The following is a 72,089-nucleotide window of genomic DNA, read 5'->3' as shown; positions in this document are numbered from 1 at the left end:
AAGGATCTAGATTAGACACCAAGAATTTGCTTCCAACAGAGTCCTGATTACTTAAATCCAGACCTGGATGTCTAAAACACAGAACTTTTCCTTGTGATTCAAAAAGTCCTTCTTTTCAGTCTTATTTTTCACAGTCTTCACGTTCCACGATTTCACATTTCACTGCCCCAATCATTTAGTACGTTTAATTAATTTATCAATATCTTTGTGAACTCTTTACTGCTCTCTGAACACATAGACGTAATAGGATGAAGGAAGAGGTTCTGCTGACTGGTATTTGTAACGTGCTGAGACTGATGAATGAACCAATACACACACCGTCACCATCACCAATAATAATAGCAACCCCTATTACTAAATGGGAGTCTCATCTCCTGTTTATTGAGCATCTATTATGTACAAGGTGTTCAATTGTGAGTTTTATAAACATGGCCAATAAAGAGAGTAGAAATAACATTTCTTTTTTATAGCGGAAAAAACTAAGGCTTGAAGAAGTTAAGTGAGTGGCTGAAGATCACACAATAAATAATAAAAAGTAATGGGATATATGTGTACTATCCACCAAGGTTAGAGCCCTTTAAAATGTTTGTGTACCTACATGAATGACTTCCTTTATTTCCTTCTTATGATTTGAGGGAAGAGGAAGAGTTTCGGGCGGGGAGAGGGAGCAGAGCAAAGGAAACAGAATTAAGTGTAATCAAGTCAGGGTATCACTGTTCCCAAGCCCAATATTGTAAGTTGTTGGTTATGTGTTCAAACTCAAACACTCCATCCTGCACAGCCTCTTTCAGAAACAAATAAGCACCTGAATGATTTTTTTATATTTGCCATAGAGATTTATCCAAAGAAACAGAACACCCTGATGTAAAAATTCCTGGCCAGCTTTGAAGAACATAACTTACAAATCATTTGTTCATTTAACAAATACTTACCAAGCACCTACTGGAGGCCAAGCATTGGTCTAGGTCCTAGGGAGACAATGGTGAACATATCAAACACACCAGCATGAGAGAGAACTGAGGTTGCCCTTCTTGAATCACCTTTTTGGAGGGGACTTGAAGGATGAGAGTGGTCGAGGGAAGGTGGAGGGCCTTTTGGGCAGAGGGGCCACTTGACAAAGGCCTCTTGCTCTAAAGCTGTGTTTTCAACACTCTTCCTGACCTCTGGGTCTTGCAAGTTCCAAATCACCCCTTAAAACTTGGGCAGGTTTGCCTGGCCTGACCTCCCTGGCTGGGTCTCAAAGCTTTCTAGTGGGATTCTTCTGCACCCTTTGCACACTTCTATAGGAGCAGGTAGGAGCAGACAGCCCAGCCTGGGCCTCTCTGGTCTGAGATCTCTGCCAGAAGGGAGGAGTCTTTCAGCTCCAGGACCTTGATGCCAGCACAGGACGGATGCTCAGTAAACACAGTGGAATACCCACAGCATGCTGAGGAGGTTTCCAACACAAATCAGGACCCTTTGGGTAGTCCTGGGCCACACTGCACATTTAGTCACTTCAGAGTTCCTTTTCGAGGCAGGGAGTTGGAGATAATAGAAAGGTTGGAGGCCCGGGCTCTGCAGGACTGATTGAACACACTGCTTATGGATTTGTTTTCCTCCCTCATCAAAGGACAGAGTGAGACCAGCATGGTGGACTTGGGACGAGATAGGACTTACCAAAGCCCATGAGTAGGGTTGTTTGTGCTACAGCAAGTCCAAGATCAGCCTACATCCTGTAGTCAAGATGGAGCAGAGAGAGATTGTCTAGAAAGGAAGTAACATCACATTTGGTTTTTCCTTTAGTTCCCTTTGACCTACAATTCTGTGACAAAGTGTTGCTCTTGTCTGTAATTCACCTGAAGCTTAATTTTTCAACAAAAACGGAGTTGAAGTGCCTGGCATAGAATACAATGGTAACTAAAATAATATTATTTATGGAGAACTGTAATTTTTGAACAGGTAAAATGATCTCATGGCTTAAAAATGAAAGTGATATAAAAAGATGGACATTGAGAACATTGTCCCCACCCATGCTGTTCTTTGCCCTGTTTGATAACCCTGCTCTCTGCCCCCATGACTCAGCAGTTTCATTAGTTTCTTACCTGTCCTTCCAGTGATTCTTTATGCAAATACAAGCAGGTATGGAATTTTGTCAAATGCATCTTCAGTATCTGTAGAGACGATCATATGATTTTTCTTCTTAGATCTATTTTGATGAAATGTCTTTGCATTCTTAGAATAAGCTGTACTTGTTATGAAGTATTCTTTTAGTATGCTGCTGAATTCTGGTTGCTAATATTTTACTTATGATTTATGCATCAATATTCATATGTGAGATTCATTTATCATTTCTTTTCTGTATAGCCTTGTATTCAATGTTATCTTTGCTGGGTGAAAATAATTTGAAAGCTGTTCTTTTTCATATATGCTCCAGAACAATTTAAATAGTTTTGGAATCATCCTTCCTTTAAAGGTTTGGTTAAATTTGCCTGGGAAACATGTAGCCCTTGTACTTTTAAAAAAATTAACTCCTTTAAAATTTTCTCTAATGTTTTCTATGAAAATTGGTCTGTTTAGAGCTGGTTTCAGAAAGTTATATTCTTCCAGAAAACTTCATTTCTTTCAGATTTGCACATTTAGATACATAAAGTTGTGCAAAATTATTCTTAAATTTTCCTTCCTTTCTTCATCATTTTCTTCTTGTCATGTATTTTTTTTTCATTTGTTCATTCTTCCTTGATTTCTGAGAAGGCTTATTTGTTTTATTGATTTTGCCCGAATGATCCAGGTATTCACTTACTTACTTTGTTCCCCCTCACCACTGTTATCTAACTCATTAATTCCTTTTATTTTTATTTTATTCCTTCTGCTTTCCTTTGGTTTATTTTGTTGTTCTTTTTTCTAACTTTTTGATTCTTAATTCTTTCAATTTCATCTATTTTATATTTTACACCAATATTTCTTTTACATTTTAGATTACGACATTTCCTATGAGCACTGCTTTTGTTCTACGTTCTAGATTCAGAATCTAATATGTAGTATTTTCACTATCATTGGTTTCTAGAAATTCTGCAATTTCAATTTGTACTTTAACTCAGGACTTGTTTAAATAAAGATTTTCTTAAAATACCTTCATTTTTATTAATTTTTATTTTTAGTGTATTGTGAACAAAAAATAATGTCTATATTATCTCTACTTTTTGAAATTTATTGTGACTTACTTTGTGGTGGTCAATGGTATGGTCAATTATTGTGGCTGTTCCGTGGGCACTTGAAGCAATAATATATTCCTACCTTCAGAGAGAAAGGGAGTTTGTTCATAGTAAATGCTCAAATGTTATTGAAGTAGCATCTAAAATCCCTCCAAGTCATGAAAGGGCCTTTTCCTACTCACCAAGGAAATATAGAAGGAGAACTGGATTATCCAACTTCGTTTCCTAAACAAAACCTAAAGTTTTGGCTCTGGATGAAGCTTTTCACATCTACCTTTATGATTATGTGACTTAGGTCTTTTGTATCCTTATTCATTTTGGGTCCAATTGATCAGAGAGGATGTGTTACTATTTCCTGAGATGTGAAAAGGGGCGGGGGGTAGGGGTGTGTGAAGAAATCATAGGTTCGTTGGAGTCACCTGTCAGATCATCTCCAAACAAAAACACTCTTGTCATAAAGGAAAGCCCCCTCCCGCCCACCAAATTGACCAAGGTCTGTATTGTTTAATTTCTATTGGTATTCTTGAAAGGAGGAAGAATTAACCTTTCATTTAATCTGATGATTATGTATGGTTTTCTAACTACTTCATACATAGATTTTGCTTACCAAACCAAGTTGGAAAATCCAGTTCTCCTGTTATATTTCCATAGTGGGTAGGACAAGGCCTTTTCATGACTTGGAGAGATTTTAGATGGTGATGTTACTAATAATAACATTTGAGCACTGAGTATGGGTCAAAGTCTCTTCTAGATACTTTGTATGTCTTACGTTATTTAATCCTCACATTAACTCATAATATCCCATTTTACAAATTAGAAAACAATGACAACAAGACAAGTGTAGGTATAGTAACTTGTCCAAGTTCAAACTGCTAGTGAGTAGCAGAGCCAGGACCCTAACCTTAGTCGCTATGCTCTGTTGCCTCTTTTAGAGACCAGCTCTTCCAGGGCCTTCATTTTATAGGTGAAAGAATAGACCTAAAGTTGTTGAGTCAGCCAGTAAGCTCCTAGCAGAGCTAAAAGTAGACCCTAATATTTGGACCTTCATCCAGAACCTTCCCACTATACTGCATTGCCTCTCACTATGCAGAGAAGTAATGGTTTGCAATAGAAAGAAGTTGTAATTTGCTGGATGACATAGGCTAATCATTTATGGCAACCCCTGCCTGTCTCACCTCACAGGGCCATAGGGTAACACCATAGTAGATGGAAAGATGTTTTAGTCTATGGGCTACCTAAATACTTTCCGGTTCCTGAACAGATTGGTCAGCTATGGAATAAATTCACTTTTAATATGATTAAGATACACAAAGTTACAAAAAACTAAAATTCTATGAGAGAGAAATTCTTCTAGATGGGAATGTATTTTCAATAGGCATCTCCTGTATTCTCCAATTCCCATGCACATGACCTTCGTTCTTTGCTTATTTATTGTGGGTGTCAGGCTTAAAAACAGGCACTTCATCTGGACAAGTTGGAACAAAAGATAGCTAATTGAAAAGAATATTAATCAATTCTCAGGGGAGAGCATAATCATTAAAAACAGCACATAAAGGGGTAAGTTTCTTGTATTTCTTGTATCCAAGTCCAGCTCTCATAGCCTTTCTCTCTTGCCAAAAGTGATCTAACATCTCCCTACATAGCTTGGCTTCAGATGGCAGGATTTTTTCTTTTCCATTCCATACTTATTCCAAAAATTATGAAAAGAGAATGGAGTTTATGACATTTGGGAAGAAACGGTCCACTGTATATACTTTACTAAGAAAGAACATAATGGTTTTGGCAAGATAAGAGAATTTCATTCTGAAATTGTAACAATATCTTGTCCCAGTGGAATTATTTGGCTTACCAAAAATCAGAGTTGTTAAGCTAGCCAGGACAGGGCCCTAAGCCAAATGACTAGAGGTGATATCGTGTATAACTCCACACACAGAGGCTTTCAAAAGCTCAGGTTAAGGAACCTGCTTCTGTGCTGGGGCTGGTGGTGTTCCAGTTGGATTCATTCGTAATCAGGCAGCAAGATAGGGTCAAATACAAGCCCTGGAAGCCTGTCCACTAGTAGTACCAAATCTCTATGAAGTATGAGAATGGAAACTAAGCACTTTCTTAAATCACGACATCATGAAAAGATCTGTCCAAAGCTGGCCCCACAACCTGCCTCCTCTGGGCACTGCAGCAGAAACTGAATAAAATGTGTTCCCATCATCTTAAAGAGCAAATCCATCTTCCAAACCTTCTAACCTAGCTTTTGGTGAATGTCAAATGAAGGTGAGAGCGCTTAAAGATTTGGGTGGATTTCTTGGAGAGGTTCTAGACTCTCCTAGTTTTCATTTCAAACAAGAACTGAAATGATTTAGTTGTGGCCTAGCTCAGATTTGAGGGAATTGCTTCAATGATATCTCCAGTCCCATTGACCAAAATGTTCTTATTTACAAAAGATTTTATTTAAAAGAAAGTATGGCCACCTCATGCTTAACCACATAGATTATCAGGAGCCCCTTCCATGACACCAGGTGAGGTAGTTGAGCAGGGAACTTGCACATGTGGTTCAAATTTAAGTTATAAATGAAAATGTATCTGGCAAAAGTGGGAAAAGAGTTAAAAAAAGTTGTTTTTCATGAAACTGAGTGTTGGTATTTTCAGAGAACAAGGTAACCTCTGAAACTCAAGTTTCATGGCCACTTCCAAGATCATTTAATTCAAGCCACACATCTAATTGCTCCAAATAATCTTTGGATGATCTGTTTGGTGGGCAGGCTTCTCTTCCCATTGAGGGACACACATTATCTATAGGGTGTGTATAACTTACATATGAACCAGAATATTAATCAGTAAAGGGAACACCAGCACATTATTTTAGTCATGGTTGGACAGGTACAAAGAACAGAAAACCACTCAATTTAAATCCTTTCTTAAAGAGTTTATTTGAAGGAAAGTATAGGTTTCATGGGAAGTAGAAAGACATGAGATGGTTTTTCTCTCTCCCTTCTTTATCTCCGTCACCTACTGTCTGTTTCCGTCTACAGTTAGCAACTTTGTCTTGCATTAGCAACTTCCAGTTCATTATGACTTTTGGACTCTGATACATGACACTTGTCTTTTTAGTTACCCTTTTTTTTTGTCATCATATTGATACAGGCTGGGACCTGGGACCTGGGATCCTTTGCTGCAGTGCTACAATGCTTGCACCTGGAAACATGTCTACTCAGGCAACAACAAAAACAAACAAACAAAAAAACAACAAAACTATAAAGGACTAAAAATAACTGTGTGCATGCGTAGTAGGGGCAAATTCTGGACAAGACACAAAAAGACCAAAAAAGTCCAACTGCCACTTCTAAAGAGCCAGGAGCAAAAAACAGGGTGTTGGGAGAAAAAGCAGGGTACTGCGCATGCCCCCTGCACTCCCCACCACCAAAGGGGTGGGCAGACCACCTAAGCCACCCCTCCACCTGACTTCTGGACACACCCCTACCCTCACCCCATATAAGAAACCAGCTCACTGCCCCTCAGGGAACCCCAATAAAGCCTTGCCTCAATTTCTTTTCTGGCCTCTTATTAATTTCTATGGATTGACAAAGGCCAAGAACCCTTGGCAATATGAATATCGCATTGTGTCTGTGCAGAACCAATCCATGGGGACTGGTGTGGCAAGGGACACCTGACCTGACCAGAGCCAGTAAGCTTCTATGAGACTTTAGCAGAGGTTCCTGAGAGACAGGACATGCAAGGGGAAGGACTTGAGGTTGGAGCTGCCAACACCATCCAGCCTCGTAAAGCCTATGGCCAACACAGCAGATACAGAGAAGGATGGAAAGAAGTTGAGCCCTGATGGCAGTTTTTGAAACCTAAATCCTGGCTACACATGAAGCCAGTCCTGCTTGTTACTTTTAATAACTTGCTTTCTTGCTTATGTCATTTTGAACCAGGTATTCTGCCATGCATATCCCCAAAGGTCCCAACTGCTGTAGCCATCAGCCCCAGATTCCACTGAGCCAACCCCATTCCTGACGTGACCTTATGGCTCTAGTTTCCTGATTGGACTCACTAGGAAGGGCGGGGGCATGCTCAGGAAGGAGTGGAGTTTACTGTCGTGTGTGGGACAACCCTTTTCAGAGCTAACAGTGAGACAAAGGGAGAGGATTATGAACCTCTTGCATTTATATTTATTAATTAAGGGCCTTGATCTCATAATTAGCCTAATCTTATTTTTTCTTCCCTATCTTCATTAAAGTCATGAATGTCAAAACATAAGGGATAGATGGAAAAAATACCGGACTCAGAGGCACTCCCATGTTGCCTTCGATTTAACAGCATTCCAGAGACCTTCAAGATGGCAAAGGAGTAAGACGTGGAGATCACCTTCCTCCCCATAAATACATCAGAAATACATCTACATGTGGAAGAAAACAACTCCTAAAGAACACCTACTGAACGCTGGCAGAAGGCCTCTGACCTCCCAAAAGGCAAGAAACTCAACACATATCAGGGTAGGGCAAAAGAAAAACAGAGACAAAAGAATAGGGATGGGACCTGCACCCCTGGGAGGGAGCTGTGAAGGAGGAAAGGTTTCCACACACTAGGAAGCCCCTTCGCGGGCGGAGACTGTGGGTGGCGGAGGGGGAAGCTTCAGAGCCGTGGAGGAGAGCACAACCGCAGGGGTGCGGAGGGCAAAGAGGAGAGATTCCACACAGAGGATCAGTGCCGACCAGAACTCACCAGCCCCAGAGGCTTGTCTGCTCACCCACTGGGGCGGGCGGGGCTGGGAGCTGAGGCTTGGGCTTCGGAGGTCAGATCCCAGGGAGAGGACTGGGGTTGGCGGTGTGAACACAAACTGAAGGGGGCTAGTGCGCCACAGCTAGCTGGGAAGGAGTCCAGGGAAAAGCCTGGACCTGCCTAAGAGGTAAGAGGCCATTGTTTCAGGGTGCACGAGGAAAGGGGATTCAGAGCACCGCCTAAACGAGCTCCAGAGACGGGCGTGAGCCGAGGCTATCAGCGCGGACCCCAGAGACGGGTATGAGACGCTAAGGCTGCTGCTGCTGCCACCGAGAAGCCTGTGTGCCAGCACAGGTCACTGTCCACACCTCCCATCCCAGGAGCCTGTGCAGCCCATCACTGCCAGGGCCCTGTGATACAGGGACAACTTCCACGGGAGAACACACAGTGCACCTCAGGCTGGTGCAACGTCATGCTGGCCTCTGCCGCCACAGACTCGCACCACATTCCATGCCCCTCCCTTCCCCCACCACCACCTCGGCCTGAGTAAGCCAGAGCCCCCTAATCAGCTGCTCCTTTAACCCCGTCCTTTCTGAGCGAAGAACAGATGCCTTCAGGCGACCTACATGCAGAGAGGCAGGGCCAAATCCAAAGCTGAAGCCCAGGATCTGTGCGAACAAAGAAGAGAAAGGGAAATCTCTCTCAGCAGCCTCAGGAGCAGCGGATTAAAGGTCCACAATCAACTTGATGTACCTGGATATGTGGAATACCTGAATAGACAACGAATCATCCCAAAATTGAGGCAGTGGACTTTGGGAACAACTGTAGACTTGGGGTTTGCTTTCCACATTTAATTTATTCCTAGCTTTATGTTTACCTTAGTTTAGTATTTAGAGTTTATTTTCGTGGGTAGCTTTGTTTTTTAGTTTGGTTTCTCCTTTCTTTCTTTCTTTTTTTATTACTTTTTAAACTTTTTTATTTGTAATCATTATTTTCTATTTCTTATTTTAATAACTTGTTTATTTTATTTTCTTTCTTTCTTTCTTTTTTTGTCCCTTATCTTCTGAGCTGTGTGGCTGACAGGGTCTGGTGCTCCAGCCGGGTGTCAAGCCTGTACCTCTGAGGTGGGAGAGCCAACTTCAGGACATTGGTCCATGAGAGACCTCCCAACTCCATGTAATATCAAATGGCAAAAGCTCTCCCAGAGATCTCCATCTCAATGCTAAAACCCAGATCCACTCAACGACCAGAAAGCTACAGTGCTGGACACCCTATGCCAAGCAACTAGCAAGACAAAACACCACCCATTAGCACAGAGGCAGCCTAAAATCATAAGTCCACAGACACCCCAAAACACACCACTGGATGCAGTCCTGCCCACAAGAAAGACAAGATCCAGCCTCATCCACCAGAACACAGGAACCAGTCCCCTCCATCAGGAAGCCTAAACAACCCACTGAACAAACCTTAGCCACTGGGGGCTGTCACCAAAAACAATGGGAACTATGAACCTGCATCCTGCAAAAAGGAATCCCCAAACACAGTAGGTTAAGCAAAATGAGAAGACAGAGAAACACACAGCAGATGAAGGAGCAAGGGAAAAACCCACCAGACCAAACAAATGAAAAGGAAATAGGCAGTCTACCTGAAAAAGAATACAGAATAATGATAGTAAAGATGATCCAAAATCTTGGAAATAGAATACAAGAAACGTTTAACAAGGCCCTGAAGAACTAAAGAGCAACTAAATAAACAATGTTGAACAACACAATAAATGAAATTAAAAATTCTCTAGAGGGAATCAATAGCAGAATAACTGAGGCTGAAGAACGGATAAGTGACCTGGAAAATAAAAGAGTGGAAATAACTACTGCAGAGGAGAATAAAGAAAAAAGAATGAAAAGAATTGAGGACAGTGTTAGAGACCAGTGGGACAACATTAAATGCAACAACATTCGAATTATAAGGGTCCCAGAAGAAGAAGAGAAAAATAAAGGGACTGAGAAAATATTTGAAGAGATTATAGTAGAAAACTTCCCTAATATGTGAAAGGAAATAGTCAATCAAGTCCAGGAAGCACAGAGTCCCATACAGGATAAATCCAAGGGGAAACACACCAAGATACATATTAATCAAACTATCAAAAATTAAATACAAAGAAAAAATATTGAAAGCAGCAAGGGAAAAACAACAAATAACATACAAGGGAATCCCCATGAAGTTAACAGCTGATCTTTCAGCAGAAACTCTGCAAGCCAGAAGGGAGTGGCAGGACATATTTAAAGTGATCAAAGGAAAAAACCTACAACCAAGATTGCTCTACCCAGCAAGGATCTCATTCAGATTTGACAGAGAAATTAAAACTTTTACAGACAAGCAAAAGCTAAGAGAATTCAGCAACACCAAACCAGCTTTACAACAAATGGTAAAGGAACTTCTCTAGGCAGGAAACACAAGAGAAGGAAAAGACCTACAATAACAAACCCAAAACAATTAAGAAAATGGTAATAGGAGCATACATATCGATAATTACCTTAAATGTAAATGGATTAAATGCTCCAACCAAAAGACATAGACTGGCTGAATGGATACAAAAACAAGACCCATACATATGCTCTCTACAAGAGACCCACTTCAGACCTAGGGACACATACAGACTGAAAGTCAGCAGATGGAAAAGGATATTCATTGCAAATGGAAATCAGAAGAAAGCTGCAGTAGCAATTCTCATATCAGACAAAATAGGTTTTACAATAAAGACTATTACAAGAGACAAAGAAGGACACTACATAATGATCAAGGGATTGATCCAAGAAGAAGATATAACACTGGTAATTATTTATGCACCCAACATAGGAGCACCCCAATACATAAGGCAAATACCAACAGCCATAAAATGTGCTAACACATATATATGGAATTTAAGAAAAAAAATGTCATGAAGAACCTAGGGGTAAGACAGGAATAAAGACACAGACCTACTAGAGAATGGACTTGAGGATATGGGGAGGGGGAAGGGTAGCTGTGACAAAGTGAGAGAGAGGCATGGACATATATACACTACCAAACGTAAGGTAGATAGCTAGTGGGAAGCAGCCGCATAGCACAGGGAGATCTGCTCGGTGCTTTGTGACCGCCTGAGGAGGTGGGATAGGGAGGGTGGGAGGGAGGGAGATGCAAGAGGGAAGAGATATGGGAACATATGTATATGTATAACTGATTCACTTTGTTATAAAGCAGAAACTAACACACCATTGTAAAGCAATTATACTCCAATAAAGATGTAAAAAAAATAATAATAATAAAAATAAAAGGGGAAATTGACAGTAACAAAATCATAGTAGGGGACTTTAACAGCCCACTTTCACCAAAGGACAGATCATCCAAAATGAAAATAAATAAGGAAACACAAGCTTCAAATTACACATTAAACAAGATGGACTTAATTGCTATTTATAGGACATTCCATCCAAAAACAACAGAATACAATTTCTTCTCAAGTGCTCATGGAACATTCTCCAGGATAGTTATATCTTGGGTCACAAATCAAACCTTGGTAAATTTAAGAGTATTGAAATCATATCAAATATCTTTTCTGACCACAACACTATGAGACTAGATATCAATTACAGGAAGAAATCTGTAAAAAATAAAACACATGGAGGCTAAACAATACACTATTTATTACCAGGAGATCACTGAAGAAATCAAAGAGGAAATTAAAAAATACCTAGAAACAAATGACAATGAAAACATGACGACCCAAAACCTATGGGAAACAGCAAAAAAGGGAAGTTTATAGCAATACAATCCTAACTCAAGAAACAAGAAACACCTCAAATAAGCAACCTAACCTTACATCTAAAGCAATTAGAGAAAGAAGAACAAAAACACCCCCAAAGTTAGCAGAAGGAAAGAAATCATAAAGATCAGATAAGAAATAAATGAAAAAGAAATGAAGGAAACAATGGCAAAGATCAATAAAACTAAAAGCTGGTTCTTTGAGAAGGTAAACAAGATTAATAAACCATTAGCCAGACTCATCAAGAAAAAAAGGGAGAAGACTCAAATCAATAGAATTAGAAATGAAAAAGGAGAAGTAACAATTGACACTGCAGAAATACAAAGGAGCATGAGAGACTACTACAAGCAACTATATGCCAATAAAATGGACAAACTGGAAGAAGCGGACAAATTCTTAGAAAAGCACAACCTTCTGAGATTGAACCAGGAAGAAATAGAAAATATAAACAGACCAATCACAAGCACTGAAATTAAAACTCTGATTAAAAACCTTCCAAGAAACAAAAGCTCAGGACAGATGGCTTCACAGGAGGATTCTATCAAATATTTAGAGAAGAGCTAACACCTATCCTTCTCAAACTCTTCCAAAATAAAGCAGAGGGAGGAACACTCCCAAACTCATTCTACTAGGCTACAATCACCCTGATACCAAAACCAGACAAAGATATCACAAAGAAAGAAAACTACAGGCCAATAACACTGATGAACATAGATGCAAAAATTCTCAACAAAATACTAGCAACAGAATCCAACAGCACATTTAAAGGATCATACACCATGATCAAGTGGAGTTTATCCCAGGAATGCAAGGAGTCTTCAATATACACAAATCAGCCAATGTGATAAACCATATTTACAAATTGAAGGAGAAAAAACATATGATCCTCTCAACAGATGCAGAAAAAGCTTGTGACAAAATTCAACACCCATTTATGATAAAAATCCTCCAGAAAGTAGGCATAAAGGAAACTTAACAGAGTAAAGGCCATATATGACAAACATACAGTAAACATTGTTTCCAATGGTGAAAAGCTGAAACCATTTTCTCTAAGATCAGGAACAAGACAAGGTTGTCCACTCTAACCACTATTATTCAATACAGTTTTGAAAGTTTTAGCCACAGCAATCAGAGAAGAAAAAGAAATAATAGGAATCCAAATCAGAAAAGAAGAAGTAAAGCTGCCACTGTTTGCAGGTGACATGATACTATACATAAAGAATCTTAAAGGTGCTACCAGAAAACTACTAGAGCTAATCAAAAAATTTGATAAAGTAGCAGGATAAAAAATTAATGCACAGAAATCTTTTGCAGTCTTATACACTAATGATGAAAAATCTGAAACAGAAATTAAGGAAACACTCCCAATTTAACACTGCAACATAAAGAATAAAGTACCTAGGAATAAATGTACCTAAGGAGACAAAAGACTTATATGCAGAAAACTATATGACAGTGATGAAAGAAATTAAAGATGATACAAACAGATGGAGAGATATACCATGTTCTTGGATTGGAAGAATTAACATTGTGAAAATGACTCTACTACCCAAAGCAATCTACAGATTCTGTGCAATCCCTATCAAACTACCAATGGTATTTTTCACAGAACTAGAACAAAATATTTCACTATTTGTATGGAAACACAAAAGACCCCAAATAGCCAAAGCAAACTTGAGAAAGAAAAACGGAGCTGGAGGTATCATCAGGCTCCCAGACTTCAGACTATAATATAAGGCTACAGTAAACAAGACAGTATGGTACTGTCACAAAAACAGAAATATAGATCAATGGAACAGGATAGAAAGCCCAGGGATAAACCGACACACATATGGTCACCTTATTTTTTGATAAAGGAGGCAAGAATAAACAATAAAGACAGCCTCTTCAAGAAGTGTTGCTGGGAAAACTGGACAGCTACATGTAAAGGAATGAAATTAGAACATTCCCTAACACCATACACAAAAATAAACTTCAAATGAATCAAATACCTAAATGTAAGGCCAGAAACTATCAAACTCTTAGAGGAAAACATAGGCAGAACACTCTATGACATAAATCGCAGCAAGATCCTTTTTGACCCACCTCCCAGAGAAATGGAAATAAAAACAAAAGTAAACAAATGGGATCTAATGAAACTTAAAAGCTCTTTCACAGCAAAGTAAAACATAAATATGATGAAAAGACAACCCTCAGAATGGGACAAAATATTTGCAAATGAAGCAACTGACAAAGGATTAATCTCCAAAATGTACAAGCAGCTCATGCAGCTCCATATCAAAAAAACAAACAACCCAATCCAAAAATGGGCAGAAGACCTAAATAGACATTTCTCCAAAGAAGATATACAGATTGCCAACAAACACTTGAAAGAATCCTCAACATCACTAATCATTAGAAAAATGAAAATCAAAACTAAAATGAGGTATCACCTCACACCAGTCAGAATGGCCATCATCAAAAAATCTACAAACAATACATACTGGAGAGGGTGTGGAGAAAAGGGAACCCTCTTGCACTGCTGGTGGGAATGTAAATTGACATAGTCACTATGGAGAACAGTATGGAGTTTCCTTAAAAACTAAAAATAGAACTACCATACGACCCAGCAATCCCACTACTGGGCATATACTCTGAGAGAACCATAATTCAAAAAGAGTCATGTACCACAATGTTCATTGCAGTTCTATTTACAATAGCCAGGACATGGAAGCAACCTAAGTGTCCATCGACAGAAGAATGGATAAAGAAGATGTGCCACATATATACAATGGAATATTATTCACCCATAAAAGGAAACGAAATTGAGTTATTTGTAGTGAGGTGGATGGACGTAGAGTCTGTCATACAGAGTGAAGTAAGTCAGAAAGAGAAAAACAAATACCGTATGCTAACACATATACATGGAATCTAAAAAAAAAAAGTTCTGAAGAACCTAGGGCTGGGACAGAAATAAAGACACAGATGTAGAGAATGGACGTGAGGACATGGGGAATGGGAAGGGTAAGCTGAGATGAAGTGAGAGAGTGGCATGGACTTATAAATACTACCAAATGTAAAATAGATAGGTAGTGAGAAGCAGCTGCATAGCACAGGGAGGTCAGCTCTGTGCTTTGTGACCACCTAGAGGGGTGGAATAGGGAGGGAGGGAGGGAGACACAAGAGGGAGGAGATATGGGGATATATGTATATGTATAGCTGATTCACTTTGTTATAAAGCAGAAATTAACACACCAGTGTAAAGCAATTATTCTCCAATAAAGATGTTTTAAAAAAATAGAATAAAATAAAATTCAGCATTCCTTTTTAAAAAAAATATATATGGGATAATCTACAGAAATCACTTCCAACTTCTTAAATGATGCTTGTATTTTTTTTTTCATATGCAAGTATAATGGAAATTTTTAAAATGTCCGTTTCCTTGTTATTCTTCTATGGACATGCCAACAATATTTTAAATTTTTTCAGTATTCCAACTTTAATTTTAAAATCAAAGACACTGGAGTGACTTAGAAGTTCCAATTTAAGCCATAGATGAAAATGTATCTGGTAAGACATGCTTTATATCCTATTTCTTCATTATGAGAATATTTTAACCCAATTCTTTGATTTAAAAATACCTCTAATAAGTCATGATGCAAATAATCTTTCCCCATACCTCTTCTTTCAAGATATCCAATTTATTTCATCACAAAATAATAAATCTCAGGCTCAGAACCCATTTCTTAGCCAAGAATGGTGCCACTGAAATTGTTCATTGCTCCGACTGAAATTTAAAGTTGTTTAGGAAGGGTAAGGGCATGACTTTCCCATATACGTTTTAGTCCTACATCTAACATTTCATAGAAATAAATCAGGTTCCACATATTCCTGTGCTGACATCACAGGCAATAAAGATCTGCATCTTTCAGCCTGGGAAGAAGGAGGGCTTGGGATCTTCCCCAGCTTAGTATCTACTTGCGTGATGTTGGCAGGTTATGTGTGATCTTTGTAAGTAAGCCTTTGTTTCTTCATATTATATTATAGATAATAATATTTGCATCGTAGTTTTAATGGGGTAATTAAATGAGGTGGTATATGTAAAGCATATAATAGATCCTCAATGTTATTATGTACCAGCTCTTACTTAAGGTAACAAATAATTGTCCTTCAAATAGAAACATTCATAATTCATGAGTGTCCCTTTTCTACCAGTTGTCAGCATTGTCATAAATCTTGCAGAGTTATAAAATTAAATCTACATTTTTCATGAATTGAAATGTTAATGCCCTGTTAAAGCTACTGAAATGTCTCATTCTGCCACTAATTGGCTCTGTGACCAGGGACAAGAACTTAACCAATGTGAGTTTTGCCTTTGCGTTTGTAAAATGACAAGATTGCACTGCCTGAGATGAATTTTAGAGTCTCTTCCAGCTCTGCCATTCTTTTCTGTGAATCTTATAACTCAGTTAAGTTGCTGTGTGATATATATGAATTGTCATGAGACAATCACATCTCGATTATAACTGAATTCATATTCCTCTCAAAAAAAAATGCTGCCATCTAAAACTAGTCTCCCAAGCAAATATCAGGATAAAAGGAAAGAGACAGAGGGAGAGATGACAGTTACAATAATTCATATGCTCAGATTTTGTAATTTTGGAAATCTCTAAAAGTATTTCTCAAAATTTGAAGATGAATTTTGTGACACAGGTGTAGCAAAAGAAAAGCATGTAGCAGGACATGGTGGACGCTTATCCATTAGATTTACAATCTACTGTTCCACATGCAAAGCTCTAAACCCAAGATGCCTTAGTTACTGGAAATCCTAATGACTGTTGTACTTCTTTTTTTCTGAAACTGCAAAACAGACTTGTCTAATTAACCATTCCTTTGGTATTTATTTTGAAACCAACTGTGCATTTCTTGGCCCCTTCACATACAAGCGATGCCAACTCCTACACAATTCCATAGAATTCTTGCACAGTTCTTACTTGCTCTGCCCAATTTTTTTTCTTAATCTCCTATTACCTCATAAATGGTGAACATTTCAGAAATTATGATCCCATTAGAAGGAGATCTCTACACATTGCTCTATAAGACACTGGAGGAAAAATTCAAAAGATGCTGCTGCACAAAAGTGGGAAAAAGTTCCGTAAATTAAATTTCAAATGGACAGAAGAAAGTTAAGTGCTGTGTATGAAGAGCCCAGATTCTCTTTGACAGATGGCACACAGTGCTTGCTGCTCGGGGCTTACTCCACTGCCAATACAGAAACAATAAACCTGCTTACTGATTTTAAAGAGATCTGTAATTAAGTTTGACATTCGAACAGATAAAGGTTTACCAAGGCAGCGCAGCCAGGATTTAAGGGGTCTTAAAATGGGATCCTATTTAATTGATGTAAATGTCATTCCCAGGATGGCAAAACTTCAGGAACTCCAACTTGTGTGTGTAGGTGTTCATGGCTGTGAGTACACGCACGTGTGCACAATGAGTTCTAAAGTTTTAAGTGGTGTGTACCCATCTGAAATTTTCTTGAGCTTAGAAAAGCAAAGGTTGCAACCCCTTACAATCAGTTGCCCTGGGCAAGCAAGAAAAATATCTGTCAAGACCCAGGTCTCACTGTTAAGGCTGGAGTTGAGAAATGCCCTCCAAATGCCTTCAAGTCAACATTAGCTATGACAGAAGCAAGACTATTATTTAACGGTAGCAGCAAATGTCAAAAACAAACTGTGCCTGGCGTTTTGACAAGACACTTTTGAAAGAGAACCACTTCTTCAGCACGTGTGTAACCATGGGGGAGAACGCGACAATTAATACCCTGAGGTCTGGTAATAGGATTTCCAGGGTGCTTGGTGGTTCCTTTCTGATACACATGAAAGGCGTAGGCAAGTGGCGGACATGGGCAAAAATAACCCAAAGAGATGAAGCCTGGAGAAAAGGGCTGATAGGTTAGAAATCAAGTGCCGTGTGGCTAATTAAAATGTAACTCCTTCTATGGGAAAGTGCACCCTCACAGTGGTGACACTATAAAGTATGAGGACAGAGCCATCATCCCTAGGTAAAAATAAGATGCTGACAAAACCTATCTACTATTTCCCATACCCTTCCTTCCCTCTGGTGTCCTCATGCCATCCTGCAGCATCTCACCTGAGCTTCCCTCCCTGGATGACATCCCAGCCTAACCTGGCCAAACCTCCAGCTGAACAATTAGTATAACAACGACCAGCCAGTGTTCTGTCCTGCTTCCTTAGGAACCTGCTCGCTGTTGACTAACCTGGTGAGGAAAGCTGTGGACGGTGGTCTTCGGCGGAGTAGATTCTGCTCCCTTCCATTTTGATAAAAAAATTAGGGAAGTTATCCTGATGCAGAGGGGATGCCAACGTGCTGGAACAGTACAGTACCCATACTTTGAAATGAATAGACAGGAGGGAAAGAAGAACTAATATTTCACTGGACGCCTGTTTACATATTACTGCATTTAATGGTAATGGCCCTCCAAGAAAGGTGGGAGTGTATCTCCATTTTGTAGATGAAAAACTGAAGTTTCAAGAGCTTGGGGGACTTGCCCAGGGTCCCAGTCTGTGAATAACTCCTTGGGTGACACAGATCAAGCCTGAGTTTGTTCAATTCCCAAGGCTCTTTCCTGACTCTGCTCAACCTCAGGATTGCGCCTTGATCAGCCACAGGATGTTCTTTTTCAGTAAAAGTCTGATGACGATGGGAATGCTCTGGGCTGTGCTAGACGGGGTAGCCTCAACACGCAGGGCTCCCACAAGTAACCCCACGGGCAGCTGGGGGCCCTGTCTAAGCAGAGCACGTCCTGCTGGTAGGCTCTTTCGGAACCACTTAAACCCCCAGAGTGAAGTGAAGCCATGTTTTAAGTCTGTCCTCCCACCACTTCCTCAACCTGCAATCTTCACCACCTCCAGACCGGACTTTGGAGTCTTCAGAGAACATCCGCCTGTCTGTCCATGTGGTGTTCCTGTCCATCCTATGCCCAAGAGAACTGTCCTCCCCTCCTCGAGCTGGCCTGACCCGTCAGTACCTGTGCCCCTGCCTTCCAGATGCCTTTCCCGGGCCACCGTGTTAACATCCTCTTCCTACTCTAATGGAACTTACCGTCTATACAGCTCGCGTGCATGGATCCCACCAGGCCAGTACTTACGTATTGTGGGCACATCAAAAGCTAGACCGGCCAGCACAATAATTCACACAGACTTCTCTCAGATTTAACTTTTTAATAGGTCAGAAGTCAAAACCTGTTAAAAATTTTATCTCCTTTCTATGCTGTCAGATTTCCACATGGGACTGTGTCTGTGGAGGCTGAGGTAGGATGTCTGCTATCAAGAAAGCCTTCAGGTTCAAGTCCAGGCATTCCCTGAGGGCTAAAGTCGTCAGACTAAGTATGCTTATGTTAACTTCCTAGAGAAGCCGGATCCCAGAGTGAAGCAACACGTGAAACACACGTCTATGAAGTCAAGGTCGCATTCGTTGTCAGAGATGCCTCAGTGCCAAGTCACTTAGTGATGGTCTTGGAAATCTGCTGGAAATGTACATGCAAAATAGTTTGCAGGGACTTTCAGGGACAGTACCATGTGGTGGTGAGAATCCTTGACTGTTGGAGCAAAGTTAGACCGGAGTTTGAAATGCTGCTCCGCCATTCAGAAAAACGTGGATGTTGGCAGCTGTAAAACGATCCTTATCTGTGTGGTAGGGACATTTGTAGGAAGCACTAAGGAAACACTTGATTCACTCCCTCCCCCTCACCCCCTCCCTTTCAGATGATAGGAAAAGACAAAAGTGGACTCCTTCCTTCTTCCCCACCCTTCTAGGACTTGGATACAAAGTTTGTATTTTATGTATTTTAAAGGCTATAATTTTACCACCAAAAGAATTTTCATTTCCTTATAACTGTTCACTATGAATCACTTGTGAAGAAAAATACTGTAGTGGGAAGAGAGTGCTACAAAATGCTTTAAACCAACTGAGGTGGACATTACCAATGATCACCTATATTTGGTTCTCCTGTCAGGGGAGGGATTGCACATCCCAGCCCCCTTGCAGGTAGTTGGGGTCACAGGACCAGAACTAATCCTAACAAAGATTTAAGAATCACTAATTTACTTTTTGTGGGGAAAAAATAAAGTTGAATCTGACTCAACTTTATTATGAATTTTACATATATTCTAGAAGACTTGCTTCAACATATCCTGACCCGCCTTCTCTCTTGGACAGGCATGATATCAACCCACACTAGGTCTGAGGCATAGAAAATTCCGCAAAGATTTGTCTTTACAAACATCTTTAAACTTCATCTTCAGTTTGTCAGTGTTCAGGCTTCCCAAGTCCAGTGTGTGGAGACCAAGCACAGCAGCCTGCCTCCAGCTGATCCTGAGATGATGGGGCAGCAGTCTGTCCTCCTGTAATGTCCTGCTGCAAAATTTCAAGCTTTTGTGAAGGCAGAAGGAACTGTTTCAAAACAGAACTGTCACCGTCATAACTTGGTTGAGCAGACATTCCCAGAAGATCTAGGAGTGCCATGTGATGACTATAAAGGAAATAGAAATGACTTTCATTCAATGGCAGAAATTCCCAGGGAATGCATTTTAGAAACTTTTCTTCTAAAACAATCAGATTCAGCAGTTGGGTTCTTTCTTTCGTCTCCTCAATTGCTCATCACAATGAATTGGTCCACGATCACATTCCGTACAAGTTACTCAAAACATGTTTCTAAGAGAGACAAAATCTCACGAACTGAACAAACCCGTGGAAACACAGTAGTACTGAGTGAATTTATTAGTTTCAGAACAGTAATAAAAAAAAAGATAATTTTAAATGGAAATACGTTTCCTAAGTGCTCATTACTTTTAAAGCCCACCTTTGGGGAAGCCACAGAACTATGAGCAGTTACAAATCCTGCCATGACCAAGCAGAATATAACACAGTTGTGCCAGCACAGAATTCTGATTTAGAATCAAAACCGTCCCTTGCTCATGAAAATCCTTACAGACACCTCAGCCAGAGCACTGGTGAAAGGGAAAAATTGCCCACATATGGCAATCAGTGTTGACACGAGGCTCATCAATAGCCCAGTCTTTCACAGGCACATCATTATCTATCTGATCTGCCAAATCTGATCCTTAACAACATTTTCTTCAGAACAGTTGACATACCCTGGAAAAGTCTGTCTTGTAAATCACAGAGAAGGATGACAGGTTTCACAGATTTCATCAGTGATAAAAAGAAGGGAGGCATAAAGGAACAGATACAAGGATATTTACACTTCCTGGCACAATGATCTCAATGAACTAAATGTATTTCGAAGGCAAAAAAAAATCTCCATATCCCAATTTTTATTGAGACCAAGCAGGAAACCACTGACTTAACCCATTTATCTCAGCTCCCACTAAATTGAATTTTTGAAATGTGAAGACAAATCATCAGGCAAATGGCGAGATTTTACAGTATAAAAAATTGTGGGGAAGACTGAATCAGGGAGGCAGACTAGTCAACCTGTAGCTCTTCCCTCCTATCCCACATCCATAGAAACAACAAAAGATTTTTAAAAGGTAAAGGAATCTACAAGTATACTGCCAGATAAGGAGAAGTCTCCTCCATGTCTTTACCACTACAAGGAAGCCCTGAAAGCAAGAAAACAATTGAGAGCAGATAGGTGGAAAGAAACCACTGCTCACTCAAGGAAAGGATTTGCTAAAAATGAAACTAGGGACATTCAAAGCTCATAGGTGGCTAATGCTTGGAACCAGAAATACCAAGGGCAACAGACCTCATGCGTTAGAGCAGGCTCCTGCAGAAGCAGCCATCTAGCCAACCCCTCCATACTTCTACTCGCTGCTTTGGACCGGGCAGAGACAGACAGCACAGTATCTGCCCCCAGATGCAAGCGGTGTGAGCACTAAGTTCAGAGAAAAGCCTGGGAGTGTGCCCAAGGCAGACCAAGGAGTGCTCACATCCAGAGACAGGCTGGTGCAGGCGCATCCTGCCCTTCCCTGCCATGGATCTTAAGAAGAGTTTAGAACTTTAGAAGATTAATTAATATCCTCAGGAAATACAAGAATGACCACACACTGCCACACATACACACACACAGAAAGAGGGATCCTGGAAATTAAAATTGTCATCACTGAAATTAAAAGTTCAACGGATGGGATGAATGCTGAATGGGTACAGCTGAAGAGCAACTCGTTTAGCTGGAAGATCCAGTTAAGTAGTTCTTCTAGAATGTAGCACAACAGAGGAAAGCTAAGGGATCTACAGAAAACAGGAACAAAAGGTCAAAGATCTCCCAAATAGAGGAATTTTAGAAGAACGGAGAAGGTGAACAAAGGAATAATAACAGCAAACACAGAAAAAAAAATTGCCCAGGATTAAAGAGATGATGTCTCTGATTGAACAGGACTAGTAGAAGACACACTCCTAAACATCGTGTGAATTTTTAAAGCACCTAGGATGATGAAACAACTCAAAATAATTACATAAAGGGGGGGAAGGGACTCTAATTGGAATTCCAATACAATCAAGGCATCTGGATAAGTGTTTCACTCTAATGGTCATGAGCCCACAGAGGAGACCTTCCTTTCCACCCAGCCTCTGCGACCATTCTAGTACCGTCCATACTGGTACTAACAGCTGGTCACCCAGGCCTCAGATCTCCAGCCACTTCTGTAAACCATGGAAACACAGGTGTTCAGATCATACCCTGGACCTCGAGACCTGGAAGTGAGCCATTAAATCCCTCTCTGACTACAAACCTCAAGCCGATCACCCTTCCCATCAAACAGGGTTTTGGCCTCCTTAGAGTGCTGTCCTTTCACCTCACACCGTTCTCCCATGCAGTCAGGTTAGCACTGCTGATTCAACTTCCTTCCCCAATTTGCCTGGATCCCACGATAAATCTCTTGACCTTGCATTAGGAGCCTCTTTAATTTTCCACAAAGGCTTGTGCCATGTCTACCAGCGAACTCCCCACTAGACTCAATCTGCTCCATCACAAGTGGCCTAGGCCCTGGGCTACGGAGCCCATTTAAACATGGCACCGCCACGTTAACTGACTCCACTGCAAATACCTGGTCTCCAGCCTCACCTGGGTCCTGGATGGTCTCAAAACTCTGAAGATTCTTTATTCACCTCTAGTCAGTTCCTGGGTCCGTTCTTCAAAGATACGGCCCCAATCTCCACTATTCTTTCAAAGTTCTCTAGCTGTCCCCAGCTCCCCTTACTAGTAATAAATGACAGTGCATGATCAGGCTTTTCTCAAATATATTTTGTATGCAATGATATACTTTAAATGTTAAGATAAAATAGGTTAGAGAAAAAAATGTTTCAACATAAAACAATCAGATATCATTACCTGTACTTCTAAAGTCAATTATTCCCTCCAACTGTACTTCATTCTACCAGTTACCCTCTGCCTGAAACCCCCTATTTTGGCTTCCACATCACTCTCTTATTTTTCCTCCTACTTCTGACTATACCCCCTTTATCTCCTTCACCAGCTTCTCTGCCAACAGGCCAGTGTGCTTCCACAGCTGTATTTATTAGTGTCATATGCTGATGACTCCCTCATTACACCCAATAACCCAGGCTCAAATATCCCACTGCTTATACTCATCTTTACCAGAGGCCTCCTACATCCCTCAGCCTCAACATATCAAATCAAACTTCCATTCACCTACTTCTCTGCATTCCTTTTTCGGTTTACAGAAATACCATCCACTTAGTTTTCCAAGGGAGAAAAATTAAGTCACCTTTCCCATTTCCTCTTCCTCGACCTTTATACCCAAGTCACCAAGTTCAGATGATTTAATCCAAAATGTATCTCAGTGTGTCCCTCACTCTTCATTTCCAAGTCATTACATCTCTCTCACCTGGACCCTCCACCTTACATTACATGTATCTACACCTGTGAGAGTCAACCTGGGCTGCACATTAGAATCACCTGGGGAACTTATGAAACTCCTAATGCTCAGAGCACACCTCAGGTCAATTATATTAGAGTCTCTGGGAGTGGGATCTAGGCATCAGCATATTTTTACAAGACTCCACAGGACTCCAATACGCAGCCAGATTTTTAAATTTTCCAGACATGAGCCCACAGACTGAAAGTGCATACTGAATACTAAGCAAGAAAAATAAAAACAAATTTTAAAACCAAACAAGTAAAAGTGAAACTAACCTCGAAGATGAAGGGAAAATCATGAAAAAGCTCCTGGAGAGAAAAAAACAGATTATCTACAAAGGAAAGAAAATTCCACTAATAGCAGACTTGTTGTCTGCAACATTAGATGACAGAAGACAACAAGTTAAAAAAATCTTCAAAGTGGTGGGATTAGGGGGAAACTGTGAACCTAGAATTCTATGGCCTGCTAAATTTTTCTTCAAGAATGAAACAGACTTTTTCAGACACAAAAAGCGAAGACTCTACCATTCACAGACCATCACTGGAAGAATTACCTTACAAAGAATACATGTCATTATGCAGGTAAGTGAGCCGAAAGATTAGAGAAGTATTTAATGATATTGACCAAGTCTGGATTCCACCTAGAAAACAGATGTGTGAAGTAGAGGCACCACTGAGAGGTTCCAAAGACCTTAATGAAGGTAAAACAGTTCAGGGCAAACAAATGAAGATTATAACAAAAGTATTACCAGGGTTCTTGCTAGCTAATTTTAATTATTTGCCTGTGCTTTCATAGAATTTAAGTTTCAGTTTTCAACTATTCAAGTTTTAAAACTTTAAATAATAAAAGCCAGGAAGCACTGCCAATATAGCAGTATTAAAAGATGTTTACCACTTTCACTGCAAAAAAAAAGATGTAATATATTTATACACTTATCAAAATATCAAAGCAATTTTATTTTTGTCAGAAATATCTTTTCTTGTTTTCTAGGTGATATACAAATAATTTAAGAACTCAAAGTGAAAATCATTCAATTCCTGTAACACTAAACTTAGTTTCCTTCATTATTTCTGAATTAATTCAACCACCCATGTTAAGTTTAGTAAATTAATCCTCAGTAATATAATTCTAAGATTAACCACAAGGATGGAAAAAAGACTCTTAACCAAGATGATAATTATATATTTAATACATCTTGCTTTAAACAGCAAATTTCAAAGTAAACACATCATAGACCTTATAACTTATTAAAGAATTATAGTGCTTACAAAGTTGATTCTAAAAATATACCTTATTTGTTCTAAATGAATAACATTATCTGGAAGATAGAATAATAAATTACAGTAGTATGTTTACCACCACTATAGTTAAGATTGTGTACGTATATTCAATAGGAAATCCTCTTAGGATTTTCACACTTTCAGCCTTAAAACATAAGAGCAGATTAAAGTTTGGCATACAAGATCTCAGTCTGACAGAAATGGTTTTAAAATCAAAACTGGAAAAATATCTAGTTGACATATTAAGAGAGCATGAGCACATGCACACACACACACACACACACACACTCTCTCTCTCTCTCCCTCACTCAGTCCTACACACACACACATACACACCCCTCCAGAGTAAGCAGATTTCACCCTTGTGTATCAGACGATTGCCATCAATTTCAAAAATAAAAACTGGGGGAAAAGGTTAACTAAGACTATGTTTAAATCATACTCAAAAGGCTCCAGTTGTTGGAAAAATATGCACAAAACTGTTACCAGGATCCTTACCATGCACAATATGCCATCCCAATACATTCTAAAACAACACATTCTTGAACTTTTCATTAATGGGCGGCGCATGGATACATAAGAAATTATGTGCCCATCCACTCCTCGGATGCAATCCACTGACAATCAATCATATGAAGCAGCCCAGCTCAAATGGTTCTCTTTACAGAACCCAACAGATTACAGAACCCAAGACAACTAGAAACTTCATTTTGACCTGTTCAGGAATTCTTATGTGTTCCATGCGCAAAAGCAGTGTAATACTGTACTGCAAATGACAGTTAATATCACTTAACACTTTGTAGCACTCCAGAAGGTCATTTTGTATTTGTAAAACATATTTACTCTAGTTAAATTTTTCAATGGTCCTTACTTTTAATTATATGTATTCTTCCAGATTTAGACTCAAAACAATTTGATGCTGATAAACTCTCCTGCTGATCACTTTCACCTCCAGCAAAATCTGTTGAAACAAAAATTACTCTTTGGACTCTCTCCAGTAATGCAGGTATGAAAATGTTCCCTGGAAGTTCTTTTTCATCATATATTAAAACACCCAAAGCTCTCTGAGACAACATTAAAATAGAAACTAACCACACATTAGGGCACCCATAACTCGTACTGCTATATATTAGAAAAATAAAAAGGCACAACAGTAAGCAAAAGAGAATATACCACTTTCCATTTGCTTTTTTTTTTTTTTTGGCTTTCCTCATATTTTATTTCAGTAAGTCTATAAATTGTTCAAAGCATTCTTATACTCTGCATGACGATAACTGAATATTCTGGCACATCAACATTGTGATACAATATATGGTATGTCTAAAAAATTAAAAATTTCATCTATTAATCAACATATTTTTTAATGTAGTGCATATATATTTTACAGTTATTTAAGTCAAATACATAAAGGTTTGTACTTGATTTACAGATGAAGCAATCACAGATTGCAGTAACATATGTATGTGTGTATATGTGTGTATATGTATACACACACCAATTAAGGGAAAAACTGCATCCTGGCAATTTTATAGTCCGAAGTATTGTTGGTATAGCTATCATTTACATGCCCTTTTCGTCTTGTTTTTCTGTACAAAAGATATGTTTTTGCCTTCTTCATTCTTGATGAGATTTTTCTGCGATAACTTTACATTCATACTGTAAAAATTAAAAGGTTAAAAGGTTAACAGATTAACGTTTACTTTGAATAGCAATTTCCATATAAACTAAAAAGGTCTAAACTTAATAGTTTATTAACATATGCCCACTTTATTCCTCAAAGAATCTGAGAGTTATACAACTATTAGGATTAAATGACAATTATGAAAGGAAAAAAGAAATTCGCATTCTAGAACTGAAAGGGGCATAGCCAAAAGCAGGGAAAAAATGATATTTCTACATTACAAGTAAATGATAACAGTATATGATTTAGATCAATCCTAGAACATGAAAGGAAGCAAAATAAATTTCTTTGTGTGCTCACTAAGGCATATTAGCAAAGGAAAGGTCATGAACTTAAGGACAGGACTAATATTGTGAATTCAGATAATATTTTTTCAAATAACTTTAAAATTGAAAGGAAAAAATCTACTATATTAGCAAAAGCTTCTGGTCAAAACGATATTTTGAAAGGACAGCTATTAAAATGTCTACCCATAATTCAAAATAAAGAAAACCAATGGATTTAGGATAACTGGGTGGCTAGACTACCAAAATGACAGCAATGTAAACCACTCAATTCTCTCAGCTGGCTAAAATGGTAAAAGTGACAGCACCTATTCATGAAACCGCTGTGGTATCTGAATGCCAGTCCCTGACCTTTGCCCTCTCTGACTGGGCTTATCAACAATGTCCTTTTCCTTCTTAACTAAAATGATCAAACATCTTGATTTGCTGGAGATAGTCCTAATTTATATTTATTGTAGCAACATAGTTATAAGCAGCGCTTCTTCTCACTTTTAAAACTGTCCCTTTTTCATGGAGTAGAAACGTATAGATTAATAAAATAAATAAATTAATTAATAAAAATTGGAGGATAGATCGTATCACCCTATCTATAACACATTTTAGCTTTTCTATCCAGTGGTTCTTTCCATTTTTAATACACTTGTGATTAAATTCTTCCAAATGACTTATTCTATTGCTGTATGGAGAAAACTTGTCTTACATCTCAATAACAGAAAGGAAAGTAAATGAGCATGAGCTTACCATTGCCAGTTGTCGACCAATGTTTCCCATTGTTATGCCTCCAGCAAAAAATATACATGGTAACCAAGAGCGAACATAGAGAAAATCTGGAGATGTATATCTAGAATAATAGAAAGATTTTTAACAACTCACAAAGGAAGTACAATGACACTTATTAAGATAATTACAATGGAAATAAGTTACAAAATAAGTTACTCTGTAGATTAAACTGGCTAATGCAATTTTAAAATCTCAATTCTGAGACTTTAGGAAACAAGCACCAAAAAGAATACTTACTGATAAACACCATTATAGACTAGCAGTTGAGTGACCAAAGTTGCCAAGAAAGCAATTCCTATTCCAAGGCCAAAACCACTTCTAGATCTATCAAAAGTCCACCACAGTCCAATGGATAGTGCAGCCAGTGTGAGAGACAACTGTATGTTGTTATCAAAATCCACTTTCTGAGATCAGTGTTAAAGAGTCATCTTTAAATTTGTAACCAAATAAAATCACCTGTTCATTTTTCTAAAATAAAAGATGTTACTGTTGAGAAGGGAATAGACTGCATAGTCTAGAGTGCATTCAGGTTTTTAATACAGTGTACAAGACTAGGGAGGCTTAAAACTATCTCCGATATGTACTAAAGACGCACAGAGGGCATGATACTTCACTAACAGATCTCACTGACGTGTTAATCTCTCCAAAAAAATGGCACAGTATATACACTGCCCATTATCAGATCAGATCCATTATTTAAGAAATGCTTTCCTTGCAAAAAAATGTAACTAGAAGCCTCGAAACACAAGTATTGCTAAAGGAACACACTTTCGCCAAAAAGGAAACCGATATTACTTCTCAAACAGGCTTAGAATTACTTGAGAATCATACAGGAACTTGCAAATAGAAGAGTTGACAGCTATTTAACAGGGTACCACATTCTCTATGTGATTTACTGACAGACACATTTTATAATAATGCAGTCCAGAAACAAGAGTACCAAGGACACACTATCCCTTTCTATTATGTCAACTGTTCTAGTTTTAATTTGTTGAGGATAAAGCCCTGAAGTGAACATTATCTTGCAACCTGCCAAGCTATTTTGGTGCCTGAGACTTTCTGGTATAGGACAGTTTGCTCAAATGATGTTTTATTTCCGTCACCTACTTAAGCACCTATTCACAAATGTACAGCCCTTTTCTACTTCAAAATCTCTGGGTAAAACGAAGCTTTATAAATTCAATTTTCTCATTTCTTTGCTAGAGGATTACACTAAAGGAATTAATTTCAAGTGTCATTAAAAGAGCATTATCTATGTCCCAAAGGCCACATCTTGGCTCTATATCCAGCTCCCCAGAGGATACTATATATCTTGCCAAACTGGCCATGCTGCAACTACAGAGAAGAGAGGGGAAGCTCCAAAAATACATATAAAACCCTCTTCCACTTCCTTTAACACCCTGCTGTTTACCACCATTCCCCCCTCCTACCCAACCAGCGGGTATCCTGAACGCCCAGACTGCCATTCTTGGTCAGTCCTTGTTTAGGCTTGATTTATCAAGAGACCTATAGTCTATGGCATGCTTTCTGAAAAAGCTTTTATTCTTTAGTGAGTATTATACCTCAAATTCCAAAGAAGCACTTGTGCACTCTGATTTCTCTATGCAATAAACATTCTTGTAAAGACTGGAATTTGACATTAACTGGGTTCTATCTTTGCTGACTAAATTAACTTTGCTAAGAGTCAAAGCAAAATAAGGAGGCTTCTAGGGTACAGGTAAAACATCAATCTTAAAAATAGTACAATGTGATTTTCTAAAGTCTAAGTAACCTAATATTAAGTCTGTGTTATATATTTTGTAAACATTTTGGATTCTGCTTAAAGGATGAACAGAATAGCTAAGATGACTATATTTAAGGATTTCATTGAGAGGAAGAAAAGAATGACCAAAGTAAAGAATTTAAATTAGATATGTAAGTCTTTTTAATTCCAGAAAAGGTTATCTAAATTACTCAACTTAAAAATACCTGAACTGTCTAGGATAGAAAGGTCTAATCCACCAGACAGAGACGAATTTACACACTTGTGGGGCTCCTTGGTAGGAGAAGGAATGTTCCTAGACTCGAGTCAGGATCTCCAGGGTCTGGCCTCAGCTCTGGAGCAGCCTTGCAGTATGTATGATTTAGCAAAGTACGAAACCTCTCTAGCTTTCATTTCTCTTATTATCTTTATAAAGAAAATGTGGAACTAGGGGATTTCTAAGTTTTCTTCTAGATATAATATTGTACGAGTCTACCTTTTTAAAGTCCTCCTAACCACTAGATTTGTTTGTTATAAAATCCTAATTCTCAAAGATTTCACCAAACTAAACATTTTGGGAAAGTCTTTAAGACAAAAGGGTAAAAAACAAAATAATAAGAGCCACTGAGGGACTTCCAAATTCACAGATCTCCAAGAGCCAGCGTGACTAGGAACAGAAAGGTAGACGTGCTTTCAGAATCTAGGACCCTTCTTTCCTTGGTTCCTCTTCTCCAGCTTCTCCAAAACACCTCAATACATGCTGTTAGAGACGCTGGAATCTCCTTGCCCCGTGACCCACACTCTCTCCAGCTAACTGCCAGCCCTGAGCCCAGCGCAGAGTTACAGGAGGAAACCTTGGTCAGCCTGAGTCACACATCTTCTCTTCCCCAAAGAGAAGGCTCCTGCCACCTCCATCCTCTAAGCCATCTCTTCCAGAAAAGGGAAGACTGAACTAGCATTTCCCAGATCCTCTTCTACAAAGGGAAGTTGGGAGGTCAGCAGGGCAGGGAGGAAGTAGGGAGGATGACAGGATAAAATCCTTATGAGGGCAAAAACTTTTGTTCTGGGGGTGGACATTTTTTTCTGGGGGGTAGAAGCAGAGGAGATGTGGGACATAGAGGCTACCATATCCTTCTAGCCAGGACACTATGAAAATACTCATTAATCACTAAATTAAAATATCAAAATCCTCAAAATGATCAAACTTTAAAAATATGTAACTTAGGAAAAAAAGTTCTTTTGGGCCACAGTCTAAGTTGGCTATTTCTGCCTCTGCCACTTTTAAGAACATTTATGTGGTTTGTTGGTGTTGATTAAAACCAATAAATAACAGTCTTTAAAATATATATATATATATATATATTCTTCAAATTAAAAACAAAACAGAACAAAAAACCAACCAGCACCTGAAGCCACCAGATGTCCTGACAAATCTTAAATGAAGAGAGAAAAGAAATTCCTTTGAAAATGTATCTGTTTCAATGCTAGTTACCAAAACTAGATGGAGGTAATCAAGTAACCTAATTTAAGAAAACCATGTAAATTTTTTAAATGTGCAAAGTTCTGAGTGATATCGAAAAATAGGGATTGAAATGAAAGGCTATACCCCACACTGTAATTGCCCAGGTGCTCCCATGATGCTTCAACAATGCGGCGTGCATTCTTTTTATGACTAAGTGGGCATATCACAATTTGACAACAGTGGAGTTGCGAGGGACTGTTTAACCTTTGGTTTGTCAAAAGCTGCTTTGTTATTACGCATTTCATTACTGCAGGAAGGATACAGCGCTGGCATGATTTATACCAACAAAGACAGCTACACACCGCATTACACTGGACCACTCTCTTTTAAATTTATGTGGTTCTCCTAGATGCCTGTCAATGCAGGGGTATAATAACCCAATCACGGCTGTGGGGAAAAAAAGGGAAAAAATTAAGTCATCTCCAATGGTATACAGGCAAAACTTAAGCTAAGAGTCACAACAACCATCATAAGCATTTGAAAGATTCTCTAGAAAAGCTTTTCAACTTACTTAACATTAATCGTTGATATTTTAAACTTACCTTCCAAAAGAAAAAAAAAGTGAGGATAACACCATCGAAGACAGCATTGTAAACGAGTACAACAGTACTCTCAATTATAATAGGCAAAACACTACTTCAGCGTATGATTCAGAATTTAGCAGATTGGACTAGATGATTCATGCTACTTCTCTACTACTAATATCTCTGAGACTTGGAAAGCATCAAAGCAGTTGGCAGTTAAGCAATGTTCTCTCTAAGCTACATAACCATGAAGCATGCTATGAAATGTCACAAATCTAAAGAGAATCTCGAAGTGTAAACACGTACAAGCTCATCATATACGTTGTATTAGATGGCTATAGCTGTCCTGCCACACATACAATTCTTGTCCCCCCAGCTTCTTGTCTCACTCAGTCTCTTGTGTCTAGTGCCTTGTCCGGACAACTCCCTTCCAACCTGGCCCTCTAATGAGACTCTAGGTCAGACTGTCAAAGCAGGGAAACTTGCAACAGAAATCTACTTGTAAGACTCATTCTGCAGAGGACAGATGGAGGAAACATGGTCTACAGAATTATATGTTTTCAGTTAAAATTTAAATCCACTGTTAAAAGATCAGAAAAAACCTTTTTGGTATATTTCTGCATTTTGGAAAGAATATTTTGAATACTAATGGTGCAATTAATCAGTATGAATAACTCAATTTTTAACTTAAATACTTGACAAACCTCAACATTTTATTCATTCACTGGGAGAAGATTTTAAATGCTAAGTTAGTCATTAAAAAAAGAGTATTTCATGAACCAAAACATTCTTCAACAAGTTTTAAGGAGAATATACTTCTACAGATTAAATTTAACAGGAAATAGCTGGGCAGCTTTAATTTGCTCATCTTCCTAAAAACAGAATGTTTATGCTGCCATTTGGTAATAAAAACACAACTGTCACATCAGTTCAAAAGTATGTTTAAAATGTCCAGTATTACCTATGATGTATCATGAAATTATTGCACCCAAACCTATGCCTGAGGGGTTAGAAGCCCCTGCCTGGCCTGGTACTGGCTAGCTCTATCTCACAAACAATGCATTCAATCTTAAAGGAAAAACAGAAATCAATTAATATCAAACATCAGAGGCTAGCAGACCAATGGAACAGCATGAAAACCAGGCTGCACCGTCACCCCTTCATCTGGAGTGGAGATGTTGCAATGATGCAGACATTTTCTAACCCGCAAAACTGAAAGTGCTCTTCTGATTAGGCTTTTGCTGAGGATAGATGGTTCACAGACCATCAAGACATTAACAACAAACTTCAGCAACGCAGAGCTCCAACAGCTACCAGTAAATTTAAAAGTTTCAAATTATATTCCTATTTAAAAGGTTCTGCTCTAAAATCCTGTGAGATTAACTGACAGCATTTCCAAATTTCTACAAAATTAAAGTGGCAACAAGCATGCCTAACAGTTGAAATATATCTAAATGAATATTACCTCTTTTTTGTTCTCAAGGGGTCATGAAACTGGCAGCTCATGTGTCATCCCTCACTCTCTCTCTCTCTCTCTCTCTCTTTCTTCCCTTTGCCTGTTGCTGAGGAAATCAACTAAGATCAGATATTCCAAGTCAATTTTCCTCAGCAGCTGATGCCATAGGTAAAGAATTATCACACAGAGAGTACTGATGTGTGTGCAAAGATATAAATCAGTAAAATTGACTGTATTTTTATGCATGTGATGTCAGACTCACACATGAGAGACAATTGAGGAGAGAAAGCAAAAACACAAAAAGAAATTTAAACTGCCACGCTGCCAACCTTGGGATTTGCCAATAAAAATCAAATCCATTGAGTATGCATGGTTCTTGGACGCTCACTGAGAGGGAGAATTCGAGGGAGCTTGTCACTTCGCGTTAAACGTCTTCTTTCTTTCCTTTAAATAAAGGCCTGGCAGAGTCTGAGAGCAACATCTACAGCACAGTGAGGCTGCACTGTTCAGAGCTCAGCAGAAGTGTGTCTGGCCTTCTTGTCCTCTTCCTCCACTTTCTTATTTTAACAAGAGAGACTGTTAAAATCATGCCTGTGTAAAATCATATGCAAACACAGTCCTGCTTAATCAGATGGTTCTCTGATGCAAAAACCACATTTCTTGTGATATATTTCAGTTATTTCCCAGTGACTAGTTGAAGGGTACCAAGACCAAAAACAAGAGAAGTTTGTAAAATGTCAATATTAAGTCATCATTTTTCATGGTCATGTTTTTAATGCAGTGCTGCGCTAAGAGAAACAGTTAAATCAAACATTTTTCAAGGAAAAGGGGCTGAAAAAGCACAACCACTGAATGAGATATACTTCCATGGAAAACTACGACAGGATAAGCAATGTGTTCATCCAACAAATACTTAAACCTCCATAATGTGTTGAGTTCTTGGTATTTACTGGGGATTTAAAAAGGGAAAATGAGTAAGACATGACCCCCGTCCCAAAGTGACCACAGAAACAATTAAGTAGAGTAACGTGTTAGGGGCAGCACTGAAGGGCCCGGGGGTCCAGTCTTCTGGTGTGTGCCGAGGGGAAGCAGGGTGCGAGCGTGTCAGGAAAGCTTCATAGAAGAGGTGACCCTTGAGGCAGGAGTGTTCAGCAGGTGAGTGGTCTGGAAAGGGCTTTCTAATCAAAGGAAAGCATTTGAGGAAAAGCACAGACAACAGAAAATACCTGGTATCATCTGGAAACTGGAAACTTTAGGCGGAAAGGGAGTTTCGGGTCCAGAAAGAGTCTGAGAAGGATACAAGTTGGCGGGGGCCATATCACAGAGACTTGCCCCACAGTCACTGGGAAAATAACACCATCACACTTGTGCCAGAGAGAGGGCCAATCGTTCTTCCAGCAGTGAGTGTACAACACAGGACAGGAGAGAAGGGACTTGGGGTGCAGGGGGGACAAAATCAGAGGCAGAAAAAGAAAAGACTGAAAATTCCAAGCAGAGCGGTTGAGGGCCTAGACCAAGAAAGAGACAAGGGAGAGATGTAAAACTTGGAAACCAGATGTGGGCAGTGAGAGACAAAGGGAGGAGCCTTCTAAGACTCTCCAGGAATTGGGTGACTGACTGCACGACTCAACAGAAAAGATCTGTTTGTTTTCATTTTTAAATTAGATATTAACTTGACTCGTGATTTGTTAGTCAACTTCTCCGGTTATTTTATCCACACAATCTTTTTTCTCCTATTTATTCCTCAGAGAGATTCCTTTGTAGCTCTCAATCACATTCAAGAGGTTCTTAACTCCAATTCCAATGCACTGCACACGTAAAGAAGTTAACCAACTTGAAACACCAAACATTATTAAACTAAAAAAAGAGAACCAGGAAAAGGAAAATGGGATCAAAAGGAGTTTATCAGAGTCCTCTACTAGTTGTCCCTCCAGAAGCACCACTAGCAAATTTTCCAGCACTGGGTTTACAAGTAGAAAGTGGTGATTCTGGAGACCCTCCAGAAGGTAGCTGCTCAGTCTACGAATATTAATTGGACAGGAAAATCAAAGGACAATTATCAGTTTTTCTGATTTAACATGATAAGAGCTTTGAAAATGCACAACAACACATATACACAAAAACATATACATACCATATACACAACGCAAACTGTACACACTGTTTCTTACAGCATTTACTTTTTTCTTTAATATTTTCCCTAAAATTGGAGGGGGCAGTGATTATGCAAGAGTCCATTTTCCATCTTTGGCAACTTACACAAACCTGGTATCCTCACCCCCCACCTACTAAACACCATGACCTACCCAACATCAACAGCAGCGTTAACTGGAATCTCAATTCCCCAAGGCCTCTCTCCCTTCATTTGCTGGGCACCTCATAGAATGCACTGCTTTCAGAAGAAACACTTAAGCAAGAAACGTAAATGCAAATCCTCCACATGGAATGATATGAGGTTAGGTTTGTAAGTGTGACAAGCCTAGCGGCTGGGAGAAGGCAGGAAAGTAGGGACAAAGTGACTAAAATGTAGCATTAACATTACAAGTTTTCCTTCCTAAATGTGAGTTTGTGGCAAAAGCGCCCATATCACAGGCAGAGATGTAACCCCTGTTCCTCTCCATAATAGAGGTAGAATGAAACCTCAGCCAAGTTCTCCTGCCCTAGCCCAGAATGTGTAGCACAGGCCACTGCACTCCATCCAAGCCTGGCACTTAGTCTGGAAGGTTCAAAAGAGATACCCAATAGAGGGAAGGATGAGTGGCTCCCTCTGCCCCCTTCCCCAGCATGTGATGTTTCACCTAGCCATGCCATTCCTTGGCTCTGGAACCCTGGACTCATTGATATCCTCTCCTTATCTGTTTCCTCAACCCCCCAAAATAGGCACAATGCAAACATCTCACTCCCAACGTTGCCCTACAGATCCCTGGGGTTAAGGGATATGCCCAGAACATCAGTAGACATTCAATAAGCAATCATTTCCCTCCCTTGACCTTCCTTTTGTCTATTCTGAAAAGACATGTTCTTCCAAGTCCTGAAAAGCTTCTATTAGTAGCGAGACAGCAGCTCTACCATAGGAGAAAATAAACAAAGAAGTAGAAAAAGTCATTGGGAAAACTTTTTTTCTTCTGAACTTAAGTGAAAGAAAGGAAAATACATGAGGGCTGGTAGACACAACAGAGAATAATAAAACGTAATTTATGCTTTGTCTGTTTGGACTATGTTGCCTGTTCTCTCAGAGAATAACAACAGATCTGGGGAAACTAAGAATCATCACCTTTACAAGTTCTCTTTTAATGGGAATGTTGTAATAGTGAGACATCAATATATAAACCATGCTGAAACCTTACCACCAAAATGCCCTTCAATCCACACAATGGGATTATGTAATTGTCCAGTAAGTTTCCCAAGGTCATTTTAAAATGTCTCACACCTAACTCCTCACTGTTGGCCCTCTAGCTCTAGGACGGAAATCAAGGAGGATCTACATTATATTGCAAGGTAGTTATGTATATTAGGTGTGAGACACCAAATGGACATTCGTAAAAGCGCTTTTCTCTCTCAATCAGAATTATCTTCTACCACGTGATTATGGCTTCCTTCTATTACTTTATTATATAAAATAGTATCAGTCTATTGGTCTCATTAGAAAAAGCTGAAGAGCTATCCATCATGGAAGCGCATCATCAATACAGCATTCTGAAATGCTCCACTTTATCCAATACACACCGTCCACCAAAAACAAGATCTAAATAGGATAATAATGAGTTTAAGCAAAGAGAATCTACCTTACTGATCTCTTTAAGAATCTATTATTCTGAATGTATATCTAAAAACAAGATGCCAAGAAAAAAAGCACATGCAAAAATGTAAAAAATAACAACATGAAGCTTTAAACTTGAATAAAACTATAGTCAATCTTTGAACAACATGAGGGTTAGGGGCACCAACCCTCCATACAATCAAATATCTGAATATAACTTTACAGTCAGCCCTCTGTATCCACAGTTCCACATCCACAGATTCAACCAACCTCGCACTGTGTAGTACGTATTTATTGAAAAACATCCACACATAAATTCCACCTTATGTTGTTCAAGGGTCGACTGTCATCATCTTTCAAGTTTTTATCTACTTCAAAAACCAGAGGATAACATACATGTCAAAACCTTAAAACTAAACAGTGATGATGATCAACAAAATAACTTAAAATAAGTTTATATGAGATGGATTGACGAAAGAACAAAATTAAGAGGTTAAAAGCCTCATCCCTAAGAGAATCAAGATTGTTTTTAGGATTGAATTTTTAAAAGTCATATGGGTCAGTCAGATAGAAATCAGACACAAAAGAGTACAAACTCTATGATTCCATTTATATCACATTCTAGAACAGGCAAAAATAATCCAGTGACAGCCTGAGGCTGGGGGTAGGCTGCAAAAAGGCACAGGAGAATTTAGGGGGTAATAGAAATGTTCTATACCTGGATTGTGGTGGTAGTTACATGACTTCTATGTATTTGTCTAAACTCATCAAACTGTTCATTTAAAACAGGTCTATTGCACTCTATTTAAATTACACCTCAATAAAGCTAATTTTTTTAAAGTATTGCCCAGACAATATTGACACTCATTTACCCTAATTCCTTTCTAAGTGTTACAGACATGGCCTTCACGTACCTGAAGCTGTGCCACAGCATGGCGGTACCCACCATGCTGAAGAAAAGATGCTTGCAATCACATCAGGTGGAAAGAGCGTCACATTTCTCTGAATCTGAAGTAAATTTAACACTAATGCAAGAAATACTCCAATAAAAAACAGCACTACTCCTCGAATCATCAAGTTCACAGTTCGGCTAGTGACAGATGAGATATAGGGACCACACTTTTTGGGCCCAGGTGACTGTGTCTCTCCTTCCGCCATGGTTTCATAAGTTCAGTAAGTCAGCAAAAAAATTTTAAAAAGAGGAAGAAGAAATGGCTTCTCAGCTGAAAAGCCAACTGCCTGAACCAAAGCAGATTGGCGTTTCAACAATATTGCATCTCGTCCTAAAATAGGACCTACCAGAAATCCTGCAAGAGATAAGAAAAAAGAAATCAATGTGTCTAATTAATGACTATACAATTTTCCTGATTTCAATACTAATTCATTTTAAAGGCCAAATAATGAATTGACAAGCTTATATATTTATTTAAATTATTTACTGAATAAGAAGACATTTAAAAAGCATTTTATATGAATGATGTAATAAAAAATAAAGTGCTAAATCTATATTTACTAGGACAGAATTAGTGAGCTAAGAGACTAAAAGGTTAGAATAATAGTAAAAACAGCTAGCCCCACATCAGTGAAAAAAGCAGGACGGGTTATCTGAGACACTTCTACTAGAAACTGGAAGATCAAAATCAGGTTTCTGTTTCTTCTACCCAAATCTCCAAGCCCAAGTAACTGATGGGCTTGGAGATTTAGGTAGAAATTTTTACACTTTACAGAAAATAAATAAATTTCTACTTTACAGAAAATCAACATATTCTGACTGAAAATGTTACATTGCTCTGAATAAAATGTGACTTGCTCGTGAGGACCATCTCCATAGGGGAATAAAATGATCTCTTTTGATGTTTAATGTTGATATATGTGAATTTCTGCACAAAAGTATCTTACAAAAAAACAGACGACCACCCACTCACTCACACATACACCAATCACAGAAACCAGACCTGACCCGCTGTCACCAGGGCCCGAGTTGTGTCCCACCCCTGCCTTGACCCGGTCTGCCCTTGTTGCAATCATGGGAGCTATTATGAGAAAGCTGCAGTAGGAAGCAGAAGAAAGTGAGCTAAGAAAATAACGAATAACCTCTTGGCTAGATGCTAAGAAGTTTGATCCACATGGCTAAAACCTAGAACTTTGCAAATACAGTCACTCTAGGTATTCACTCACCCCTCTAAACCAACGTGAACTTTCCTTTGTATATGTTTAAGACAAGTAACATTTGAGGCTATCTAGGAGCTGTCCTTTTAACTCTCACAATAACCCTAACAGGTAAGTGCAATTATGTCCATTTTACAGGTGAGGTGTAAAAGCAAAGAAAGGTTAAGTCACTCAACCAAGTTTCCAGCCTTAGTAAGAGGGCAAGCTGGGATTCAAATCCATGCAGTCTGTCTGGCTCCAAAGCCCTCATTCATACCATTATGTTCAGCCTCCCAAATTGTTACATGTTGCCCTAAATTCTTTTTCTATGAATACTTTTTTTGAAGTGGGAAAGTATTATACAGACTATTTTCATAACTTACCATTATCCCACCTAACAGTATATCTTGGGATATTTCCTTTGAATCTCTAAGTATTTAATTTAAACCTTTACTATGGCACTTCTTATAGGTACCTTATGATGATATGTATAGTTGCTTTACAGATTATAAAATTTCTATGTAGGTCTTATTCACTATCAAGTTTTTGCTGTGCCTACGTACCCAGACAGGTACGTGCCTAGCTCATAGTAGGAGCTCTACATATTCATATTTGTTTCATTAAATTAGGTTAACTCCTTTTGAATCAAAGTATATTGGGTTAAGCAGGCCTTTTTTTTTTTTAACATCTTTATTGGTGTATAATTGCTTTACGATGCTGTGTTAGTTTCTGCTTTGTAACAAAGTGAATCATCTATACATATACATATATCCCCATATCTCCTCCCTCCCACCCTCCCTAGCCCACCCCTCTAGGTGGTCACAAAGCACCGAGATGATCTCCCTGTGCTATGCGGCTGCTTCCCACTACCTATTTTACATTTGGTAGTGTACATATGTCCATGCCACTCTCTCACTTCGTCCCAGCTTACCCTTCCCATTCCCCATGTCCTCAAGTCCATTCCCTACATCTGCATCTTTATTCCTGTCCTGCCCATAGGTTCTTCAGAACATTTATTTATTTATTTTTTTAGATTCCATATATATGGGTTAGCCTATGGTATTTTATTTTTCTCGTTCTGACTTACTTCACTCTGTACGACAGACTCCAGGTCCATCCACCTCACTACAAATAATTCAATTTCGTTTCTTTTTATGGCTGAGTAATATTCCATTGTATATATGTGCCACATCTTCTTTATCCATTCATCTGTCGATGGACACTTAGGTTGCTTCCACGTCCTGCTATTGTAAACAGTACTGCAATGAACATTGTGGTACATGACTCTTTGAATTATGGTTTTCTTAGGATATATGCCCAGTAGTGGGATTGCTGGGTCGTATGGTAGATCTATTTTTAGTTTTTTAAGGAACCTCCATACTGTTCTTCATAGTGGCTGTATCAATTTACATTCCCACCAACAGTGCAACAGGGTTCCCTTTTCTCCACAACCTCTCCAGGATTTATTGTTTGTAGATTTTTTGATGATGGCCATTCTGACTGGTGTGAGGTGATACCTCATTTTAGTTTTGATTTGCATTTCTCTAATGATTAATGACGCTGAGCATCCTTTCATGTGTTTGTTGGCGATCTGTATATCTTCTTGGGAGAAATGTATATTTAGGTCTTCTGCCCATTTTTGGATTGGGTTGTTTGTTTTTTTGATATTGAGCTGCATGAGCTGCTTGTAAATTTTGGAGATTAATCCTTTGTCAGTTGCTTCATTTGCAAATACCTTCTCTCATTCTGAGGGTGGTCTTTTCGTTTTGTTTATGCTTTCCTTTGCTGTGCAAAGGCTTTTAAGTTTCATTAGGTCCCATTTGTTTATTTTTGTTTTTATTTTCATTTCTCTAGGACATGGATCAAAAAGATCTTGCTGTGATTTATGTCATAGAGTGTTCTGCCTATGTTTTCCTGTAACAGTATTATAGTGGCTGGCCTTACATTTAGGTCTTTAATCCATCTGGAGTTTATTTTTGTATATGGTGTTAGGGAGTGTTCTAATTTCATTCTTTTACATGTACCTGTCCGGTTTTCCCAGCACCACTTCTTGAAGAGCCTGTCTTTTCTCCATTGTATATTCTTGCCTCCTTTATCAAAAATAAGGTGACCATATGTGTGTGGGTTTATCTCTGGGCTTCCTATACTGTTTCATTGATCTGTATTTCTATTTTTGTGCCAGTACCATACTGTCTTCATTACTGTAGCTTTGTATTATAGTTTGAAGTCCAGGAGCTTGATTCTTCCAGCTCCGTTTTTCTTTCTCAAGATTGCTTTGGCTACTCGGGGTCTTCTGTGTTTCCATACAAATTGTGAAATTCGTTCCAGTTCTGTGAAAAATGCCATTGGTAGTTTGATAAGGATTGCACTGAATCTGTAGATTGTGTTGGGTAGAATAGTCATTTTCACAGTGTGATTCTTCCAATCCAAGAATATGGTGTATCTCTCTATCTATTTCTATCAACTTTAATTTCTTTCATCAGTGTCTTATAGTTTTCTGCATGCAGGTCTTTGTCTCCTTAGGTAGGTGTATTCCTATGTATTCTATTCTTTTTGTTGCAGTGGTAAATGGGAGTGTTTCCTTAATTTCTCTTCAGATTTTTCATCATTAGTGCATAGGAATGCAAGAGATTTCTGTGCATTAATTTTGTAGCCTGCTACTCTACCAAATTCATTGATTAGCTCTACTAGTTTTCTGGTAGCATCTTTAGGATTCTCTATGTATAGTATCATGTTATCTGTGAACAGTGTCAGCTTTACTTCTTCTTTTCCAAGTTGGATTCCTTTTACTTCTTTTTCTTCTCTGATTGCTGTGGCTAAAACTTCCAAAACTATGTTGAATAAGAGTGGTGAGAGTGGACAACCTTCTCTTGTTCCTGATCTTAGAGGAAATGGTTTCAGTTTTTCACCATAGAGAACGATGTTGGCTGTGGATTTGTCATATATGACCTTTATTATGTTGAGGTAAGTTCCCTCTATGCCTACTTTCTGGAGGGTTTTATCATAAATGGGTGTTGAATTTTGTCCAAAGGTTTTTCTGCCTCTATTGAGAGGATCGTATGGTTTTTCTCCTTCAATTTGTTAATATGGTTTATCACATTGATAGTTTGCATATATTGAAGAACCCTTGCATTCCTGGGGTAAACCCCACTTGATCATGCTGTATGATCCTTTTCATGTGCTACTGGATTCTGTTTGCTAGCATCTTGTTGAGAATTTTTGGATCTATGTTCATCAGTGACATTGGCCTGTAGTTTTCTTTCTTGTGACATCTTTGATTTTGGTATCAGGGTGATGATGGCCTCATAGAATGAGCTTGAGAGTGTTCCTCCCTCTGCTATATTTTGGAAGAGTTTGAGGACAGGTGTTAGCTCTTCTCTAAATGTTTGATAGAATTCACCTGTGAAGCCATCTGGTCCTGGGCTTTTGTTTGTTGGGAGATTTTTAATCACAGTCCTAATTTCAGTGCTTGTGATTGATCTGTGTATATTTCCTATTTCTTCCTGGTTCAGTCTGGGAAGGTTGTGCTTTTCTTAGAATTTGTCCATTTCTTCCAGGCTGTCCATTTTATTAGCATACAGTTGCTTGTAGTAATCTCTCATGATCCTTTGTATTTCTGCAGTGTCAGCTGTTACCTCTCCTTTTTCATTTCTAATTCTATTCATTTGAGTCTTCTCCCTTTTTTTCTTGATGAGTCTGGCTAATGGTCTGTCAATTTTGTTTATCTTCTCAAAGAACCAGTTTTTAGTTTTACTGATCTTTGCTATTGTTTCCTTCATTTCTTTTTCACTTATTTCTGATCTGGTCTTTATGATTTCTTTCCTTCTGCTAACTTTTGGGTTTTTTTGTTCTTCTTTCTCTAATTGCTTTAGGTGTAAGGTTAGGTTGTTTATTTGAGATGTTTCTTGTTTCTAGAGGTAGGATTGTATTGCTATAAATTTCCCTCTTAGAACTGCTTTTGCTGCTTCCCATAGGTTTTAGCTCATCGCGTTTTCATTGTCATTTGTTTCTAGGTATTTTTTAATTTCCTTTTTGATTTCTTCAGTGATGTCTTGATTATTTAGTAGTGTATTGTTTAGCCTCCATGTGTTGGTATTTTTTACAGAATTTTTCCTGCAATTGATACCTAGTCTCATAGCATTGTGGTCGGAAAAGATACTTGATGTGATTTCAATTTTCTTAAATTCACCAAGGCTTGATTTGTGACCCAAGATATGATCTATCCTGGAGAATGTTCCATGAGCACTTGAGAAGAAAGTGTATTCTGTTGTTTTTGGATGGAATGTCTTATAAATATCAATTAAGTCCATCTTGTTTAATATATCATTTAAAGCTTGTGTTTTCTTATTGATTTTCATTTTGGGTGATCTGTCCACTGGTGAAATTGGGGTGTTAAAGTCCCCTACTATGATTGTGTTACTGTCAATTTCCCCTTTTTATGTCTGTTAGCATTTGCCTTGTGTATTGAGGTGCTCCTATGTTGGATGCATAAATATTTACAATTGTTATATCTTCTTCTTGTATTGATGCCTTGATCATTATGTACTGTCCTTCTGTGTCTCTTGTAATAGTCTTTGTTTTAAAGTCTATTTTGTCTCATATGAGAATTGCTAATGCAGCTTTCTTTTGATTTCCATTTGCATGGAATATCTTTTTCCATCCCTTCACTTTCAGTCTGTATGTGTCCCTAGGTCTGAAGTGGGTCTCTTGTAGACAACATATATACAGGTCTTGTTTTTTGGATCCATTCAGTTAGTCTATGTCTTTTGGTTGGAGCATTTAATCCATTTATATTTAAGGTGGTTATCAATATGTATTTTCCTTTACCATATTCTTAATTGTTTGAGTTTGTTATTGTAGGTCTTTTCCTTCCCTTGTGTTTCCTGCCTAGAGAAGTTCCTTTAGCATTTGTCGTAAAGCTGGTTTGGTGGTGCTGAATTTTCTTAGCTTTTGCTTGCCTGTAAAGATTTTAATTTCTCTGTCGAATCTGAATGAGATCTCTCTGGGTAGACTAATCTTGGTTGTAGGGTTTTCCCTTTCATCACTTTAAATATGTGCTGCCACTCCCTTGTGGCTTGCAGAGTTTCTGCTGAAAGATCAGTTGTTAACCTTATGGGGATTCCCTTGTATGTTACTTGTTGCTTTTCCCTTGCTGCTTTTAATATTTTTTCTTTGTATTTAATTGTTGATAGCTTGATTAATATGTGTCTTGGTGTGTTTCCCCTTGGATTTATCCTGTATGGGACTCTCTGAGCTTCCTGGACTTGACTATTTCTTTCCCATATTAGGGAAGTTTTCAACTATAATCTCTTCAAATATTTTCTCAGTCCCTTTCTTTTTCTCTTCTTCTTCTGGGACCCCTATAATTCGAATGTTGGTGCATTTAATGTTGTCCCAGAGGTCTCTGAGACTGTCCTCCATTCTTTTCATTCTTTTTTCTTTATTCTGCTCTGTGGTAGTTATTTCCACTACTTTATCTTCCAGGTCACTTATCCGTTCTTCAGCCTCAGTTATTCTGCTACTGATTCCTTCTAGAAAATTTTAAATTTCATTTTATTGTGTTGCTCATCAGTGTTTGTTTGCTCTTTAGTTCTTCTAGGTCCTTGTTAAAAGTTTCCTGTATTTTCTCCATTCTATTTCCAAGATTTTGGATCATCTTTACTATCATTACTCTGAATTCTTTTTCTGGTAGACTGCCTATTTCCTCTTCATTTTTTTGGTCTGGTGGGTTTTTACCTTGCTCCTTCATCTGCTGTGTGTTTCTCTGTCTTCTCATTTTGCTTAACTTACTGTGTTTGGGGTCTCCTTTTCATAGGCTGCAGATTCGTAGTTCCTGTTGTTTTGACGTCTGCCCCCAGTGGCTAAGGTTGGTTCAGTGGGTTGTGTAGGCTTCCTGGTCGAGGGGACTGGTGCCTGTATTCTGGTGGATAAGGTTGGATCTTGTCTTTCTGGTGGGCAGAACCGCGAGGGACCCCTATAATTCAAATGTTGGTGCGTTTAGTGTCCCAGAGGTCTCTGAGACTGTCTTCAATTCTTTTCATTCTTTTTTCTTTATTCTGCTCTGCAGTAGTTATTTGCACTATTTTATCTTCCAGGTCACTTCTCTGTTTTTCTACCTCAGTTATTCTGCTATTGTTTCCTTCTAGAGAATATTTAATTTCATTTATTGTGTTGTTCATCATTGTTTGTTCTTTAGTTCTTCTAGGTCCTTGTTAAATGTTTCTTGTATCTTCTCCATTCTATTTCCAAGATTTTGGATCATCTTTACTATCATTACTATGAATTCCTTTTCAGTTAGACTTCCTATTTCCTCTTCATTTGTTTGGTCTGGTGGGTTTCTACCTTGCTCCTTCATCTGCTGCGTATTCCTCTGTATTCTCATTTTGCTTAATTTAGTGTGTTTGGGGTCTCCTTTTCATAGGCTGCAGATTCATAGTTCCTGTTGTTTTTGGTGTCTGCCCACAGTGGGTAAGGTTAGTTCAGTGGGTTGTGTAGGCTTCCAGGTGGAGGGGATTGGTATCTGTGCCCTGGTGGATGAGGCGATCTGGATCTTGTCTTTCTGGTGGGCAGGACCGCATCCAGTAGTGTGTTTTGGGGTGTCTGTGACCTTACAATGATTTTAGGCAGCCTCTCTGCTAATGGGTGGGGTTGTGTTCCTGTCTTGCTAGTTGCTTGGCATAGGGTGTCCAGCACTATAGCTTGTTAGTCGTTGAGTGGAGCTGGGTCTTAGGATTGAGATGGAGATCTCTGGGAGAGCTTTCTCTGTTTGATATTACGTAGAGCCACGAGGTCTCTGATAGACCAATGTCCTGAACTCAGCTCTCCCACCTCAGAGGCACAGGCCTGACACCTGGCCGGAGCACCAAGACCCTGTCAGCCACATGGCTCAGAAGAAAAGGGAGAAAAATAAAAAGAAAGAAAAAATAATACTAAAATAAAATAAAATAAAGTTATAAAAATAAAACTATTTTTTAAATTATTAAAAATAAAAAAAATTTAAAAGAAAAAAAAAGGAAGAAGAGAGCAACCAAACCAAAAAGATCCACCAATGATAACAAGCGCTCAAAACTATCCAAAAAAAAAAGCAGACAGACAGAACCCTAGGACAAATGGTAAAAGCAAAGCTATACAGACAAAATCACACAAAGAAGCATACACATACACACTCACAAAAAGAGAAACAGGAAAAAAATATACATATATCTCTATGTAAAAAAAAAAAATGGAACAGAGCAACCAAATCAATAAACAAATCTACCAATAACCATAAACTCTAAATACTAAACAAGATAAACATAAAACCAGAAACAAATTAGATGCAGAAAACAAACCCCCAAGCCTACAGCTGATCCCAAAATCCACCACCTCAATTTTGGGATGATTCGTTGTCTATTCAGGTACTCCACAGATGCAGGGTACATCAAGTTGATTGTGGAGATTAAATCCACTGCTCCTGAGGTTGCACAGAGAAATTTCCCTTTCTCTTCTTTGTTCGCACAGCTCCTGGGGTTCAGCTTTGGATTTGGCCCCTCCTCTGCATGTAGGTCTCCTGAGGGCGTCTGTTCTTTGCTCAGAAAGGACGGGGTTAAAATAGCAGCTGATTAGGGGGCTCTGGCTCACTCAGGCCAGTGGGGCAGAGAGGCATACGGAATGTGGGCCAAGCCTGCGGCGGCAGAGGCCAGCATGACATTGCAACAGCCTGACCTGTGCTGTGTGTTCTCCCGGGGAAGCTGTCCCTGGATCATGGGACCCTGGCAGTGGCAGGCTGCACAGGCTCCCAGGAGGGGAGGTGTGGATAGTGACCTGTGCTTGCACACAGTCTTCTTGGTGGCGGCAGCAGCAGCCTTAGCGTTTCATGCCCGTCTCTGGGGTCCGTGCTGACAGCCACGGCTCGCGCCCATCTCTGTAGCTCATTTAGGCAGTGCTCTGAATCCCCTCTCCTCGCGCACCCTGAAACAACGGTCTCTTGCCTCTTAGGCAGGTCCAGACCTTTTCCCAGACTCCCTCCTGGCTAGCTGTGCACACTAGCCCCCTTCAGACTGTGTTCACGCTGCCAACCCCAGTCCTCTCCCTGGGATCTGACCTCCGAAACCCGAAACCAGAGCCTCAGCTCCCAGCCCCCGCCCGCCCCGGTGGTTGAGCAGACAAGCCTCTCGGGCTGGTGAGTGCTCGTCGGCACCGATCCTCTGTGCGGGAATCTCTCCACTTTGCCCTCCACACCCCTGTTGCTGCGCTCTCCTCGGTGGCTCCAAAGCTCTCCCCCCTCACCGCCCATCTCCGCCAGTGAAGGGGCTTCCTAGTGTGTGGAAACATTTCCTCCTTCACAGCTCCCTCCCAGAGGTGCAGGTCCTGTCCCTATTCTTTTGTCTCTATATTTTCTTTTTTCTTTTGCCCTACCCAGGTCCATGGGGAGTTTCTTGCCTTTTGGGAAGTCTGAGGTCTTCTGCCAGCGTTCAGTAGGTGTTCTGTAGGAGTTGTTCCACATGTAGATGTATTTCTGATGTATCTGTGGGGAGGAAGGTGATCTCCACGTCTTACTCCTCCACCATCTTGAAGGTCTCTCCTAAGCAGGCCTTTTGGAAGGTGAACCTAACCTAGCAGTTAATCATCTTTAAAATATATGTCCTGTAAGCTTCCAAGTTTCAAACTACCTTATAAATGAATTTTGGGAACAAAACCCATGTGTAAACTGGAGGGAGGGGTGGGGGTGTTGAGTTTAGAAATAATCAGTATGAAAATGAGAACATCTGTAAGCACTAGTAACTTTCACAGCCTATCAGTTCCACGTTATAAACAGAAACAATAGACTTTTTTTTACTGTGCCTCTACCACACTCAAAGCTCTGTGCCCAACACCCAAGGGGGGAATTTTATCCTCAAGCTCACAAACCTACTTACTGTACAACATCACTGAGCTCTATAGCTTAGCAGCCTTGAGAAAACAGTACATATTATAGCTGATTCATAGGAAAATATATTCTAAACACCTACTGAAAATCCTAGAAAACATAGAAAACATCTCCCCTTGACCTGGTCTTGCAGACTATTCCTTGCTGTGGTATCCAGCATGTCAGCATGTCATGTGTTCTACAGTGTTCAGTATCTACAGAATTCATCATCATCATTATCATCACGATACAGCACCCATTTATGGAGGGCCTACTCCATGCCAGGCATATAGTAACTCTAATCTTCAAAATAATGCTAAAGGTAGGTATTATCATCCACATTTTACAAATGAAGATATAAAGTCAAAGAGACTTAACAACTTGCCTATGGTCACATGACATGCAGTATTAGAACTGGAATTGTACCTTACATCTGACTGATGCCAAAACCCATCCTCTTTCCTCTAAAACTTGAGTCCCATTCCAGCCCAACTCCTTAGACTTCTTTTTTGGCATCCCCTATAGAAGGGGATTTGGTTACTGAAAAGATGGACAGACACTGGAAAACAATCTTAACTGTAAATATTCTCAAGGTACTAATGTAAATTAATGTCCAACCAGAAAGACCATAAGAATAAATGTACAAACAAATAAATTTTCTTTAAAAGTACTAGATCCAGGAGTAAAAATATGTATTAAAGAAAAAAATCATATGGCCAACTTACATACAGTATTAGACCAAGAGTTGACTCCTCATTTCCCAAACTTCAGCAGACACAACAATACCTCCCGCTTTCTGCTACTAAAACAGCTACTAGAGGACAAAGAGTAAATACACATTTTAAGTAACCCAAATTGCTCTAGTATATCTAGTAAATTGTTTCTGTCTGTGAATTTTTCCAAAAGGGAATTTTATGTTGAATAATATTTTTAAAAGAACAAAACAGCTTCAGTTTTAAAAAGCTATTCTGGTGTGGTAGGTCCCATCTCACATCACACACCAGTGTTTGTCAAAGAGCACTGGCATTTTGGGCAGGGCAATTTCTTGTTGTTTGGAACTGCCCTAAGCATTGAAAAACATTTAGCAGCCCTGGCTCGTGCCCACTAAATGCCAGTGCACGCCCCCTCCCCACTCTGAGATAACCAAACATGGCCTTACATGTTTCCAAATTCCCACAGAGAGGCAATGTTCTCCCACTGAGAGACACTGATTGCTAGACTCTTTCCGCATTCTATTTCCAGGCTGCTAGAAACTTTCTACAATGTTTATTTGTGTAATTCTGCCACAGCTGTTTACTCAACCTTTCTGAAAGTGCTTGTTTATAGTTTCTTCACCCCAAAAGTTGTCTTTAAAAATAACACAACAATTGTTTCATGTTTACCTGAATAAGATTTTTTAAGCTATTTTTTAAGTCCAAAAAGCTAATTTTGTGACTACATAATAATACAATACTATATAATTACTGGAGACAAAAATAAAAGTTAAAATGCTTTAGAATCACAGTATCCTAAAATGTAAGAAATGGAAGGGAATGGGAGTTCATCTCTTCCAGGGGCTATGTGAGTCTGATGTAAAACAAAACCAAAAAAGTTGTGGATATGTGCATTTTTCCGGTTAGGGAGTTGGACATTTTTATATCAAGTACTCAAAAAGTTCATGATCCAAAAGAAGTTAAGAACCAGTGATCTGTTTCCTGGCAAAGCAAATGAGACCCAAAGTGATTAAGTGAAGTGACAAGATCAAGAATGTGTACTACTGGGTCTTGCTACGACAAACATGTAAAGTGAACTCCTAGAAATGGCCAGACTCATCAAAGGGGTAAAAAATTCCACAAGACCATTCACCGCCTACTATGCAACAACTAAGTTCCTAAATAAAGCATGTTGTTTATAATAGTCACACATTAGGGGAGGAGGTTATTTTAAAGTGAAAGCTCTTGGAATAAGTATCCCTAATTTGTTTGTTTTCAAGTTTGGTTTTCTGATTATGTATTGATAATATCTTCCTAGAGCGTATCTATACCTTTAAATGTTACTGTTACAACAGCAATAAATTCGATTCTCAAAATTTTTTTAAAAACCTATATTTGAAAAATTTAGATTACCCAAGAAATAATTTTCTGATCAGGGAAGAAGTCTCTGGTATAAAGATACTATTTAAAAGACAATATCTCAATAGATCCTCAACAATAATCCTAGTAAGTAGGCAGGTGTTTTTAATCCTTAATCTTTTTATTTTACAAAAATAACTTTCTGAGTTTATAAAACTGTTGCCGGGTAGTACCAGGACTAGCTCCAAGCACTCTGACTCCATGTCCAGAGTGTTTCCCATTTCACAACTGCCTTTTCTACAAACACCATACAGAAACAATTTAAATGCCACAAAAGAAACAGTTTTTAAAGCCATGTTGATAAACTACTGTTAATACCAAAATAACACTTTTTTTTTCCAAAAACTGACAAAGAAGAAACTTCCACAGAACATGAAAAATTCTACCTTGAGCCCTGACCTACAATTTCTATAAAGTACGTTACTGAACAAAAAGAAAAATAGTTCAAATAGTTTGGATAGATAATAACAAATCATCAAAACTGGAAAAACGTTATTCCCAGTCTATGGCTTCCTGTCAATGGATTATTATTACCTTCAGGTAAATAAAATAAGTGATTCTCAGCTTTGCAGATGAAAATCAAAGTTTACATTTGCCACTGAAACAACTTCCAGGCAACAGGCATTTGAAAACAAGCATACAAACAAAATCTCCCTAAGAACTGATTAAGTACCAATTGTATTTTAACAATTGCAACACCCCCAAAACCATACAAGATCATTTCTCTTTAAAGGAAGAGCAGTCACAGAAGTATGTTTACTCCCTCAGATTACCTGTCTCTTCAGGTGCTTAGATCAGAAAGGCTACTAAATAATAAAATTAAATTACTACCTCACATCTTTTTTATCCTATGCTCTTGTAATTAGAATGGCATTCTCAAAATAGAATAAGCATTACAGTTAGGAAAAACACACTTAAGTCAATGAAACTCTCCTTAAATAAAAGCACACAAATGTGAATCGTAGGCTATGGACGCTAAAAACTTTTAGCAAGAAAAACATGTTTGCCTTGAAGACCCTGCAACTCATCTTTCCTGTCAACATTAAAACCCAAACACAGAAACCATTAAGCAAGCAACATTTGCATCCCATTATTGCTTTTAAATGACCAATCTCAGTCCCTAAAAAGGTTACTCCATCGTTTGAGAATAATTTTCTGATAACAATAAAAACAAGCTCTGTCATTAAATTTCTCAATTGCATTTTATCCTTTCCTTTTCAGTCCACCACACGTAAAAGCAACAGTTGTCAGTTTAAAAAGAATCAACCTCTTTACCAAATAAATGTACATGATTCACAGCTTCGTCACTTTATATCAGGTATGTACTGAGAACTATAACAAAACACACTACTCAACGTAATGTCCAGAGAAAGAATAAAAGGAGGAAACAGGAAGAGTACGGGGCTATTCTCTGGGGAGCCCTTATTAGTGGGGGCATCCCTTCATTCATTTTTCACTCAATGGTTCCCTATCAGGGCCAAACCCCAAAGTTGGAAGATACAACCTAGCTTCTGCCAGACTGCCTTCATTCCTCCTGCACCCAAGACAGGAGCTTGTCTCCCCCCCCCGCCCCCCCCCCCCAATCCTCAGCTCCATTGCAATAGTGATCCCGGCCAGTCTCGGTGCCCCAGCTGTCAAGACTACTCATTCCTTCTTGAAGCATTTTCTCAATAACCCTACAAAACAGTCAGCTCTTCCTAGTCATATTTCCCTAGACTATCTAGCTAACGCCATACTTCACTAACTTTCTGCCAATGCTAACTGGACATGGGTCACTATCACTTAAGTTTTATCCACACTGCTTTCCTCTACCAGATTGCCAATCCCCACTGACCAACCCTAAAATCCAAGAAACTATCACCAACCGACTTCTAGGTCCTGAAAAGAGTAATCTTTGTCTTTACCATACACCTACTCCAGAGGTTTCCAATTCCAATCCAAAATGCCGAAGTCCCACTCCTCAACCCAATATCAACATACCTTTTGGCGGATTCTAAGCATTCTACAATACCTACCTTTTCGGATCCTTCCCCCTCCCAAGCCTGAGTCTGGTCTCCCTGGCTACGAGCCTGCCGAGTCCTGACAGCTCTATGCTTGACAGCCCGCCGACCTCCACCCCAGCAGATCTCCGGGGTCGCCCTTCCCGCCGTCCTCCAGCCTTCTTTCCGCTCGGACACTCTTCCACTGACCGGGGAGCCTCGGCCTCTCCTAGACCCTCTCCCCGACCCAGGTGTCCCCTTCCGGATCTCGCCGACCCTTCTCCAGGTTAAGCAAAGCCCCTCGCCCTTCAGGCCCCATCTGTGGTCCTAGCTCCTCGTACTTGCCAGCAGGGTTCCCAGGCTGCAAAAACGCAAGCGGTTCCTCTTCCCGAGGGCCACCACCTTCCTCAGGCCCCTTCCCTCAGCACCAAGTCCACCGCGCTTCCCCGGGGAATCCCAACTCACCCCCGCCTCCGCCATCTTCTGGGACCGGCCCCCACGCCCCTCCGCCGCTTCCTCTTCCCCTCCCACAACTCCTCCCGAGCTCCACTGCGCCTGTGCGGCCGACGCGGTTACGCTCGGACGATCGGGGCAGAATAACTTCCGGTTCCCACCGGCGCCAGGTAGTGGGCCCGCGAGCCGGGGCAAAAGAACTTCCGGTCTCCGCGAGGGTAGCGGCCGGCTGTAGGCGTGGACTGTCGAGTGGTGAAAGGCTGGTAGATCCGCTGTTGTTTGCTGACCGGGCAGTCGTCGTTTTTACTGGTACATTTATTAATGAAAATTGAAGGAGAAATTAAATTTGCAACAAAATGCATCAAAGCAAGTATTTGTATGGCTTTCTTGTTTTCTCTAATGTTTCCTAAAGGTTTTAAATTTGTCTCGTGTAGATTTTCACAGTACCAGTAAAAAAAGGGATGTGGGTGGATTATACTGAATGGAGGAGGAATTTTAAAAAGAAAGGAGAAGAGCACCCAGAAAAGAACCCAGAAAAGAGACAATAACTTCAAACTGTCCTGACATCATTGTTCTCTTTAAAGCAACATGAGTCCTGTTCATCCAGGTCTTGCCTCCTCTAAGCCAGCTTTTTCAAACACTTCAAAATTGCCTTCAATGAAATCCTTATGGAAGATTTTAGCCTGGAGAGACCTTTGTTTTAGTTTAAGTATTTACTGATTGCAAGAAGGGATAAGACCTAAAAAGCAAGAACTGTGTGGCCCCCAGTTCCTAAGGTTCTTCCATCCAACGCAGTCATTCCTACTTCAGTATGAGGCAGAATACAAAGTCCTCAGGAGAAATACAGAGAGCCACTGTCTTCTGATTAAGTTTGGGAACAGTTTTTATGCATGATAACGAGGCAGATATGATGAAGCTGTGCATTCTCTGGGAGCTCAGAGATGGAAAAACATGAAATAGATGGTGGAGCCTGGAGCGTAGACAGATGTATTGAGACATGAGATCTGAATGTCACACTCATGAATTTGGACTAGATATTTGTTATTATCATGGAAACATGAAAATCACAAATTACTTGATGCCAGAGTATAAATTGATGAAGAACGCTGAGAAATCAGAATAACTTTGGGTTACTTTGAAGCTGGTGTAATATGGCTGAGAGAACACTGGTGAAGGATTGAAACCTGGCGCTGTGACAGCAAGTGCATAATCATGTCCAATAAATTGATTTCTCTAGGCTTTTTTGTTCCCATTTGTAAAATGAAGGATTGGTCTAGATTATTTCTAAGGTTCTCTTCATAGGCTAAAGTATCAATGATTTGCTAATTCTGTGACTTCAGAAAAGTTTTTTCCATTAACCTTACATGTTGTTTGGTTTCCCAACTGAGTGGGAAAAAAGGTAAACTAGAAAACAAAAACCTTTTTACTTAGCTAACACAAACACCCACAAAAGTTTATTTGCCTTGTTGAAGTGAGATATTTTTAGACCAACATTAATGATTGTCCAAGGGTTGATGACTAAGCCTCTAAGAACCTTGAACTTGGAAGCCTTTCCCGAATTAAAAGCATCTGGAGTTTTCCTAGTCAGTACCTAGAACCCAAAACACTAGAGACTCTAGTACTAGTTTTGGTGGTGTTTTGATGTAGGAATACATACAGTTGTGGGACACAAAAAGTCAAGGATTTTTGCCTTTTTGAGATTACAGGATGGATCATTTGTTAATCCATTCATCCCTCAACAACTATCACCTGAACGTCATGCACATCCCAGGCACTTGGCACTGGACCTCAGGAAGAAAAAACCTTTTCAGCCTTGTGAAGTTTGCAGTACAGTTGGGGAAACACACAGTAAATCGTTAAATTAGTGTATAATTTCAAATTGAGACAAGTGCTACAAAGATGATGAACATCTCCATACTGTGAAAGGGGACTGGGTATGACTTCAGGTGTGACTTGAAGATAGAGATCTTCTAAGAGCAGGGTGAAGAGCAAGTGTGAAGGCACCAAAGCTGCAAAATCTTGGTACCTTCCAGAAACTGAAAGGAAGGCAAAGCAGCTAGTGGGTAGCCATTGAGAAGGAGGTTACATATCGAGGTTGTGTGTTAATTTCATGACTTACTATGTGCCAGGCACTATGCTAAATTCCATTTCATTTCACATGCTCAAAACCCCTTCAAAACAGTTACTATATAGTAGATGAGAAATTAAGGCTAAGAGCAGCGATTCTCACCCTGGCTGCATTTTAAGATCACCTGTGGATCTATTACAATTTCTAGTGCCTGAGCATCACCCTCCATATATTCTGATTTGATTGGACTGAAGAGGGGGCCTGGGCCCTTTTAATAAATCCCTTGTGTAATCCTAATATGAAGCCAGAGTTGAGAATCACTGCCTTAGAGTTAATTTGCCCAGGGTCACTTGGCAACTAAGTGGCAGAGGAGAGAAATTAAACCTAGATCTGTCTGATTCTACAACCTGTGCTTTTAGCTACTCACTAGTGCCCTGTCAACATTCAACGACATGTAGCACCAGTTGCATGCTAAAAACTTTGTAAAACACTGAGAAATAAAAATGAACAAGACAGAGCCCTTGCCTTCATTGAACTCACAGCCTTTTAAGGCAGAAGTCTCAGTAAATGAAGCTAGGCCAGCTCATGTAGGCAGAAGCAAGTCAACTGAGGACTGTCATTGAGATCAGATATGTTCTTCCTATTTTAAGCTAGATTGGCACTGAAGGTAACTGGTGCATCAGGGGATCTACGTAGGCAGCTATTGCAATCATCATCTGAGAGATGGTACAAGCCTGAACTAAGGCAATGGTGAGGTTCAAAGAGAATTGGCAGGACTTGCCGACCACTGACATGAGGGTGAGGAAAAGAAAGAAGTGGAAGATGACTTCAGAGTTTTGAGTTTGATGGACAGAGTGGAAGTGAACACCACTGATCTAGAACAAGAACACAGGAATTGAATCTGGGGTTGAACGAGTTTGAAATACTTGTTGAGCATTTAGGTAAAGATGTCGAATAGAGTACTGGAAATGTGCATCTGGAATTCAAGTGAGCAAACGGATAGAAATAGAGATCTGGAATCCTTGACCTCCAGGTGGTAGTTGAAGGCATGCCTTGCATAGTGTGTATGCTGTGTATGGAAGTTTTTTAAAAAGACAATAGAGATCAAGAGGAAAAAAATCCACAAAACCTGACCTTGCTGTATTTGAATAGTTCAATAAAGCTATTTTTATCTGCAGTGATATTAAACACAGTCAACTCATGATTATCTATGATGAGATTTTAATACTTTCCAGACCTTCCCTGGGCACACAGCAAATTTAACAGATGATGCATAACCATGGAATGCAAACCAATTTAAATATTGGCTAAATATTTAAGAATGCTATATGATGCATTCGGAACTGTAACAGAAATATCCTACAACAGTGTTTTCACACATAAATAATTTGTATGTAACCCTAGTTTTGACTTCAATCATTTTGACAATATTACTCAAACCTACAAAAATTATAATGTTCTAAACATAAAACTAGGTAGAAGATCCTTAGGCTTAACTCCTACTTCTATAAACCAAAACATTTGCAAAATAAATATGAACAAAAGCATAAAATAAGTAAGCTTCAAATTATAGTAATGTGAAAGGTGTTTTTTGAAACTGAAGCATTTCAATAAAGACTGAAGTAGTTGCTACAGAATGAATTATTTTGAGATAAAACATGCTCTTATTACTGTTCATCACGTGATGGCCCAATTCTTTCACTACTTCTCTTTATTAAACCTTTATTTGTACAGTCTACCCTACCATTATTTGGCCTTCATTTAGAGCAAATGATAATTTAAATCCATCTCTGTTGTTTTTTAATCAATGTAAGACAATTAGAATCCAATCTTAAGAGAAATCACGGAGCAATCCTCTGCTAGAACGTGTTTATCAACATGATTCACAACATGCTTGTATTAATATTTGAAGGTTATCATGTAATTAAAATCACATCATTTAAAAATTCTCCAGTAAATTTAGGGACCACTGAGAATGAACTCATGTCCTCTAAAGATCTGCAAACGCTACTTTGAAAAAAGCTATCATAGGTTATCCAGAGTTTTTGCTTATTTATGCCTTGTAAAATTCCTTAGCATAACTCTCCAATTCCCAAAATGTATTCCTTAGAATTAATATTAACAGGAATTTGTGGAGAAAAATAGGATTCTGTGCTCATATTTAGTAAGCATTGGATTAGAAAAAATTAAACAGATATTGTCAATATGGGAAGTTTGAGACCCTGTAATATTCCAGGACACAATTTGTTCCATGAAACATTTGTTTTTTCCCCCCTTTGGAGCATCTCACAGAGCTAGTGGTTGGCTATGTTTACATCCTGTCAAACATCCCTCTCTAATATGTTTAGGGGAAGTTGAAGTAATGAAGTTGCATTTTACAGTGAAAGCTGTTTATAAAATCCTCTGTCATCAATCAATCCATAATCATCTACGTAGAAAGCAGGCTCTTAGGGCATATGGCACACTTGTCAGTGCCTAGGGTGGTGCCTCGTTTGTACTGTAATACGAGTTCAATAAATATTTGTTGGGTTAATTAAAAGTTTGTTGTGTGTGTGTTATTTGTTTTATGTCAATAGTGGTTGCTACTATTTTGGTTTCATGAACTACGTAGGATCTGGAGAGAAGACTGTGATCAGAAAACTATTTTTATATAGCCTTCTTATATAACAAGTGTTTATCCTGAAGGAGCAGAAAGAAATTTGTCTTAGAATCTGTACTGCCTAATACAGCAGGCACTAGACACATGCATCTATTTAAATTAATCAAAATAAAATAAAAATTCAGGTCCTCAGTTACACTAGCCACATCTCAAGAGTGCAATAACCCACGTGATGGACAGAGCAGATTATAGGACATTTCTATCATCACATGAAGTTTTACTGGGAAGCACTGATTAGATGATTTATGTAAATTTAAGTGCCTCAAAATACTGACAAGGTAAGAAAAAAAAATCAAGAAATAGAGGCAAAATCATTATCCACCAATTTGTCCATCTAAAATTTATCGGTTCTTTTAGCATGTTGGAGACAGAATTATGTAATGCAGAGGAGCCCAGTGGTTTTAGTTTTACTTTAGGAAAAAGTTTGAGTTATGGCATTCTAAGCTTTCAGACTTGGCACCAGCCTCTTCCAGAGGGACGTGCCAATTTCAGAAGGCAGTTTGGTTTCTCAGCAAGAATCATGAGTAGGTGACCTGTAGAAAGTCTATATAGCACATTAACGTGGGCCAGGTTATAAAGAAAAAGCCTCCTGCTGGAAACAGTGTTTGTTGGAATGTATTTTAAGTAGGACCTTGAAAGCGTCAAACATCCGAAAAGACAAAGAGGGATTAACAGGCTAAAATCTAAGGGGAAATGGGACCCCAGGAAAGTAAGCAGAGCAAGGAAGCCACTCTTGCCCTGAAATTATTTGCTTATTGGGAAAAACTGAAATTCTGTTTTGTCAGACTTTTCAGACAAGAGACAATGTGACATCTTGGCTGCGAACTTTTGGCGTCAGAGACCTCAAATTGAAAAGGCAGGACCCCAAAGAACAGCACCTTTGACCATGTGAAGTAATCCCACACCCCACCCACAGGCGGAAATGAGCAGTGGGAAATTCAAAGGTACGAAATAAGTACCTGTGGAAATGTAGCCAGAAGCTGGCGTTCAGGCAAATTTGCATTCCAAATTCACTCCACCCCAGTGAATACAAAAACTTCCTGTCTTTAGTTTTGTTTAAAGTGGTCTTAGAACGATAGGGTCCAAAATGCCTGTGAACTGAACCCTTCTAAATGTTCTTCCAGTCTTTTCCAAATACCAAGCCCACATCTAATACATCTAGAAGTTTCTTTAGTAACACTCACCTTAACCAAGTATCCAGAGCTTTCAACTTATTTGTCATAGGAAACAAAAACCACCCTTTTCATATTTTCATTTCATCAGATTACAAATTTTGTATTACTTTATGTAATTTCAACAACACAACTGATAACAATCACAATGAACTCTTGGTGGACACACAGCCTAATTGCTGGGGCCACAAGAGCTTGCGGCAGCGGCAGCCGGCCGGGGGAATGCAGGAGGCTTTGCCAGGGAAAGCGGACTTTTCCTCTACTCTGAGTGCAGGCTCTTCTTTTTTTTTTTATTTTATTGAAGTACAGTTGATTGACAGTACTGTGTTAGTTTCTTCTGGACAGCAAAGTGACTCAGTTACATACGTATATCTATTCTTTTTCATATTCTTTTCCATTATGTTTTATTCCAGGATATTGCATAGAGTTCCCTGTGCTCTACTGGAGGACCTTGTTGTGTATCCATCCTCTATATACTAGTGTGCACCTGCTCATCCCACACTCCCACTCCTTCCCTCCCCTCCCCTCCTCCCCACACCCCAGCCAAAAGTCTGTTCTCTTTGTGAGACTGTTTCAGGATCTTCTTACATCCTTTGTCAGCGCTGGGAGGAGACCGGGAGGCTCACAGAGGGAAAGGACTTGCCCAGGGTTTATTATTAGTTGGGTCAGAAGAGCAATCAGATCTTTGATTCCTAATCCTGTGCTCTTTTTTTATTTTTAAATAGAATTCATCTTGATCTCAGGACCATGCTTTACATCTTTTAGATCATGTAAAAGACATTTTTTCTACTCTATTAGCTTAACAGACTCTGAAACAGTAATAGATAATTCTTGGTGTATTTGTAGGTAAAGCTTTTATACATTTTCTTAATAATATGCCCAGAATACTCAATATAAGTTATTTATCATTTCATAACTCTGTACACTGAGATCACCCACTATTCGATAATAGTTACAAATGTGAGGTGATATCATAATAGGGATGCTTATCTTCTTGCATGTAAACTCATTAAATGTCTACTGCAATTACTGACCTTAGCTTAACTGTAATTTTTTTTAAATTGGTGGCTAGCTCTATACCACATTCAAACAAACTGGAAGAAAAGAGGAATGACAGAGGTGCTTATAAATCAATCTAGTCACAAGCCGGCAAACTAACCTGAATTCTCATGCTTGCACTGCTTCAATCCGTGATGATTAGTGATGTGATGATCAATGCTGGCTACAGAAAAAAAAAAAAAAATGTGGTCAAAGACGGGGAACAGTACAGGTTGAACCTCCAATATTCTGAAAGAAGAGGGCAATGAGAAGGGTATTCACCATTTAGTACTGGCCTTGGTGTAACCCTTTCAGGGCGTTTTTCGGGTCTGCTAGGAAGCAGTGATGACTAAAGTCAATAAATTGACTTTAGTCAATGTATATAAAGTCAAATGGTCCCTGTAAGGCTTGGTATGTATCATCAGGCAACAAATAAACTAAACAAAGCCCAAACAAGGTCACCATGGATGAGCAAGCAAATGCAAAATACAACTCTGAGACAAAGTCACTGAGGTATAAAACATCAGGGTGAGAAGACAACTGGAAAGATTATAGACTATAAACTATTTGTCAGAGAGGCAATGATAGAGACCAAGAAAAAAGAGGCGACACTAGCTATTAATTATTACAAGGGCCCATACAATTTGAGGTCAAAAAACATAACAAGGTGCTTTCTAAGGGATTTCTCTCCTGCTAATTCACCACACTGTCGTTTCAGCTCTGCAACACTCCTTCATTCAAACTGAATCACACATGAGGGGCTTATACAGCTTTCACTCTCCCGAAGGCAATATGTGTATTCTAAGCTCTTATTGAACTTAAGCTAGACTCACAGTTGTCTAAAAGTGTATATTGCTTTTATAAGGGGCTGAAAAATGTAGCAGAGAATTTCCTCTGACTTGCCAGTTATATATATATATAAAAGCAGAGGATTTTCACTGATAACAGATGGAGGACACAAATGATTAAATAGTTGAAAATTTCCCAAAAGATATATGTATAAGGTAGGTGATGTAATAGACATAAAACACACCTATAGAAATTCAAGGGCTTGAATTTAGATTTCTTTTGGGATTTAGATTTCCCCAAAACAGGAACTATCAAAATAATTTTCCATAGAAATAAATTATTTGAAACGATTTTAAATTCAAAGGGGAAAGGGAGGAGAGGGATAAATTAGGACTATAGGATTAACAGATACAAAGTACTATACATAAAATAGATAAGCAACAAGGATTTACTGTATAGCACAGGGAACTATATTTACCATCTTGTAATAACCTATAATTGAAAATAATCTGAAAAATATATATATATATATATAACTGAATCACTTTCTGTACACCTGAAACTAACACAATGTGATAAATCAATTATACTTTGATAAATTGTTTTAATTTTAAAAATTAGGGCTTCCCTGGTGGCGCAGTGGTTGAGGGTCCACCTGCCGATGCAGGGGACACGGGTTCGTGCCCCGGTCCGGGAGGATCCCACATGCCGCGGAGCGGCTGGGCCCGTGAGCCATGGCCGCTGAGCCTGCGTGTCTGGAGCCTGTGCTCCGCAACGGGAGAGGGCACAACAGTGAGAGGCCCGCGTACCGCAAAAAAATAAAAAATAAAAAAATAAAATTAAAAATAAAATTAAATTTAGTTCCTTTGGAATTTGAGAAGCACTGCTTTTTTCTTAAGGCTAGGAATTAATGCTTCAATAATGATGACAGAAAATTAAAAGAACTTAAGACTTTTCAGAAACAGATCTTAGATTCATAAAATTAATTTTAGTATGACAGAACCATCAGTAGAAAAGACATTCCAAACTGAGAAATAGTATATGTTGCTCAGTGATGGCCTGGAGAGTCCTGGTGATGCTTAATATTCTCAGAGGGTTTATTGGACACCTTAGCTCCAGTAGATCTCATAGCTCCTCTGTGATTTTAAAGATTGGTCCTCTGCTAGAGCTCAGTTTTCTTTGAGGAAGCCTGCACTAGTGAAAAAGTGTGAGCACTCTTTAGAAGGAGGCATATCTACATTCTGGTCTCTGCTCTCTATCACCAGCTGGGTATTCTTTGGCCAGTTGCTTGACTTCTCTGAGCCTCCATTTCCTCAACATTAAAACACTGGCTTGGCCCAAAAGTTCGTTCGGATTTTTCCATAAGACGGTACGGAAAACCCGAACAAACTTTTTGGCCAACCCAATACTTCCTGTTGTCAGGAATATATCTGATAAAGTCATAAAAGATCCTAGTTTTGTGGGTATTATAATTAATGACTTTGATATACATCTTGACAAATGGGCTTATTTCTATTGAATGGCTCCAGGACTGGGACTTTCTCTCCTCTTCATCTTTGCACGCACAGCTCCAGGTCTGAGAGAATTCCTCCTGGGGTACAACCGGACTCGGCTTCTTTATGGCTCCCACCTCTTGATTCCATTCCACGCGACAGCTTTTAAATTGTTCAATTCTCCTCCCATTCCACGCTCCCCACAGATTCTCGTCCTGGCTAAATATACTGTTTCTTTACTCATTTTCCATAGCACAGTTTCTCTGCCCCCTTCAATAACTGTTGCTTTCTTCTGGACATACTTCAGTCTGTCAAGTTACCTGCCATAGGGCTACTTCCAGAACAAACACCAGAGTTGCATCCTCACATGGCTTGTTTTGGATGCTTCTTTTAACACAATGTGCTATCACAGTAGCATTTTTTGGCAACTACATCCCACTACTAAGTTGTATGGAGTTGTTAAATTTAAGCAACTCTTAAATCCTTTCCGTGTGCACAAACCACATTTTCTTTATCTTTTTCTTTTATAGTTGTGAGTAGAATTGGGGCTGTTTTGGATGTTTCCACCTTGTCCATTGAAGGTGAGGGGTGGATGCCTAAACAAAAAGGTTTATAATTCAAAAGGGTTGAATTTCTTCTTCTTAAACCATGTTCATAGTTACTACCTATAAAGATCTCTGGGGTACAAATTCCACCATTTAACATAATGCCTTTCAGCTTTGTGTTACCTACAGCCTGTATCTGCATGCCATCGTGCTATCATAATCTTATTCCAAGTCCTTAGTAAACAATTTGTGTAGTACAGCACCAAGGCCAGAGGCCTGTGGTAGGCTCTAGAGAGAGCCCTGCCTTTTAGTTGACATAAATCCATTCATCAGAAAGAACTCTGCCTACTGTACACCCAACTCACATTCAGAGTGCTATCGTTAGAGGTTGGTAAGTTCATGTAGAAATTCAAGCTAAGCACTTCATCCTCACTAATTTATGCTGTTTTCTTTGCCAAAGGCTTACACATCATCTCCTTAATAATTGGTCTCAGATGTCAAGCCCATCTCCGGAGTTCACAGGATTCACCTCTGTTTTGAGAAGAAGACATTGTGCATTTTCAGTCTTCCCTAATTCTCAGGATTCTTCAAAACTTATTGACAGGAATTCCTCTGTTTTATCACAAAGTTCTTTCAGTGTCTAAGAAATGCACCTCATCATGAATGTCATGAAATGTCTATGCATTTTGAACAGCCAGCACCTACAGGTTCTTACACATTCCTTCCGTATCTGACAGTCTTTCAGCTGGAGAAAACGTAGGAATTAAAGCAGATAGGCAGTTCTGCTTTCTTCCTTTTCTCTTTTAACACTGTAAATGTCTGGGTCTACCAGGCTCCTTAAATCATGGGCACCTTTCTGGGCCATCTGTGACTCATCACCTCAGTCCTGAACCACATACACTTGTATTGTTCATAACTTCACCCTGAGTTATTGCACTCGACAGTCTGACCTGTTTTCAGCCTGACTCTGTGACTTATTTGTACTTTTCACTTCTACTTGCCTTCTGAGACCTGATAGTTCTCATACTTTGACTTTTCTGTTTGCTCCTAACCCTTTGGTCTCCCAAGGGGAAATGCTTCTCTTCAGCCAATGGGTTCTTTCCTTAGGGTGATACGCTTGGGTCTGACATCCTCACCAGGTATTCCGGCTATTCACTGCTGTGTATCCAACCAGGTAGCAGCTGCATCACCTTTAAGTCACAGGGTATCACTTCTGCCATACTCAGTTGGTCAACTGCTCACTAGGGTTGGCCCAGATTCAGAGCGAGGAGACATAGATTCCACCTCTCAATGAGGGCAGTGTCAGAAGATTTGCAGACAAGATTTTAAAACATCATACCAGATTAGCAGAGCCCAGCGAACAGAGACCAAGCATCATGCCGCAAAGGCATCTGTCACTTGCTTTTCGTCCTCCACGTAAGTGGACAAGTCCTTTTTGATGACTTCATATGTTTTACATGGCTCCCTTCATTCTGGACATTAACATGTAACTTTCTTACAGACTTACATGGCTGTTTAGCCTTTGAACATGACTGCTTGTCTATTTTCTGTTTGGATTCATCAGAGGAGACCCTCTGAACCCAAATCAGTTTATTAGGAGCACTTCCGTTGCTCCTACCCCACTCTATTGCCCAAACTTAAACTTTGAAAATGTTTAATTTCTTTTCTTAGCGTCCCTATAAATGGAATGCTACCAATCCTTTCCTTCTTCTGTGTGTAATCCACTTCCACATACACACATACACACTAGGTATTTGCCTCTTGTCATCCCTCTTAGGGTGCAGAAGGTATAACGGCATGGTCAGACAGACGTGGCTTAAATTCTCGCTCTCCCTTACTAGCTCTCCAGGTAATCTGAAGAATGCGATTTTACTTCTTAGTAAAATTTAGTAAATTTTATGTGATACATGGGAATGACAGTGGGATTAGATGAAAGAATATGTGGGAAGAATTTAGTACAGGTTAGGCACTCATTAAATGGTAGCTCTTAATATTATTCAGCTCTTATCCTTTTAACTGAAAACTGCAATAATTACCTCCATCCTGTACTCCAGTTCTGCATAAAACAGCACCTGTATATCTGTACCAAACACCCTGGCAGGTGACTTTATAACACCATGTGTTCTCTGTGAGTTGTTTTCCTGGTTTCGTCAGCAATTTTCATAAGATCCTCCACTACGGTCACAGTCACCCATTTTTTTCTCTTCTTTTGTAAACCTTCTAGCCCCTGGTTCAGCTCTGAGCTGCACAGTCCAGAGGTGCATCTTAGATTATATAAACTCCGCTACATTGAACAATTGAATGTAGGAGCCAAGACTGTTGCCCCAAATTTCTCTCCACAAATAACTCTCAGACACGTTCCTACAGGGAACCTAATGTAGAGGAATGCTGCTTGTCCAGAATGATTGCAGTGCTTGTAGGTGTATAATTAGTCACTAGTCAGTGTGTAAATATTGTCTAAATTGCTTTATTTGTGAATGTGAAAAGCTCTGCAGAAATACAAAGTATTATAGGAACCAGGGCTGGACACAGGAGATAAGGTACTGTGGTGGGAGAACAAGTGAGTGAGGTATCAGTGTGTGTTGTGTATCCCTCTGAGGGGACAAAGCTTCTGGGTTCTCCCCGCCGTCACTTTCTAAGAACACTGACTCCCCTGGGTGAATAATTTAAAGGACAAATTACCACTCTTCTGGGTACCAAAGCTAGCCATAAGTTGAAATTAAATTAAATCATAAAGCCCTACAAGAAACTGAGGGAAGAGTCAGAAATATAAAACCAAGGGAATCCAGAGCTAGCATGAAATATTAGAGTCTGTGCGATGTCCTTGCCTTCCTGTGCTGATGAAGGGAAAAACTGAAAACCACCCTGGTACAGACTTAAAGGACCACCATCAAATATCCATTGTTAAGTACTTGGCAGTGGCTATTGCAATGATTTCAGTTCCAGTGGGGTATTGGAGGAAGGTAGAAGACAGAGCACTAGATCAACTTCAAGTCCTTGCACTTCAGCTAAATAGCTGGGTGACCTTGAGCTAGTCACTACCTCATCTGGGCCTTAGTTTTCCTTCTTCTTTGAATTGAGAAACATGAACTCAGAGTTTGTGTTTCTAAGGTCTTTTTCCCCCATAAATGCTCAAAGATCACAGTGAGCTGATAAAAACATGTATAAAATTTGCTACCTATTAAACATATAATAAAATATAAATATTAAAATATATAGCAAAACATCTATTAGAATATAGAAAGTTCATTAGCTTTTTTTTTTATAGCTCCAGCCCTAGGATCACCATTAAAAATTTCCTTATATGTCCTCCTTAGCAAGGGGTCAGGAGACACAGGGACAGCTGTGGAAATGGAAAACCACCAAACTTTGTACTAAAACACTGTGTCCCCACGTGTGTTTCCTCCAGAGGCGAATGAGTGTTTATGCGGTGGCTTAGAGGGGTGGTCCCACCCCTGTATGTTGGAGTCAAGGGGCATTTTAAATACCCAAGAGTGGCTTCTGAGGAAGGAATTCTGCATGCCTGTACTAAAGTAGAAATCCAAGGATCAGGCATTCTCCATCAACGGAATGAGGAAGAGTTGTGAAATAGTGCTTTTATTTAATCAGTACAAAGCAGGGACTTTGGTAAACAGGCTGGCAGTGCTTCTGCTGCCAATGTGGCATGGAGCTCTAAAATAAAGTAAAAGTCAACAAAGCAGCTGGTGTTTTCTAGGTTGCTATGTCATTGAAAGGCCTGGGACACGTCCTAGGTCCAGCATAACAAGCTTAACTCTATCAGCATCATGGCTAAGGCGGCACGGCATTTACTGCCATGACAACATCCCAGGAACAGGAAAATAAAATCTTAAGACACAATGGTCCTTACCCCTGCTGGAAAGCTGTCCTCAACCTCTTGGCTTCCATGGGGGAGGGCTATAGGAAAGGCCACATGTCAGGAAATGCTCACCTAACTGGTGGTGCCCAGATCTTTGGATTTCACGGGTCAGCAAAATTTCAAAGGGAAAGAGAGAGACCATCACATGGAGGCCAAATTTGACGCCATTATTTCACAAAATAAAAACATCTACAATCACTATCATTTTACAAAAGGGTATGTTAACACTAAAATGAAGGAAGGACACTGTCTCAAAATAAGAGTCCTCTAAATTGCTTACATTTAGTTTTCAGACATACTCACTGCATTGCCCTTGACTTTTTTTAGTAGTCATGATCAGTGAAAACTTCTTGGACCAGAACGATCCTTAGACCTGCATTTAGAAGTCCTGCTCTTTGTAAGATACTCTTAGAACTAGAAAGCCTCTTTCTCCAACAATTCCAGGCTTAAATGTCAAGTCCAAACTTGCAGCCCTATTTCCACATTGAAGCTTCTCCTGATTACCTATAACAATTATGATCTTTCTACTCTCTGAATTCTTTTAGCACTTATAATTTTAATATATAATTTAGCAACTTTACTTTGTGGGAAAAGTTTTGGAAATTTAGAATGTTGCATAGCTAACATTTTTTAGTTAGCATTTGTAGTTTTATTTTTAACTAAAAAATTTTTAATTTTTATTACTGAGAGAACCACAAGTTAGACATCGTTGAAGAAGATCTCAGCTCAGGAAAGAAAAAAAAATACAGAAATCTAGAACAAAGATAAATCATCCATTATTCTAAATGCATCTGAAGTTGGATACGGTCTTTTAAGGTTGACAGAATAGAATCCAATATATTTGGATCAGGAGACTGAGGTGTTGAACAGACTGTAGTAGTACATTAAGAAAAGGTCGCTAGACCTTTGATTTTAACATTATCCCTTCTTTCTTCAAGCTCAGTAAGCAACAGGACAATCGCTCCACTACTTCTTGTTCTAAATGGTCCCATATTTTCATTTACATAGAAAAACAGAACTCTATACACAGAACATTATCTTAGAGGTCATTTAATCTATACCCTTGTTTAACTGATGGGATGTCTAAGTGAAACAACTTGCCCCTAATCCCGAGGAGATCAGTATTAGAGTTAGAATTTCTACTGTGTTGTATGGTCTTGTAGGTATTTTATATAAAATAATCTTATATCCCCATATCTCCAGATATGCAGTACACTATACATCAGTGAAGTCCCTAAGAGATTATAAAAGGAAGACAAGGTTTTCCCAGTCCCATAGGCTCTCTTTTCTTCTTTCTTTTCACTCTTGACTATTTCTTCTTCCCTTCTTTGGTACCCATTACTCCTACCCTCTGCATTCACCACCCTACCCACCCTTCAAACTCATTAAAACCTAAGTTCTCAAGAAAGGTTATGGTAAATGTATCCGCACAAGGTAAATTCCTAATAATCTTTATGGAGTGACTGTCATGTGCCAAACATTGTGCTGGGCATGGCTTCATGTGTTACTTCTCCTGGGGGAACTTGCAATTTTACAAGGTAATGAACTAAGACAACAAATTAAGTCAGGTTCCCTGTTTCCTTGAAACCACCATGTATAGGCAATAGTCTACTTCCAAAGTCAGCCAAGCTCTTTACAGTTGGAATTCTGCCTTTCTTTCGTCCCCTCAAGGCAATTATCACAGTCCTAGATATTAATAATATTTATAATCTATGTCGATGACATAAGAGACCCTTCTTCATTTTCTTTTTTTTGGTGCTGGTCTTTTCTTCCTTAAGTAAAATCCAAGCCTTAACCTTTCCACTTAAATACATCTTTGAGATATTTTAAACATCTTTGGATGTGATTATCAAAACTACTCACATCCAAACCTGGAAATAAGGATTACCACTTCTGGAAAATTATACCATATGATCTCTGCCAATTCTCTAAACTTCTCTGGCCTCAAGTTTTCACATTTGTGAAATGGAAAAATTGCCTTTAATAGAGACTGAGGTATTGGAGGGCTGGGACCACACCTTTTAATCTTCCATATGTTACCATACAGAGCTTTGTCTCAGGCTCTGCCCACACAGATGCTCAGGAAATGATTGCTAACTAAAGATTTTTATGAGCACTGATAGACACATAAATGCAAAACACGATTTTTCCCTTGCCCCAAGTTACCCGGGAGCATCATTCTCATTCAGAGATGGCCACATTTCAGAAAGTGGGTCTCATAAAACATACAATTTAATGAAGCCATCTGGGAAGATGATCGTCATATAAATGCAAGGTATTGATATTATCTGGCTACTTGGGGAAATACCATGTAAATGAAAGTACAGCCCCTCTCCATTATTCAAATCAAGTATTGATGTACAATGTCTTTGGATAATGGACTTTGAAGATTGATATTTCTCACAAATCTGAGGTTACTTTTCTTCCCTCCTTTGCAATTTTGCTATTTTTACAATAAGATTTTATTTTATTTTTCAGAAAACATCTTTTTTTGTTTAACAGGAATCTATCAGTGTCACCTGGGAGTCTTGCAAGAGAAATTTTACATCTGACTTTATCGGGGTTTTTTTTTTAGCTTTTCTTTTGAAGCAAGAAACGACGCAAACAACACAGGCATTTCTTTCCTGCTCCAATAATTATGCAGAATGTTGTTCAGTAATTCAGCATCTGAACTTGAGCTTTTCTTTTGAAGCAAGAAACGACGCAAACAACACAGGCGTTTCTTTCCTGCTCCAATAATTATGCAGAATGTTGTTCAGTAATTCAGCATCCCAACTGACTCAACTGAGAGACAATTGCTAAAACAATACCAAGCTCACTCATGCCAGTAATCACAAAATGAACATTCAACCAGCTTCGGCACTCAGTCTTTTATATGGTCAGGGAAAGGGATAGAACATTTCCTCCACACGTAAGACTCTGCCTTACTGTGTCTGCTGAAGAAATTACCTCTTGCATTGAGGCAGAAACTGCCCCCATTCTGTAAACCAAAGTTCCTCTGGGCTTCTCACACTCTCTGCAGGAAGAATCGGATGCAGTGTTTGTGCCTGATTTCCAGAAAACCTGAGTCCATTTAGCCCTAGCTAGCCTCAGCCTCCCCACTCAAAACACAGTCACCAAATAACAGTTAAATACAGTCGATCACAACATGGGTCCCAGATGTTGGTAGGATTCATGGACGTGGTCTGGGTGTGTCTGCGGTGGGTTTGCTGATCCCAGGGGCCACACAGAGTGTCCTTCTCAAGCATGTGCAGGGGTGGGGCATGGAGGCAGAGAGGTTGTTCTACATGCTTTGCCTAGCTGATGACTGGGGTGGGATAGATACCTTTATCTGGGGTGGTGCTATACCCTTTATCTTTAATCCTTTTCATATTCACTGAAGAAACTCTTTCTCCCATTGCTCATCTTCTTGCATCTCTAAATCATAGCCTAAAAGTAAGTGTGCCCAGAGCTGAGGGTCAAGACATGGCCTATATCCCAGGGACAAATTTGCATACTCAGAAGCAGGGCAAGGAGGATGTGCTGGCCTTTTTTCTCCTCGGGCTCTGCCATGCACTGTCACTGCCCATCCCTGATGGAAAAAGAATATTCTGAGTTTCAGCTTAATGAGGCTGATGGGAAGTCTAGCATCTTGGAAGCCACATAAGCAAGCTCATTTAGTGAGTGCTATGGGCCAGACAGGCTACAAACATGAGGGTATAAGAATGAAGAAAACCCAGTTTGTGTCCGCAGAGAGTTCTCGGCCTGGTAAGGACCTCACAGTAAGTTTGACTATATAGATCTGTTGATATTCTCAACCTTGTTCTAAATTTTAAGAGCCTCCCAAAGTTGTTTTTTTTTTTTTTTTTCAGTGTGTGGGCCTCTCACTGCTGTGGCCTCTCCCGTTGCAGAGCACAGGCTCCGGACACGCAGGCTCAGCGGCCATGGCTCATGGGCCTAGCCACTCCGCGGCATGTGGGATCTTCCCGGACTGGGGCACAAACCCGCGTCCCCTGCATTGGCAGACGGACTCTCAACCACTGCGCCAGCAGGGAAGCCCCCAAAGTATTTTTCATGTTGCAAAACATGAAACTAAATTGCAAAGGTAATGACAAAAATAGTCTGAACATCCCAAGGGATTGGAACTCTGACTGCAGAGATAACAAGTAGAGAAACCATCCCGTCCAAATAGCTGACAGTAATGAATCAGCAGCTAGTATGTTGAGAGAAGCAGCAGATTTGCTGCAAAACAAAATAGGTATACTGGGAAAAGCATTTCAATTTCTCATAAAACATTAGGCAATTACAGGAATATTTATTTTAAAAAGGTACCTTTATATAGAGACATTAGTCTTTCAGATAACCACATATCTTCTTAGCTGACTTCTATGCATCAGAGATAGGCAACCACAATATGAGAAGACAAAGAAGTGTGACACAATCTTTTCTTTGAGTCACAATATTGGTGGGAAGATGAGGTTTTGCACATTGAAAAATTAAAGGGATATTGTTTCACATTGTAAAAGATTTTTAAAACCCTTTGCCTAATATCTGAAAATTCTATGGACAAAAAAACAGTTGTGTGACTATAACCAAGAGGTAAAAAATTGGGTTTAGAGGCTTTTTGTAGTCAATACGATGGGGTGGGCTTGGAGATGACAAAGGACTTGAGGTTAGGAACATGGGAAGAGCTGATAAAGTGTTTTTCTGTGCAAACAAAAAGCAGAATCCTTTCTAATGATTTTCCCCCAAGTGATTTTCTGTAAGCATCAAAAGTATTAGACCAATAGGGTTTCATAGTCTGTCATTAAAGGGTTTGGGAATTTTTGAGTCAAATATAGATATGTCCTAAAAAATTAGAAATTGTTTTTCTGATTATTTTTTCTTCACAGCAAAGCATTCAGATTGTATAGAAAAAGGTAGAGAGAAAAGCAAAAATCATCCATAATCCTACTACACAGAGATCATCAATATTAACATTTTGGGGGATACTCTTCTACACATGTTTCCACATATGTATACACACATGTTAGCATATACTTTTTATAATAATGAAATCATATTAGGCATGCTGCAATTTAATGGGGTTTTTTACTTAATAATATATCATTTTGTATTTCAATAAATATAGGTTTAAATTATTATATTGAGTTGAGTAGTGTCCCCCCCAGATTAACGTCCACCCAGAACCTCAGAAAGTGACCTTATTGGGAAGTGGTGTCTTTGCAAATTTAATTAGTTAAGGGTCTAGAGATGAAATCATCCTGGATTTAGGATGAGCCCTAAATCCAATGACTGGCATCTTTCTAAGTAAAAGGAAAGGGAGATTTGGACACAGAGAGACAGAGGGAGAGGGCCATATGAAGATGAGATAAAGATTGGATGGATGCAGGTACCAGCCAAGCAACACCTGGGGTCACCAGAAGCTGGAAGAGGCAAAGAAGGATTCTCTCCTAGAGCCTTCAGAGGGAGTCTGACCCTGACGATACCTTGATTTTGGACTTCTGACCTCCAGAACAGTGAGACAATAAAATCCTATTGTTTAAGTCACCAAGTAAGTGGTAATTTGTTATGGTGGCTCCAAGAAACCAGTACTGTACAGTTAGCATTTTTATTGGCTGCATAGTATTTACTGTATTCCATTCCTCATGGATTACCACAGGAATGGAACACAATGATGGACGTTGTTGATGGCTGTTAAGGTTGCTTTCAGTGTTTCACTATTGCAAACAATATTGCAATGAATATTCTTGTTGAGGCAACTTTATGCCTTTTTATGGGGAGGGAACACAGCCTAATGGCTAACAGCATGGGTTCCAAAGCCAAAGGTACTGCTTTGGTTAGAATTTTGGCTTTATCACCCACTAGCTATTACTCTAATTAGTTACTTAACTGGAGGCTTGCTGTTGTGGGGAAAATATGTTTTTACAGTGTCTGACATATAGTAAGTACTAAATAAATATTTTCTATTTATGATAAATGACTAGAGATGGATAATTCTTTCCAGGTCAAAGAAGAGATACATTTTCAAAACTCAAATGCAAGTATAAAAATCTGAATAATAAGCATCAGATTTCTCTTTTACTCACAGGAGTACACATTTTCATAGTAAAATTATAAGTGTAAAGGACTATAAATACTTAATTTCTATCATCTCCAACAAAACAAAGAAAGCACGTTAGTAATTTCTTTTTATTGACCCTGAAAAGGCAATTGTTAATTGTTCAGCATGTTGGCATTTAAGTCAA

General features: G+C 39.2%; 1 protein-coding gene across 4 annotated transcripts; it reads right to left on the bottom strand.

Annotated features, from left to right (window-relative positions):
- Positions 1-24,911: 24,911 nt before the first annotated feature.
- INSIG2 (insulin induced gene 2) lies at positions 24,912-52,312 on the bottom strand (the record flags this gene model as incomplete). 4 transcript variants are annotated; one of them, XM_082658965.1, is made up of 6 exons in its annotated part: positions 52,234-52,312; positions 37,558-37,950; positions 31,166-31,290; positions 27,878-28,044; positions 27,602-27,701; positions 24,912-26,551 (listed from the first exon to the last, which is right to left on the bottom strand). In XM_082658965.1, exons 2-6 carry the CDS (start codon positions 37,799-37,801, stop codon positions 26,510-26,512), a joined length of 678 nt encoding a protein of 225 aa, XP_082515091.1. In that variant the 5' UTR covers positions 37,802-37,950; positions 52,234-52,312. The 4 variants fall into 4 exon arrangements, with proteins under 4 accessions (XP_082515091.1, XP_082515092.1, XP_082515089.1 ...); XM_082658966.1 differs by lacking the exons at positions 37,558-37,950; positions 52,234-52,312 and adding an exon at positions 34,110-34,364; XM_082658963.1 differs by lacking the exon at positions 24,912-26,551 and having other exon boundaries at positions 27,557-27,701.
- Positions 52,313-72,089: the final 19,777 nt, after the last annotated feature.

The sequence above is a fragment of the Grampus griseus genome (assembly GCF_964374135.1).
Source record: "Grampus griseus genome assembly, chromosome: 7".
Lineage (NCBI taxonomy): Eukaryota > Metazoa > Chordata > Mammalia > Artiodactyla > Delphinidae > Grampus > Grampus griseus.
This window is presented reverse-complemented; position numbering and strand designations above follow the sequence as displayed.